Below are 66,790 nucleotides of genomic sequence, written 5' to 3'. Positions count from 1 at the left end.
CAGTGTTCACTGCTTGCGAATGACTCGGGCCGCTGCGGTGGCCTCCAGGGGGTAAGGGCAGTAAGCGCATTCCAACCCAGCATCTCCCACACATGTCGCGTGGAGGGAACGGCAGTCTGGCTAATAGCGAAAAGGCATCAGAAAGAAACTATATTGCTGACTTCCGCACACAATAAACTGAATGGCTAAGCGGCGGCGATGTCAACCAGAGTGCTCGGTGGTCAGCAAACAACGCCTGCCGCTCTCGGCCTTGCCTAATTAAAGCTGGCAAGGAAGAACCGAGATAAGTTGTCCAGATGGGATGCAAGAAAGTGGAACAAATAGAATTAGTATCGCAAGGCTCCGATCATTCCAGATTAGTTGGCCGCACCTGGCTTGGGTAGCAAATAATCAAGTTGAATGCGGTAGGGTTTCAGTGTGAACAAATATTAGAAAAATTAGTGCCAACACAGAGGAAGCATGTGCCTCTGCAGTGTTTAAATATAGGTCTCACAATAAACGCAATAGCAGCGCCCATAGTGACACGGCTATTATTTAGGTAATCAAGTTGCTTGTCTGTGTACAGCGCGAGGTGTCGGAACGCCTGAACTGACACCTGTGGAACACCTATCGCAGCAGAACGCGAACTAGAACGCAGAGATCTTTCATTGCATGTATATATGGTTTGTTAGAAGAGCATTTTTACATACATACCTTCCCTGAAGTCCTTTTGTGTACTGCAGCTGGAATCCAGAACTCTGGGGGATGAAAGACTATGGACTTATTGCTCGTGGCAAGGGCTTCATGTGCGGCATCGGAAAAGACGGAAGTTTTCCCATTCTATAGCGCAAATTTTCTGAAGGTAAACAATAAAGACAATATTGCCGAAGATTCCTCGTCTTTTTTACAGCGCAAGCTTTCCATAGGAATCTAGATAATCAACTTCGCCTGGATGCGTTCAATCAACATAAATCGGAGCGCGTCTTGCATCGCAAACAAAGCGATAAAGCGGCTTGACTGCAGCATTGGAGAATGAACAAACAAACACTGCAAATATTCGCGACATTACTCCTTTCTGAAAAAAATCATCGGCCCGATGCATTAAAACAAACAAGCCGACTAGCAACAAATAAACCGGATCGTGCGATAATAAACACAGAGTGTGGAAACACAGCGCCCTTTAGCACGCATAATATGGCTTTAAACGTACAACATGGACAACTTCTGGTCGTAAGTGGTGTCGCTAGGATGCAGTCATTCCGTCAGGGATGACATCATAATCTAGTTCACCTAGCCGATGAAGAATCTTGTACGGGCCGAAATAGCAGAGCAAGAGCTTCTCACTGAATCCACGGCGGCGAATGAGCATCCAAACCCAGACTTGGTCGCCTGGCTTGTATTCCGCATTGCGTCTTCGTAGCTTGTAGCACCTGGCGTCGGTCTGCTGCTAGTCTTTGATCCGTAATCGGGCATGTCTTCGGGCTTGTTCTGCGCACTGAAGTTAGGCGGCGATGTTGAAATTCTCTTCTTCGGTAACGTTGGCCAGCAGGGCGTCTATCGTGGTCGTGGCCTCCCTGCCATGGTCGAGCCTAAAAGGCGTCATCTGGGTGGTGCACTGCGGTGTTGTAGGCAACGACGACGTAAGACAGGATGGCGTCCCAGGTCTTGTGTCCGGCATCGACATACATGGCGAGCATATCGGCGGTGGTTTTGTTCGGACGCTCGTTTAGTCCGTTGGCCTGCGGATGGCATGCAGTTGTTCTCCGGTGGCTGGTTTGGCTGTAACTCAGGGTGGCTTGCGTTAGTTCTGCGTGAATGCTGTTCCTCTGACCGTGCTGAGAACATCGGGGGTGCCGTGTCGCAGAAGAATGCACTGCATAAAAAATTTGGCGACTTGCGCTGCAGTTCCGATCGGTAGGGCTTTTGCCTCGGCGTAGCCGGTCAGGTAGTCGGTCGCTACGATGATCTACTTATTTCAAGACGATGACTTTGGGAAAATGCCAAGCAAATCAAGGTCGATCTGCTGAAAAGGGCGCCTTGATGGGGGTTAAGTGGGGTTCAGAAAGCCTGCTGGTCGGGTGGGCGGTGTCTTTCGTTTCGTCCCTTACAATCTAGGCAGGTTTTCACATAATGTGCGGCATCGGCAGACAGTCGGGGCCAGTAATACTTGTCTTGAATGCACCGGAGGGTGCGAAAAAACCCGAGAAGTCCGGCTGTCAGCTCGTCGTGTGAAAAATGAAGAACTTCTTCGCGCAGACTTCTAGGCACAACAAGAAGGCAGGCTGTTTTGTTCGCGGCGAAGTTCATCTCCACGAGCACATCATTCTTTACACAGAAGGAAGACAGTCCTCACTTGAATACGCCGAGGGTTGAATAAACCTTGCCTTCCAGGTACTCGATGAGGCGTTTTAGGTCGGGGTCCGAGCGTTGCTGCTGAGCAAAAGAGCTGGGGCGGATGGGTCCCAGGAATACGTCCTCATCGTCGTCCAGCGGCGGTGTATCTACAGGGGCTCGTAAAACGCAATCGGCGTCATAGTGCTTGCGTCCGGATTTGTAAATAACGGTGACGTCAAACTCCTGGAGGCACAGATTCCATTGAGCGAGGCGCTCAGAAGGGTCCTTCAGATTGGCAAGCCAGCACAGCGCATGGTGGTAGCTGACCACGTTGGACGGTCGTCCGTACAAGTAGGGGCGGCATTACGATGTAGCCCAGATAATGGGAAGGCACTCCTTTATATTTGTCGAGGAATTAGCCTCGGCCTTGTAAAAGGAAGGGCTAGCGTATGCGATGATTTATGCAGCCCGTCGTCTTTTTAAAACAGCACGGCGCCGTGGCCCACGCTCCTTGCGTCGGTATGAACTTCAGTATCAGTGTTTTCATCAAAATGCGCGAGGATCGGTGGAACTGAAAACGACGCTGAAGTTCTTAGAAGGCTTCTGCTTGCGGCACTTTTTTTTTTATTCGAGAAGTGTGCCATGAGGCACTTCCCATTTTAAAGGCACGTCTGCCTTCGTCATTTGGGTCAGGGGCTCGGCGATGCGCGAAAAGTTTTCCAATAATTTTCGGTAATTTTCGCGCAGTCGGAGGAATCTGCGCACTGCTTTCTTATTGGTCGGCGGTGGAAAATGTGCCATAGCAGCTGTTTTCTGCGGGTCTGGGCGTACTCTATCGTTGCTAAAGATGTGGCCTAGAAACAGCAGCTCTTCATATGCAAAGTGGCACTTATCTGCTTTCAAGATTTGGCCAGACGACTTGAAGGCGTGTAGTACTGTTCGAAGTCTTTTGAGGTGATCTTCAAAGTTCGAGTCGACAATAACGACGTCATCTAAAAATGCAAGACAAATTTCCCACTTCAGGCCTGCCAGCACTGTAGCCATTACTCACTGAAACGTCGCTGGTGTGGAACAGAAAGCAAATGGCATCACCTCGAACTCGAAGAGCCCATCCGGAGTGAAGAATGCGGTCTTCTCGCGATCTCTTTCATCGACCTCAATTTGCCGGTAGCCGCGCTTGAGGTCCATCGATGAGAAATACTCTGCGTTGCAGAGGTGGTCCAGTGTGTCATGGATGCGGGAGGGCGGGGGGGGGGCGGGTTGATGCCCTTTGTTATGTTGCTGAAGCGGTGGTAATCAACGCAGAATCGAAGTGCGCTGTCTTTCTTTCTCACTAGAACAACCGGTGCCGCCCATGGGCTGTTTGAAGGCGGGATGACGTCGTCGCGAAGAATTTCTTCCGCTTGGTCCCGGATGGCTTGTCGTTCTCTCGCGGCGACACACGGTAGGGGCTTTGACGGAGCAGTCGGGCGTGCTGGCCGGTTATAATGCGATGCTTGGCATTTGACGTTTGTCGAACCTTCTGCAATGACAAAAAACACTCGCTGTAGCTTGGAAGCAGATTGCGCATCTGGTCTTGTCTTTTGCGCGGCACGGCTGTGTTGATGTCGAAAGAGGGCGAGTTCTCCTCGTCAGGCGAATCTTCTGGGGATGGTATGGAGAGGGCGAAGGAATCTCGTACGTCGGATATTTCGCCGAAGAAAGCAATCGGCGTTCCTCTGTTAGTGTCCCGGTATTCTTCGCTAAAGTTCGTCATCAGTACTTCGGCCTGGCTATTGCGGAGATGCGCGATGCCTCTTGCGATGCTGATTCCTCGGTCTAGCAGCAACTGCATGTTCCCGTCGATGATTGCTTCAGCGTTAATTGCTTTCGTTGCGCCTACGGTCACGATAGCGCTTGAACGGGGTGGGACGCTGAATTCTTCTTCTAGGACACTAAGGCAATGTGATTTTTCAGAGTTGTCACCGAAGAGTTGGCCTCGTCCATCAAAAGCGTGATCAGCTTGGATCGCAGGTTAATGATCGCCTGATGCTCATTAAGGAATTCCATGCCCAAGATCACTTCGCGGGAACATTGCCGTAGCACAACGATGGTCTCAGGATAGGTGTGTCCTTTGACATTCACTCGTGCTGTGGATCGTCCTGATGGAGTAATGAGGTAGCCTCCTGAGGTGCGAATTTGTGGGTCGTTCCAAGCGGTCGTGACTTTCCTCAGTTCCGCAGCAATTGTTCCGTTCATCGCCCAGTAATCGGCTCCTGTGTCGACTAGAACTGTAACTTTCCGGCCATCGATAACTACTTCTCAGCCGGACGTCCAGGCTCTTACGTTTCGAGTCGTCCTGGGCGTGGTGTCGTGGCATCGTCCGGTATGGGAATCGTGGGTAGAACACATAGCCGGCAGACGTTATGTCAAACAGTGAATAGCTACGCAGATTAAATGAAAGAAAATTATGAGGTCACAGAATGACAAAGACAGGAAAGGCACGGAAGAACACAAAAATTTGAATTGTTCTTGATGTTAAAGAGAGGGAGGGAGAGAAACAACTTTATTTAGTCGCCTGCAAAACGACACCATGATTAAATGGCGCAGCGACGCGGGCCCTGACGTCGTCTCAGCGGGTGGTCTCTACTCAATTCCAGCGCGTGTTACTCCCGCGGTCGGTCACCCTGAGGGGCAACGTTCCGTCGATTTCGCTCGGCCTTTGTCTTTCAAGAGTCGCCGAGACCTGCTGGACGGCCCAGGTTTAGATTTCTTGGTCATAGCATAGCGCCGCAGCCGCGAGTCTTGGCGGAATCGTGGTACTTGTCGAAGCTTCGTCGGGGAACTTGGTGCAATCCCACGAGATGGGCGGCAGAGTGGCTCTTTTCGCTGGCACACGTGGCACACATCACTCATATATACTTTCAGGTGCATATGTTTCATTAACACTGGGGTGGGTAAGGAACCAGTTTGGGACTGTCTGAGCAGCACCGCCTCCTCTCGGCTCAGCCCCGGGTGCGAGGGTGGGAAGTCCTTCGAGCCAGGCGGTGAAACTGTGCTAGTTCGTTGAACTTCGTCATGCGGTCCTTGGCACTACATCACGTTAATGTTAGAGAAAACACTCAAACAACCACTTGCTCCAGGAGATTACCAACAATATTCAGTTCCTAGCCTTAGCGTATCGCGGACGTCTGGCTTTACACCGCATTCGAACTCCTCCTTGGCGACATATGTAAATGGGCCTTCCTTACACCACGAAAACGGCTTTGCACCACGAAAATAAAACTTATTTGCACCACGGAAACGAGGTAGCTCTAACGGTGTTTTTGTTAGTGCTGAGTGATCCAGTGAGCCTGTAGCAATACCTGTATGTCATGCCGACGTCACGCGTTTATGTCAAACGAGTAAACGAGTTGCTAACGTGTCCATTAAAAGCACTGGCGGGCGCTGAACAAACCAAATTATGGCGACATGGCGTAGTATTGACAGAGTGGCTCCGATAGCTTTGTGGTTTGTTAGGGTTTAACGTCCCAAAGCGACTCATGCTATGAGAGACGCCGTAGTGAAGCGCTCAAAAGACGGACTCAAAAGAGACCTGTCGAAATTATACGAAGGGCAGAATTAGCAAACCTGCTCTTAAGGTGCTCAGAGAGTGCAACCTCTCAGAGAGCATAACAGTCCAACATAATTTAATCTGGATACCTGCGCACGAGGGCATAAGGGGCAATGAGGCGGCGGATGGTCTAGCTCGAGCTTTTTGCTTCCGAGTCGGACAGCAGCAGGAGAGCCGTGGTCTGAGCGCCATGACCCTCGGGGACAGCTATTCAGAACTACTCCAACATCACAGAGGGGTGAGATATAAATATCCACCCCCGCATAAAGCACTAGCAAAGGAGGAGGCAACAGATTGGCGTAGATTACAAACAGGTTCCTTCCCCAACCTCTTTATATACAACAAGATGTTCCCAACGCAATATAGGGGCACATGCCCGTGGTGCGGGGCCACACCCACACTATTTCACATAACATGGGAATGCGAACGAAACAACGCATTCCGAGAACACAAACCCCCGAGTGCGGAGCACTGGGAGAGCCGGCTCGTCAGCTGCGAGCTCGCCGTCCAAAAGAGGACGGTAGAGCACGCAAGGGATGCAGCCAAACTCAGTGGAGCCCTGGACTGAGGGACCACCCTTTGCTGAAGAAGCCTTCCCTGCAGCGCAGCGTAAGGACAGCGACACGCGAAGCAAGCAAGAAAACTTCTGATCGCCTAAATACTTATGATTCAATAAAAGTTTTCCTATCCTATCCTAGACTACCTGGGGTTCTTTACTGTGCACTAACATCGCGCAGTACACATGCCTCTAAAATATATCTTTGATCTAAATTCGATCGCCACGTCGTCTTTTGTGTCAGCAGCCGAGCGCCATAACCGCTGAGGGACCGCGGTGGTGGCAAGGATAGGGAGTGGTGTAAGGTATCGTATATAGAAAAGGCCACTGCTCGCCGACACTGTCAAGCAGCACAAGTAGTGAGCGGTTAGTCCAGAGGGCTGAGGATTTGCAGGCCATAGTACCGCATGTTCAGATCGCGATGTGCACAGTACCACAGGTGTCAGGAGAAAACAAACAGGTCGATAGAGTCGATATAATATTTAATCGGGAGATAACGAAGGAAACCAACGGCTTGGCGTTTAACTACATGACTGCCTGACTCTATTTGGAACGTTAATCCCCAGATGTTGTAGAAGTAAACGGCTAAGTACGAGGAGCAGGCGTTGGAAGAAATTTTCAGTGCGATGGCATTCATATTAGCGAAATGGTACAAGCCGAGATCGGCTGGCAACAGCGGTGCTCTGGAGTTATTTCGTTATAGGGTCCCACAAAATTCCGTACACAGGAGTAGATGAGAGCAAAGAGAAAATGCAAAAAATCACTCGAGAGAAACTTAATGTCGGTACAAAGGTCAAGAAGAAAAATACAGTGTGTCTGGTATCAACCGGCTCAGGCTGGCTTTCACCCTTACTTGGACACGTAGGACGGGTTCGCCCAGCTTTCAAGCATAGTGCTAATAAGAGAAAGATCTCACAGAATCCGCGCGCTTCTAGCTATGGGCGTTTACAAAGCCTGTGAAGACGCAGTTTCTCTGCGATCCTGGCCATTCTACACTGACTTCATATTCCAGCCTGAGTATCGAACTTTGAGAGGTAGTTCTTGTATGATCATTCCATCGCAATACGCACAGGTAAAGAACGTGTTTGCCACTCTGCCGTAAATTCGGCTGTGCGTGAAGAACCCGTGCTGGGGCCCATTTTTGTTCAACATGGCACTTCTTCCTTTAGCGTCGGAACTTGCTACACTTTAAAGTATGTTTTAGTTGATGTACGCGAATGAATAAACGGTCTACTCAGTTCACAGGAACTTTAGCCCCCAAGAAGTAAGCCATCAGAACGCTTTGTGCAAAACCCTTCAGTGGTGCAGAAAGATTGGCCCGGAGCCGTCGGTTTAATAGACAAACTTGACAAGACAGACTCCGTTTACTAACACGTATACAGCTGTCTATCAACGCCATACTCCTTTCTCCAGCTTCATCGATGTGGGTGCAAGATGCCGAAATAGCCAGCTCCGGATTTCCAGCACTGTCGGTTCAATCTCCGCGACTTAATGCCTCTAAAAGACTGCAGTCATTTCTCCATATTGCTTCCCTGTCCCATTAAAGTCCCTCCTCCTCCTCTCCGTACTGCCCCAACAACAGGTGGTGTATGCTCTAATAGGGCACGAACATTAGCGCGCTGTGTTTTGCAGTTTCAGCAAGCCGAACGCAACTGCCTTACCCAAGGAGATTGAGACCGCTTGAAAACAGTCACGATATAAGTAATGCAGGCTATCACTGGTCTTTCTCGTTTTATCCCTATTCACTTGCTGTAAGCGGAAGCTCTGCTGAAAACTATCGATGAGTTTGAAGAGCAGCATCGTGGCAAGCCGTTGTAATTTCAATCAACTTCTGCACCGTCGGTCCTGTAAAATTACTTGGCTAGATTTATCATCTTTTTAATATACCATTTCCTGAACTCTATCCATGGCAGCGTCCTCAGGTCACTGACAACCAACCTCTTAGTGTGTGTAACGTTCGCCATTCAGAACAGAAGGAGAACCCCTTCTCCCAGCACAAGCCATAGGCGCAGATTGAGATGACTTGGACGCGAGCAAGAAAAACCAGATTTTGCACACCTGTCTTAATTCTACAACGCTGCCTGATGTATGCCAGACATGTTTCTATATAACAGAGGCGCGGCTCCTCTCTGTGAGAGCAGAATTCGTTGCCTTTCGCGACGTTTTCACTACTTTCAAATACGCCTCTGGATTGCACCACCTACCCGGCTCCTCATATATACAGATTCCAAGAGAGTAGTTCAGGCCCTAGCGCGTGTAGCCAGCGCCCTTGACATAGTGGGCGATGCGTGCCACACTGCGCAATCATATCCATGCCCGGTCAGAGTTGTGCGGCCTCTCAGCACTACGCCCGATCTAACAGAACCTGACAGTGCGCTCATTCACTGCAGGTTACATACTCTTTTCTTACACAGAAGCTGTCGCAGGAGACGCCGTACTGCCTGAGTATGGTTTTTTTCTGCGCTCCACGAATGCTATATTTCCACCTCATCGATCCAAATTTCTCGGTGGTTTAACTCTACGTGAGGATGTGGCGTTGTGTTGAAACTGGATGAGTGCAGCTCAGACGGCTGCGGACAGGACCTTTTGGAATAGGGAGACTCTTCCCACATGCCCCTTCATCGCCGCTCCAGCTACCAAGCCGACGGTAGGTCATTTCCTGCTAATTTGCAGCGGATATCGCATGATACGTAAACTGCACATCGCCGCATAGGGCTACCACCCTTTCCAACCACCGCATGCAAAAAACGGGAAGCATCGGCCCAAATACCGAGCCCTGTGGTCATTTATAGCCGACACAGGTCTGCTTATCTATACGTAACCATCATATGCCGAAGGGCAAAATTGCTGGAACTAAAACACACACACACACACACACACACACACACACACACACACACACACACACACACACACACACACACACACACACACACACACACACACACACACACACACACACACACACACACACACACACACACACACACACACACACACACACACACGCTCACACACACACACACACACGCACGCGCGCACACACACACACACACACAAACACACACACACACACACACGCTCACACACACACACACACACACACACACGCACGCGCGCACACACAACCACACACACACACACACACACACACACACACACACACACACACACACACACACACACACACACACACACACACACACACACACACACACACACACACACACACACACACACACACACACACACACACACACACACACACACACACACACACACACACACACACACACACACACACACACACACACACACACACACACACACACACACACACAGAGAGAGAGATTGTGAACAAATGGATGCGCCATAGCTGTGCTAAGCCTGGTTTGGAATAGTCATAATTATACTGTGATCTCTAGATACCTGAAATCTGTCTCCCCCACAGGACTTATACCTTATTTTTTCTTCGTTTATCTGTTCTTTCTAATTAAACATTTTGCTTCCTTTCTACTTTCTCGCATGTATATACACCTAACCCTCGACTTGATGTTTTGTATTTTCCTTCTTGACCTTTGTACCGACATTAAGTTTCTCTCGAGTGATTTTTTGTATTTTTTCTTTGCTCTCATCTACTCCTGTGTACGGAATTTTGTGGGACCCTATAAAGAAATAACTCCAGAGCACCGCTGTTGCCAGCCGATCTCGGCTTGTACCATTTCGCTAATATCAATGCCATCGCACTGAAAATTTCTTCCAACGCCTGCTCCTCGCACTTCGCCGTTTACTTCTACAACATCTGGGGATTAACGTTCCAAATAGAGTCAGGTAGTCATGTAGTTTAACGCCCAGCCGTTGGTTTCCTTCGTTATCTCCCGATTAAATATTATATCGACTCTATCGACCTGTTTGGTTTCTCCTGACACCTGTGGTACTGTGCACATCGCGATCTGAACATGCGGTACTATGGCCTGCAAATCCTCAGCCCTCTGGACTAACCGCTCACTACTTGTACTGCTTGACAGTGTCGGCGAGCAGTGGCCTTTTCTATATACGATACCTTACACCACTCCCTATCCTTGCCACCGCCGCGGTCCCTCAGCGGTTATGGCGCTCGGCTGCTGACACAAAAGACGACTTGGCGACCGAATTTAGATCAAAGATATATTTTAGAGGCATGTGTACTGCGCGATGTTAGTGCACAGTAAAGAACCCCAGGTAGTCTAGGATAGGATAGGAAAACTTTTATTGAATCATAAGTATTTAGGCGATCAGAAGTTTTCTTGCTTGCTTCGCGTGTCGCTGTCCTCACGCTGCGCTGCAGGGAAGGCTTCTTCAGCAAAGGGTGGTCCCTCAGTCCAGGGCTCCACTGAGTTTGGCTGCATCCCTTGCGTGCTCTACCGTCCTCTTTTGGACGGCGAGCTCGCAGCTGGCGAGCCGGCTCTCCCAGTGCTCTGCACTCGGGGGTTTGTGTTCTCGGAATGCGTTGTTTCGTTCGCATTCCCATGTTATGTGAAATAGTGTGGGTGTGGCCCCGAACCACCGGCATGTGCCCCTATATTGCGTTGGGAACATCTTGTTGTATATAAAGAGGTTGGGGAAGGAACCTGTTTGTATTCTACGCCAATCTGTTGCCTCCTCCTTTGTTAGTGCTTTATGCGGGGGTGGATATTTATATCTCACCCCTCTGTGATGTTGGAGTAGTTCTGAATAGCTGTCCCCGAGGATCATGGCGCTCAGACCACGGCTCTCCTGCTGCTGTCCGACTCGGAAGCAAAAAGCTCGAGCTAGACCATCCGCCGCCTCATTGCCCCTTATGCCCTCGTGCGCAGGTATCCAGATTAAATTATGTTGGACTGTTATGCTCTCTGAGAGGTTGCACTCTCTGAGCACCTTAAGAGCAGCTTTGCTAATTCTGCCCTTCGTATAATTTCGACAGGTCTCTTTTGAGTCCGTCTTTTGAGCGCTTCACTACGGCGTCCCTCATAGCATGAGTCGCTTTGGGACCTTAAACACTAACAAACCACAAAGCTATCGGAGCCGCTCTGTCAATACTACGCCATGTCGCCATAATTTGGTTTGTTCAGCGCCCGCCAGTGCTTTTAATGGACACGTTAGCAACTCGTTTACTCGTTTGACATAAACGCATGACGTCGGCATGACATACAGGTATTGCTACAGGCTCACTGGATCATTCAGCACTAACAAAAACACCGTTAGAGCTACCTCGTTTCCGTGGTGCAAATAAGTTTTTATTTTCGTGGTGCAAAGCCGTTTTCGTAGTGTAAGGAAGGCCCATTTACATAGGTCGCCAAGGAGGAGTTCGAATGCGGTATAAAGCCAGACGTCCGCGATACGCTAAGGCTAGGAACTGTATATTGTTGGTAATCTCCTGGAGCAAGTGGTTTTTTGAGTGTTTTCTTTAACATTAACGTGGTGTAGTGCCAAGGACCGCATGACGAAGTTTAACGAACTTGCACAGTTTCACCGCCTGGCTCGAAGGACTTCCCACCCTCGCACCCGGGGCTGAGCCGAGAGGAGGCGGTGCTGCTCAGACAGTCCCAAGCTGGTTCCTTACCCACCCCAGTGTTAATGAAACATATGTACCTGAAAGTATATATGAGTGATGTGTGCCACGTGTGCCAGCGAAAAGAGCCACTCTGACGCCCATCTCGTGGGATTGCACCAAGTTCCCCGACGAAGCTTCGACAAGTACCACGATTCCGCCAAGACTCGCGGCTGCGGCGCTATGCTATGACCAAGAAATCCAAACCTGGGCCGTCCAGCAGGTCTCGGCGACTCTTGAAAGACAAAGGCCGAGCGAAATCGACGGAACGTTGCCCCTCAGGGCGACCGACCGCGGGAGTAACACGCGCTGGAATTGAGTAGAGACCACCCGCTGAGACGACGTCAGGGCCCGCGTCGCTGCGCCATTTAATCATGGTGTCGTTTAGCAGGCGACTAAATAAAGTTGTTTCTCTCCCTCCCTCTCTCTAACATCAAGAACAATTCAAATTTTTGTGTTCTTCCGTGCCTTTCCTTTCTTTGTCATTCTGTGACCTCATAATTTTCTTTCATTTAATCTGCGTAGCTATTCACTGTTTGACATAATGTCTGCCGGCTATGTGTTCTACCCACGATTCCCATACCGGACGATGCCACGACACCACGCCCAGGACGACTCGAAACGTAAGAGCCTGGACGTCCGGCTGAGAAGTAGTTATCGATGGCCGGAAAGTTACAGTTCTAGTCGACACAGGAGCCGATTACTGGGCGATGAACGGAACAATTGCTGCGGAACTGAGGAAAGTCACGACCGCTTGGAACGACCCACAAATTCGCACCTCAGGAGGCTACCTCATTACTCCATCAGGACGATCCACAGCACGAGTGAATGTCAAAGGACACACCTATCCTGAGACCATCGTTGTGCTACGGCAATGTTCCCGCGAAGTGATCTTGGGCATGGAATTCCTTAATGAGCATCAGGCGATCATTACCCTCCGATCCAAGCTGATCACGCTTTTGATGGACGAGGCCAACTCTTCGGTGACAACTCTGAAAAATCACATTGCCTTAGTGTCCTAGAAGAAGAATTCAGCGTCCCACCCCGTTCAAGCGCTATCGTGACCATAGGCGCAACGAAAGCAATTAACGCTGAAGCAATCATCGACGGGAACATGCAGTTGCTGCTAGACCGAGGAATCAGCATCGCAAGAGGCATCGCGCATCTCCGCAATAGCGAGGCCGAAGTACTGATGACGAACTTTAGCGAAGAATACCGGGACACTAACAGAGGAACGCCGATTGCTTTCTTCGGCGAAATATCCGACGTACGAGATTCCTTCGCCCTCTCCGTACCATCCCCAGAAGATTCGCCTGACGAGGAGAACTCGCCCTCTGTCGACATCAACACAGCCGTGCCGCGCAAAAGACAAGACCAGATGCGCAATCTGCTTCCAAGCTACAGCGAGTGTTTTTTGTCATTGCAGAAGGTTCGACAAACGTCAAATGCCAAGCATCGCATTATAACCGGCCAGCACGCCCGTCTGCTCCGTCAAAGCCCCTACCGTCTGTCGCCGCGAGAGAACGACAAGCCATCCGGGACCAAGCGGAAGAAATTCTTCGCGACGACGTCATCCCGCCTTCAAACAGCCCATGGGCGGCACCGGTTGTTCTAGTGAGAAAGAAAGACAGCGCACTTCGATTCTGCGTTGATTACCACCGCTTCAGCAACATAACAAAGGGCATCAACCTGCCCCCTCCCCCCCGCCCTCCCGCATCCATGACACACTGGACCACCTCTGCAACGCAGAGTATTTCTCATCGATGGACCTCAAGCGCGGCTACCGGCAAATTGAGGTCGATGAAAGAGATCGCGAGAAGACCGCATTCTTCACTCCGGATGGGCTCTTCGAGTTCGAGGTGATGCCCTTTGCTTTCTGTTCCACACCAGCGACGTTTCAGTGAGTAATGGCTACAGTGCTGGCAGGCCTGAAGTGGGAAATTTGTCTGGCATTTTTAGATGACGTCGTTATTGTCGACTCGAACTTTGAAGATCACCTCAAAAGACTTCGAACAGTACTAGACGCCTTCAAGTCGTCTGGCCAAATCTTGAAAGCAGATAAGTGCCACTTTGCCTATGAAGAGCTGCTGTTTCTAGGCCACATCTTTAGCAACGATAGAGTACGCCCAGACCCGCAGAAAACAGCTGCTATGGCACATTTTCCACCGCCGACCAATAAGAAAGCAGTGCGCAGATTCCTCCGACTGCGCGAATATTACCGAAAATTTGTGGAAAACTTTTCGCGCATCGCCGAGCCCCTGACCCAAATGACGAAGGCAGACGTGCCTTTAAAATGGGAAGTGCCTCATGGCACACTTCTCGAATAAAAAAAAAAAGTGCCGCAAGCAGAAGCCTTCTAAGAACTTCAGCGTCGTTTTCAGTTCCACCGATCCTCGCGCATTTTGATGAAAACACTGATACTGAAGTTCATACCGACGCAAGGAGCGTGGGCCACGGCGCCGTGCTGTTTTAAAAAGACGACGGGCTGCATAAATCATCGCATACGCTAGCCGTTCCTTTTACAAGGCCGAGGCTAATTCCTCGACAAATATAAAGGAGTGCCTTCCCATTATCTGGGCTACATCGTAATGCCGCCCCTACTTGTACGGACGACCGTCCAACGTGGTCAGCTACCACCATGCGCTGTGCTGGCTTGCCAATCTGAAGGACCCTTCTGAGCGCCTCGCTCAATGGAATCTGTGCCTCCAGGAGTTTGACGTCACCGTTATTTACAAATCCGGACGCAAGCACTATGACGCCGATTGCGTTTTACGAGCCCCTGTAGATACACCGCCGCTGGACGACGATGAGGACGTCTTCCTGGGACCCATCCGCCCCAGCTCTTTTGCTCAGCAGCAACGCTCGGACCCCGACCTAAAACGCCTCATCGAGTACCTGGAAGGCAAGGTTTATTCAACCCTCGGCGTATTCAAGTGAGGACTGTCTTCCTTCTGTGTAAAGAATGATGTGCTCGTGGAGATGAACTTCGCCGCGAACAAAACAGCCTGCCCTCTTGTTGTGCCTAGAAGTCTGCGCGAAGAAGTTCTTCATTTTTCACACAACGAGCCGACAGCCGGACTTCTCGGGTTTTTTCGCACCCTCCGGTGCATTCAAGACAAGTATTACTGGTCCCGACTGTCTGCCGATGCCGCACATTATGTGAAAACCTGCCTAGATTGTAAGGGACGAAACGAAAGACACCGCCCACCCGACCAGCAGGCTTTCTGAACCCCACTTAACCCCCATCAAGGCGCCCTTTTCAGCAGATCGACCTTGATTTGCTTGGCATTTTCCCAAAGTCATCGTCTTGAAATAAGTAGATCATCGTAGCGACCGACTACCTGACCGGCTCCGCCGAGGGAAAAGCCCTACCGATAGGAACTGGAGCGCAAGTCGCCAAATTTTTTATGCAGTGCATTCTTCTGCGACACGGCACCCCCGATGTTCTCAGCACGGTCAGAGGAACAGCATTCACGCAGAACTAACGCAAGCCACCCTGAGTTACAGCCAAACCAGCCACCGGAGAACAACTGCATGCCATCCGCAGGCCAACGGACTAAACGAGCGTCCGAACAAAACCACCGCCGATATGCTCGCCATGTATGTCGATGCCGGACACAAGACCTGGGACGCCATCCTGTCTTACGTCGTCTTTGCCTACAACACCGCAGTGCACCACCCAGATGACGCCTTTTAGGCTCGACCATGGCAGGGAGGCCACGACCACGATAGACGCCCTGCTGGCCAACGTTACCGAAGAAGAAAATTTCAACATCGCCGCCTAACTTCAGCGCGCAGAACAAGCCCGAAGACATGCCCGATTACGGATCAAGGACTAGCAGCAGACCGACGCCAGGTGCTACAAGCTACGAAGACGCAATGCGGAATACAAGCCAGGCGACCAAGTCTGGGTTTGGATGCTCATTCGCCGCCGTGGATTCAGTGAGAAGCTCTTGCTCTGCTATTTCGGCCCGTACAAGATTCTTCATCGGCTAGGTGAACTAGATTATGAAGTCATCCCTGACGGAATGACTGCATTCTAGCGACACCACTTACGACCAGAAGTTGTCCATGTTGTACGTTAAAAACCATATTATGCGTGCTAAAGGGCGCTGTGTTTCCACACTCTGTGTTTATTATCGCACGATCCGGTTTATTTGTTGCTAGTCGGCTTGTTTGTTTTAATGCATCGGGCCGATGATTTTTTTCAGAAAGGAGTAATGTCGCGAATATTTGCAGTGTTTGTTTGTTCATTCTCCAATGCTGCAGTCAAGCCGCTTTATCGCTTTGTTTGCGATGCAAGACGCGCTCCGATTTATGTTGATTGAACGCATCCAGGCGAAGTTGATTATCTAGATTCCTATGGAAAGCTTGCGCTGTAAAAAAGACGAGGAATCTTCGGCAATATTGTCTTTATTGTTTACCTTCAGAAAATTTGCGCTATAGAATGGGAAAACTTCCGTCTTTTCCGATGCCGCACATGAAGCCCTTGCCACGAGCAATAAGTCCATAGTCTTTCATCCCCCAGAGTTCTGGATTCCAGCTGCAGTACACAAAAGAACTTCAGGGAAGGTATGTATGTAAAAATGCTCTTCTAACAAACCATATATACATGCAATGAAAGATCTCTGCGTTCTAGTTCGCGTTCTGCTGCGATAGGTGTTCCACAGGTGTCAGTTCAGGCGTTCCGACACCTCGCGCTGTACACAGACAAGCAACTTGATTACCTAAATAATAGCCGTGTCACTATGGGCGCTGCTAATGCGTTTATTGTGAGACCTATAATTAAACACTGCAGAGGCACATGCTTCCTCTGTGTTGGCACTAATTTTTCTAATATTTGTTCACACTGAAACCCTACCGCATTCAACTTGATTATTTGCTACCCAAGCCAGGTGCGGCCAACTAATCTGGAATGATCGGAGCCTTGCGATACTAATTCTATTTGTTCCACTTTCTTGCATCCCATCTGGACAACTTATCTCGGTTCTTCCTTGCCAGCTTTAATTAGGCAAGGCCGAGAGCGGCAGGCGTTGTTTGCTGACCACCGAGCACTCTGGTTGACATCGCCGCCGCTTAGCCATTCAGTTTATTGTGTGCGGAAGTCAGCAATATAGTTTCTTTCTGATGCCTTTTCGCTATTAGCCAGACTGCCGTTCCCTCCACGCGACATGTGTGGGAGATGCTGGGTTGGAATGCCCTTACTGCCCTTACCCCCTGGAGGCCACCGCAGCGGCCCGAGTCATTCGCAAGCAGTGAACACTGGGAGAACCACCAAAGTCACCCCGGTTGCAGACAACCTGCGAAGCAGCCGCCGTCTGCAAGCGCTCCAACCTGAATACGCACTTCTACCGCACCTCATAAACGCGGAAGGAAGGCTCGACATTGACGATGGCCCCGTCAGCTCCGATTACCCTGCAGCATCACCGAACGTCGGCCGTATTTATAGCAAAGCTGGTCAACGATGCCAATGGATTGGTTGGAACAGAATGGCGAAAAGTAGATTTCAGCTGTATTGTGTTACGAAGCTTTACAGCATTTTCTTTGCACTTTGTGGGGCTGTTAGAACGTGGTAAGGGAACTACGAAATTTCTCTGACAGGTTGGCACAGATCTGAAAATGAGTTCATAATGATTTCTTGAAGTCTTGTGGTCAATGAAAGAGTTCAGCTATAGCTGATGCTCAGATTCCGCGCCCAAGCGAGCATTTGATAGCGTAGGGCCGCCCAAAGACTTAACAGGAATGATGGAACGCACGGACTGGACTGCCGTCAGCGCCCCGAAGCGATAATCATTGATGCGAGATAATACTCTCGATATGTTTACCGAGGCGGACGATTGCTGATGCGCATCTCGCTTTGGCTGAAATTTGTGATTCCTGCGATAATAAAGCAACAAAGAGCGTTACCGGGGCCGTGGAGCCCCCGTCGGCGAGCAAAAAGGAAAGAAACACTCCCGTGACGAGCGCACTGTCCACGCGGCAATCAGGCACAAGCGAAAACGCAGTCAAAGCTGGCTGCGCACCAGCTATCGGAAGCCACCGTAAACTTGCTGAATCCACACCACACGTTCCGTCATTCGTGTTAAGTCTGAGGGCTGCAGTACAGTCAGCGTCGCCGTTGTTAGAGCACTCGAGCACTGTGAATTGCGCTTTAAAAACTCAAATTAAAAAACTGCCAATCACCTGCTGGTGAAGTTCTTGCACCCACATTGCTTACAGTTCTATATGGCTGAATGTCCGCGCAAGCGACGAGGTGTTAATTTTTATGCAAGTAGGCGACCTCTAAAGACGGGTGATGCAGATTTCGCGTCGAAAAAATGACGTGTCCTTCCGTCTTGGAGGTTTAGAAATGACAGAAAAAGTTAACCTTTTGTTGCGAGATGTCAAAAAAAAAACTGTTTCCCGAAATCGAGCACGATCCTCCAAAGATCCCCCATGCAGCAATTGTAACCTGGCGGAAATTATTGTCTGAGAAGAGCAACGGCATCTGCAGCAGATACCAGCCCAACTTTACGTCACTAAATTCACGGATGCTGTTCTTGAGGAACTGCAGAATTCTTTGAACTTTCTGTCCCAGAACGGCTTTTACCCAAGAACCCATGACTACAGCCACCCAGCAGCCGTGCTATGCTTCGCCACTTCCCAAAAAGCAAAGCTCTCTTATGGAGGACCCCGAGCAGCACCACCCATTCGGCTTTTATTACGATAAAGACGGCTACATCCTTCACCGCTGCCAGTAAAGGCGAAAGTAATTGCGTGGCTTCTCCTTTGGCACTCTGCGACCCCGTCCAGGCCAGCGGCCAGAGAATATCGACAACTACCTACGTGGTGTATGTTCCGGGCCGCCTGATCCTCTCGTAATCTTCGTAAGCCGCGTGTTTTGCGTCGCTACGCAGTGGCTACGCCGACGCGGAGCCAGGAAGGTCGCTGAGCACACGCACTATAGTAGGCAAGAAACTATAGTAGGCAACCTTAGGAGATGAGGTTGCACATTAGCGAAAACTGCAAAATTCTCCACCGACCGCGCTGCATTAAGGCGACGCACAGGCTACGCCCAAGCCACATACAAATACAACCTAAACCGCGACGCGACCGGACTTCATTAATGGGACCGCCACGCGAAATCACAGTGGCCTACCCCAGCCACAATCACAGCCCGCGAAGAAGCTGAGACGTAACTCGAAGCCCAACTTGCAATCCGAGGAGAAAAGTCCCACACTATGAAGTGACTGTCGATGGCCAGACGGTAACTGCATTGTTCTTTGTTATCAGTAGACTGTCTTCAGCTCAGCTCAAAATTGTGACGACCACAGGGAACACCATAAATCCGCGCCGATGGCTCACCCTGTTTCACCGCCAGGAGAATGCGATTGACGGGCAGCGGACATTCCTTCCCTGCAGCTTTCATAGCCCTTTAGGTCTTTTCCCGAGACGTGTAATCTATGTCTACCCCATTTTATACGGCGGAAGCCCTATTGTTTATAAAAAAACACCGGTGCATGCTGCCGCCTTGAGCGTGCGTGAAAAAGTGAGCGTTCTACCTCGGACAAGCTTCGGTTTCCCGGTGGGTGGCAAAATTACCAAGATCATCAAGGCTATTCTTGAAGTAAACACGCAGTTCTTCTTAGACCGAGGACTCGCTATCGCTCGAGGCATCACCTGTTTTTGAAATGGACGAGCTGAGACATTAGTGAAAACTTCAGTGAAGAATACGGCCATCTCCAGAATGGCTAGACGATTTCCTTTTTACACTAACTATCTGATGATCTAGACGCCTTAACTTCTCCGACCGATTCATTAATAAATCGATTTACCAAGGGAACTCGCCCACCTTTGACATCAACCCAGCACGACCCCGCAAATGACAAGAGCAAATTCGCACATATTCGAGCAGATTGAGTGTTACAGCAATGTATTTCGAAGTGGTTTAAGGTCTTCCAAACGCCTATTGTCAAACGTGGCAAACGTGGCAGTGTAACCGACAAACATAGCCGACCTGTCCAACATAACTCTCTACCGTGTGCCATCCGGCAGCAAGTGAAAGAAATGCTTCACGACAAAATCATGCTGCCTTCTAAGCGGCCAAGGGCGGCACGAGTTCTTGTGAAGAGGAAGGCGGTTCGGTTTTGCGATACGACGCACTGGACCAGCTCGGCAACACCAAGTACTTGTTTGCGATGCACCTCAAGACCGGTTACTGGTAAACTGAAGTCGATGAAAGTAATCGAAAGAACGTCGCCATCAATACGCCGGATGAACTCTTCGAGTTTAGGGTGATGCCATTTGGACTCTGTTCGGGACAACTGTGTTCCACCCATTACTGGATGGAGTAGGAGTAAGACTGAAGTGGCAGAATGGTCTAGTACACCTAGAGGATGTCGTAGCCATTGCTACGAACTTTGATGATCTCGTAAAAGGGCTGGCTGAAATCAAGTCTTCCTGGTTAACCCTGAGAGAAGATTCCTCCCACTTCGCCTATGAATAGACGCTTTTCTAGGGCACATCTTAAGCAAAGATAAAGTATCTCCAAACCCACAGTTAACAGAGCCTAGCGCTGTTTCCACGCGGGTTCACAACAAAGCTGCTCGAAGATTATTCGGAATTCATGCAGGTGATCGACCATTTGTCAAGACCTCCTCGCGCATCACGTAATCCCCTTACTCGACTGACAAATGCAGACCTCGGCATTAAGTGGAAAGCTCTGGAACCGGTGGCCATGAAGGAAATTCAGCGACGTTTGAAGTCGCCTCCGGTCCTCACGCAGTTTGGTGAAAACACCGAAAGAGAAATTCATACCGAAGCAAGCAGCGTTCCTAGACGGCTAAAAGAACTTATTCATGAACCGACACGGCTTCCTAACAGTATAATGAACACTGCAGTTGCTATATCAAATTCGCTTATTGCAATTTGTCCTTCTATACTTTAGTTCTTTGTATATATCTGCTACTACTTCTGGCCCTTGATATTATGCCTCTTTTGTATCCATGAAATATTTCGGCAATCTTCTGTAGCTAAACATTTGAGCCCTGTAGTGCTTTTACATTTATGAAACTTTGCAAACATTGCCTGACAAAAAAAATATTTTTATGGCTACATTCCTTGCCCATGGAGATTGCATAGGGTTGTTTCCTGTATTTTATAAGAAAGTATTAATACGGCACCTCACATTTCTGCGCGCAATTGGCAATTATTCTCGAAATTTCTGCCTTTGCAGCTAAAATCACGCAGTGACGTAATCAGTATTTTGGACTGATGATAGTGAAGTGCGCCAGATTACCGCATGTTATTTCGATTGGATTGTGACTGCTGCTTTGGCAACATGAGCAAAGATCGCAGTATTTGTCTTTTAAGTGAAGACTGAATGTATAAACATGACTTCGGTTCGCATATGGTTCCTCTTTCGGGGAATGCATGCAAGGATAATCATTCCAAAATATAAAAGGAGCATAATACATCACGAAATAACATGTATCTGTTGCGGTTGGAAAACCAAAAAACTGGAACCGTTCTGGCTTACTTTGAAGAAGTTGATTTGTGAATATCGATAACTCCTTTCCCCCTTTTAACTATACTCTGAAGAGAGATGCTTTAATTAATAATTTAGTAGGAATGTAACTTTAATAGCCATTTTGCTAAAAGAAACATCACAGGAATACAATATTCATACTTGACCTGTTTTTGATTATCCAGTATTTTTTTCCGTCCTGAACGCCGTATCCCACAAGAAGAACGGCATGTGTAAGCTCCTTTGGGCAACGCGGACTGTCGATGATGCCTGCATGGGAATGCAATGATAACAGCAAATATCTCTGCAGCAAACAAGCACGCCCTTAACTTTCCAACCAACATCTCATGGTGAAGAAAATAATCTCAAGAGAGCATCTCTGACTTTCAGGTCTTCCCAGATATTTAAACCTGCGGTAAACATTTCCGCACGTCTTTCTGCTTAACTCCATTAAGCAACCTATTCATGAACAAAATTAAACTGATAAGGAAGGCAAAATCAGCAACAATATTTAATAGCAGGGTAGATATTTACACGATATATCTGTTCTAATTCTGACCCATTCCTTCCTACGCATTTTTTTCCACTACGAAATTACCACCAAGGAAAAGAACAACAGTAAGAAGTACGGGAAAGGACCCACTATTTTTCCGAAACAAACCTTTATTGTTAGAACACAGGCATATAAAAAAGCAAACCCGAGAAACCATCACGAATGCATTTCAGCCTGCCCCATTTCCCTCGTTATTTGTCGTGAATGATTACGTTAACCACGCTCTGCAACCAAAAGGGTTTCATTTCGAGTACCTCTCAACCACATGTCTTGAAGAACCTGAATGTCAGCCACTTCAATCTAGCGATGTACGCAAGAGAGTTTATGCACACCAGACAGCCACAATGCAGACATGGCCTGGTTCTCTGCGATAGCACAAAGGACACGCGAATATGCTGCAGTTAACTGAGAAAACACGGAGCAATTGGATACGCACAGCGCGATCGAAGCATGTTGGAGAATCTCCGGTGAGGCCTTCGTCCGTATCACAAATATACTGAATAACTAAAACGACCTCTATGGGCAATACGTTGCCCCGCGCTTCGCTGTAGATTTAGTGAAAGCTGTCTCTTTAAGAGCGATTGTCTTGGTTAGCTTTTGTTCCTGCTTTGTCATTGATTATTTAATATCTGCATACTCGGTGCCTATCTTGTCTGTATTGCGCTGTCTATTAAGAGCGTTAGCTGTTACTCATCACGTTTCGAGATTTCGTGGGTTCTGATACCACCTTTGATCACAGCGCCCTCTATCGGAGCAACTACTCGTCACGTTTCGGGATTTCGTGAGGTCTCCTACCACCCTGAGATAGATCAAAGCGCCATCTGTGGCTGCAACTAGAAAACAGCGCATCTTGCATTAAGACTTGTAGCGCCATCTAACCAGTATTGTAGAAACAACCACCTGCCGCGTTCCAAAGATGACGACTTTGTCTAATATGATGGATAGAGGTGGGACTATGTCAGTATGACGTCAGGGGACGAAACGGTGGCATAGTTTCGGTTTTCTCGAATGCCAGGTGGAGGCCATTCAAATTGGTTGTGCCCTCTATTCTCTTCCCCCCCCCCCCCTTCACCAAAAAGCATCCTAAAGTCGGCAGGAAAACTACCGTTACGGGACCGCTATGCATTTATACGTTCCTTAAGCTATATTTTACCGCGAATATTTGCAGTGTTTGTTCGTTCTTCAAATCTGCCGCCACACCACTTTACCGCTTTGTTTGCAAAGCAAGACGCGACTAGATTTATCTCGATTGATCGCAGACAGGCAGAGCTGATTCTACGTTGTTCCGGAATGTTATATTAACTGTGCACTCGTTATCTAGAAAGTTCGCTATCAGCTTTAAATTGAGCACGGCCGACAGAGGCGGGCATTCTGGTTTGGTTTGGTTTATGGGGGTTTAACGTCCCAAAGCGACTCAGGCTATGAGAGACGCCGTAGTGAAGGGCTCCGGAAATTTCGACCACCTGGGGTTCTTTAACGTGCACTGACATCGCACAGTACACGGGCCTCGATAATTTCGCCTCCATCGAAATTCGACCGCCGCGGCCGCGATCGAACCCGCGTCTTTCGGGCCGGCAGCCGAGCGCCGTAACAACTCGGCCACCGCGGCGGCTCTGAGAGGCGGGCATTCTGTTCGACGACCGCCGAGTACGCTTGTCGCTTCGCCACCGCCGAGTAATTTAGTTCATTGTGGGCGCAAGTCAGCCCAATCAAGTTTCCTTTTAAAAGACGTTTTGTTCGTTTTCATCTATCCTTCGACTGCCGTCACCACTACGTGACATCTGGTGGTGGTGCGGGAAGCCTTCCATGTTCCGGAAGCCCCCTTCATGTCGTGACGCCAGCCCTCAGCGCTTCGCACCTGAGGGCAAGCCACCAGCTCAGCGAATCAGCCGAAGTCTTCAAGGGGGGGGGGGGGGGGAGCCAGAGTTCGGTACCTGCCGGACCGCACCAGACCGCGAAAATACGTTGCTACGAGCACCACAACCTCGCAGCTGCGGGTGCCGCTAACTTTCAATGGATGCCTAGGCAAAGACCCCGAAGAATGGTTGGACCAATTTGAGCGCGTGACGTTATTCAACAAGTGGGATGATGCGGCAAAAATTAGACTCGTATTTTTCTCATTGGATGGCTCCGCACGCACGTGGTACGAAAACCACGAGTCGTCCCCTACGACATGGGATCTATTCAAGAGAGAACTATTCAATGTATTCACCAGTGTCGTGAGGAAAGAGCCGTACGACTCCTCCAATACAGGATCCAGCTTCCGAATGAGCCCGTCCGTGGTTACGTCGAGGAGATGACGCGCCTATTTCGCCGCGCCGACCCCGAGATGACCGACGAAAGGAAAGTTCAGTTTGGAATTCGCGGTGTAAAATAACTCTTTGACAGCCTCGTCCGCTAGCCGCCAAAAACAGACGAGGAAGTCATGCAAGAAGCCTGCAAGATTGAGAAGACTCCCGACGCCCGAGCTCTGCAGTACAATCGCCCGTCCTCTGCCTGTACAAACTGTTCGGACACAACGGCCACCACCAGCGACAGCTTGCGGGAAGTTGTCCGCGAAATCGTCCGAGAGGAGCAACGCCCATTACTGCCATCCTCCCCACAGCCACAAGCAGCGACTCTGGCGGATGTGGTGGGGAATAAGTGAGACAGGCCACTTGGCAGCCCGACGGCAACAGAACCCCAGGCCATGTCCTACGCCGCTGCAGTAAGGACTCCTCTGCCCGAACGGCAGCCCCTGCATCCTGTCCGATATGAACAACTTGTTCCCGAACGCCACCTCTCTGCCCCCGCCCGCCCAGCCTACGATCGACTCTCAAGGCCCAGGAAATGCGACCCCTGGAGGACTTCCGACCACCGGCCATTATGCTTCCATTGCGGTGAGGCCGGCCATATTCTTCGTCACTGCCCATACCAACGTAGCAGTCTTCGTGGATTTGCTGTTAACGCCCCACGACCACGCTTCGGACAACGTCCGCAGGAAATCGACGAGTACCTGCGTCCAGAGGAGTACACGCCGAACCGCTTTTCGCGCTCTCCATCGCCGTCAACCTCGCGCTTTGCGTCGCCACTCCGCAGCTACGCAGCCGCGGTACGACGAAGGTCTCCCAGCCCCCGTAGGGGAAACTAAAGGCAGCAACCTCTGCAGGTGAGGTTGCTCACGAGCGAAACGCCGAAGATCCTCCACCGATCACGCCCCATGAAGACGCTGCACCCGCGACGCCGCATGAAGAACCTATTCTCGCTGAACCGACGCCGTACAAAATGACAACCCCGGCCACGACGCAAACTGCCTTCAAAACGACGGCGCCACCGAGAAAAGCTTCGACCACACGCCCCACCCACGACTCACATACGCGACAAAGCCGTCCATGGGCGGCACCGCTTGTTCTAGTGAGAAAGACGGCGCACTTCGATTCTGCGTTGATTACCGCCGCTTGAACAACATAACAAAGAAGGACGTCTACCCCCTCCCCCGCATCGACGACACACTGGACCGCCTCTGCAACGCCAAATATTTCTCATCGATGGACCTCAAGAGCGGGTACTGGCAAATTGAGGTCGACGAAAGGGATCGCGAGAAGACAGCATTCATCACTCCGTGTGGGCTGTTTTAGTTCAAGGTGATGCCATTTGCTCTCTGTCCCACATCAGCGACGTTTCAGTGAGTAATGGCTACAGTGCTGGCAGGCATGAAGTGGCGAATTTGTCTGGTATATTTAGATGACGTCGTTATCGTCGACACGAACTATGAAGAGCACCTCATAAGATTTCGAACAATACTACACGACTTCAAGTCGTCTGGCCTAATCTTGAAAGCAGGGAAGTGCCTCTTTGCCTATGAAGAGCTGCTGTTTCTAGGCCACATCGTTAGCAAGGATGGAATACCCCCTCACCCGGAGATAACAGCTGCTATTTAACAGTTTCCACCGCCGGACGATTAGAACGCAGTGCGCAGATTTCTCGGACTGTGCGCATATTACCGACCATTTGTGAAAAACTTTTCGCGCATCGCCGAGCCCCTAACCCAACTGACGAAAGCAGACGTGCCGTTTAAATGGGGAGCGCCGCAAGAAGAAGCCTTCAAGGAACTTCAGCGTGGTTTACAGTCCTCACCGATCATCGCGCATTTTGATAAAACGCCGGTACTGAAGTTCATACCGACGCAATCAGCGTGGGCCTAGGCGCCGTCCTTGTTCAAATAAGCGACGGGCTGGAGAAAGTCATCGCATACCCCAGCCGTTCTCTTTCCGAGGCCGAGGCTAACTATTCGACAACTGAGAAGGAGTGCAGTCGAGGGTGTGACGGCATACCGTCTGGACAAGAATCATGGTGATGCAGATTGCTGGTCACTGGCCAAAGTCGAAAGATGAAAAGACGTTTTGGGAACACGACGGCTCCCTTGCTCACTATCTTAAATGCAGCGAGGCTGCCGGAGATGCTTACAAAACGACGAATTCCGGTGATGGCCTGTTGTCCAAACTGATAGCGCAAAGTGATGTAGTCGAGGGATTGACGGGCATACCGTCTGGTCAGGAATCATGGTGATGCCGATTGCTCGTCACTGGCCAAAGTCAAAAGATGAAAAGATGTTTCGGGAGCACTACGGCTCCCTTGTTCACTATCGTGAACAGAAGGAGTGTCTTGCACAGAAGGAGTGCTTTGCATCATCTCGTCTACGTCAAAATCGCGCCCCTACCGTACGGACGACAGTTCAAAGTTGTCAGCGATCACCACGCGCTGTGCTGGGTTGCCAATTTGAAGGACCCCTCTGGCCGACTCGCTCGATGGTGTATGCGTCTCCAGGAGTTTGACGTCACCGTCATTTACAAGTGCCGACGCAAGCACTATGACGCCGATTGCCTCTCACGAGCCCCTGTAGATACCCCGCCGCCGGACGACGATGAGGACGTCTTCCTGGGACCCATCAGCTCCAGCTCTTTTGCTCAGCAGCAACGCTCGGACCCCGGCCTAAAACGCCTCATCGTGTACCTGGAAGGCAAGGTTTCTTCACCCCCCGCTTCATTCAGTCGAGGACTGTCTTCCTTCTGTGTGCAGAATGAGGTCCTTGTGAAGAAGAACTTTGCAGCCAGAAAAACAGCCTACCTCCTTGTTGTACCTGCTTGTCTCCGCGAAGAAGTTCTACACACTTCACACAACGAGCCGACAGCTGGACATTTCGGATTTACTCGCACCCTCCGCCGCATTCAAGACAAGTATTACTAGCCCCGACTCTCTGCCGATGTCGCACATTATGCGAAAACCTGCCGAGATTGTCAGCGACGAAACACCCCCCGCCCCCCTACCCGACCAGCAGGACTTCTGAACCCGACTGAGCCCCCGTCAAGACGTTTTCAGCAGATCGCATCGACTTGCTTGGCCCTTTTACAACGTCAACGTCTGGGAATAAGCGGATCATCATAGCGACCGACTACCTGACCCGCTACGCCGAGGCGAAAGCCCTACTGAACGGTACAGCAGGAGAAGTCGCAAAATTTTTCGTGGAGTGCATTCTTTTTCGACACGGTGCCCCCGATGTGCTCATAACAAACAGAGGAACAGCATTCCCGGCGGAACTAATGCAATCCGTCCTGCGTTACAGCCAAAGCAGCCACCGGAGCACAACTGCATACCATCCGCTGACCAACGGACTTACCGAGCGCCTGAACAAAACCATCGCCGATATGTTCGCCATGAATGTCGATGCCGAACACAAGACCTGGGATGTCATCCTGCCTTGCGTTGTCTTCACCTACAACACAGCAGTGCAGGAGACCACCCAGATGGCGCCTTTTAGGCTCGTCCATGGCAGGGAGGCCACGACCACGCTAGGCGCCATGCTGCCCAGCTTTACAGAAGAAGAGAACGTAGACTTTGCCTCCTACCTTCAACGCGCAGAAAACGCTAGAAGGCTTGCCCGATTACGGATCATAGATCAGCAGCGGTCCGACGCCAGACGCTACAACCTACGAAGACGCAATGCGGAATACAAGCCTGGAGATCAAGTCTGGGTTTGGACGCCCATTCGCCGCAGTGGATTGAGTGAAAAGTTTTTGCGCCGCGATTTCGGCACGTAAAAGGTTCTTCGTCGGCTAAGTGAACTGGATTATGAAGTCATCCCTGGCATAATGACTGCATCCCAGCAACGCCGCGTACGACCAGAAGTTGTCCATATAGTCCGTAAGAAGCCGTATTATGCGCGCTAAAGGACGCTGCATTTCCATAATCTATTTTGGCAAGATCCGTTTTATTTCTTACTAGTCCCATTATTTGTTTTAATGCATCGGGTCCATGCTTCTTTAAGAGGGGAGTAATTCCTCGAAAATTTGCACTGTTTGTTTCTTCTTCAAATCTGCCGCCACACCGCTGTATCGGCTTGTTTGCAACGAAAGACGCGACTAGGTTTATCTCGATTAATTGCAGCCAGGCAGAGCGGATTCTACGTTGTTCCGGAATGTTCCAGAAACCTTGCACGCTTTATCGCGACAGTTCGCTATCAGCATTAAATTGAGCACGGCCGACAGCGTCGGTCATTCGGTTCACTGCCGCGGATTGGTTCAGTCCATTGTGGGTGGTCAGCCCAATAAACAGTTTTCTTTATGAAGACCTTCCGTCAGTTTCTATCGCTCCTTCGACTGCCGTCTGTGTCTGTCTGTTGTTGCCAGGAAGAAAGAAAATGAAAGTGCACAGGCCTGCCCACTGGCTCAAGCCGAGCCACAATTGCTACTACGTGCAGATAGTAGGAGAGTTCAAAGATGGGATAGAAAGACCGGATAGTAAAGACGCGCGGTATAAAGACGAAGGCTGATCCCAGATCTCCGCTACCATCCCCGCTACGTGACAATTTACTTCGACAACAACGCGTACCCATCCTGGGACAGTTGTATACCGAATTTCGTAGACAAATAAAACACTATGGGTTGTGGACTAGAAATAAAACTATAAATAAATAATAGGTAAACATTATATACATGCAATAACTAATTGAAGCGTTAGCATTTCGCACCGCAAGCCGAATTCTAAGACAACATTGACCTCTCAAACGAAGCAAATTCCGTTTTAGACGTATGTTGAGGGGGTGCAACTCGACAATGTGGAGGCGTGCATCGTAATTTCTCTGATAGATGGCGCTAGACAGCGATCGTTAATCTAGCTGGCGTGCGTGCACGCGTAGTCGAGTATGTTCGCAATCCACACTGTTTCAAAGGGTACTACATTCCGTTTCTCGAGACGAGCGGCGCGTTCTTAATCGCTTTCTTCATCTAGTAAACCCAACAGCTAACGCTCGTTACTTCAACGTCTTCCAGACGGTGGTGGTTTTTTTTTTATTTACTCGCTGGCTATCCAGGGTCTCGCTATGAACGAAGCAAGTCAGCCGGAGGCGACGTCCTCGAGAGTAAGCACTGGCAGACCTCGGGCCAAGTCTGTCATGCGGTCGACATTGCCAACCGTGCGAAGGATTTAGCAATCGACTGGGAGCGTAAACGTGCTAAACCGGCAACCGAAACCGCTGAAGAGAGGGAGCTTCGCCTGGCGGGTCGCTAACCACCGATATACCGAGGCTTGACCAGGTGACGCTAAAGCTTCAGCTTCCAAGCCGGGCTTAGCTCAGCTATGGCGCAGCCATTTGTTCACAATCTCTCTGTGTGTGTGTGTGTGTGTGTGTGTGTGTGTGTGTGTGTGTGTGTGTGTGTGTGTGTGTGTGTGTGTGTGTGTGTGTGTGTGTGTGTGTGTGTGTGTGTGTGTGTGTGTGTGTGTGTGTGTGTGTGTGTGTGTGTGTGTGTGTGTGTGTGTGTGTGTGCGTGCGTGCGTGTGTGCGTGCGTGTGCGTGCGCGCGCGTGAGTGCGTGTGTGCGTGTGAGTGTGTGCGTGTGTGTGTGCGTGTGTGCGTGTGTGCGTGTGCGCGCGTGTGCGTGTGTGCGTGTGCGCGTGCGCGTGTGCGCGTGTGCGTGTGCGTGTGTGCGTGTGCGTGTGTGCGTGTGCGTGTGCGTGTGCACGCACAGTGTGCACGCGTGTGTGTGTGTGTGTGTGTGTGTGTGTGTGTGTGTGTGTGTGTGTGTGTGTGTGTGTGTGTGTGTGTGTGTGTGTGTGTGTGTGTGTTTCACGTAACTTGAACTTAAAAAGAAGTGGTTCACCTTAGCTGGGTGAGTGCAAATACATTTTGTTTCGCGTCGTGTGGAGCTCCTCAGACGATTTTTAATTCCGCTTATTCAGTTAACTGACTAGGATAAATTATGCAAAATTTTTAATATTCTCTTTAGGGTGACCTGCGTTTGTTTAAGTTGTAGATAGGGTTAAAGCAAGGCAATTCATTTTTTTGTACGAACGTATCTGCTACGCCTTTTTTTTTTCTAGCATTTAAATGAAACCTCCGAAATATGAGAAAAACTACTTGATTGAGCTCATTCGCTCCCGTATTGTAGCGGTGTCAAGCGCGTTCTGAGTGAATGATTTTTGCGCGCTCACCACCTCGAAATGAGCGGCTGGCGCCTCTGTCAGCATCGTTTTGAAAGCCCGTCAGCACATTCTTTCTGAACATGGAAAGCGGGTGGTGTGAAGTTACGAAACTAAAAAGTTTATATTTGACCAGCGTTGGAAACCTGTGGTATCGCAAACCACTGACAGCCAATTGCGATGGGGCTGTTATTATCACATCGTGAGGACACAACGAAAGCAGGAAGGGAAATCAGTGCAGTCGCGCATTTCAAGCTAGGCTCCTTGTTTTATTATTTTAACATTTTGCAGCCCGTCGAACCGAGTCGTGACCGCTCGTTTGGGCACCTTAAGCAAGTACGTTTCGTGCCTTTAAATTAGGGTTCGGAGCTCGGGAATATGGTAACGCATTAACACAGTCCCGTGGGTCCTTTTTCATAATTCGCGAGCAAACAAAATGTCCAAGGCCTCAATTCTGTCCTGACAACCTGATCGAAATTTTTCAGATGGTTTTCTGTTCTGGCGCTCGTCGATACCGGGGTTTCAGTTCCTGCCTTGAACGCAACCTTTTGCAGCGTCTTGCAAAAAGTGACAACCGCAGTGTCAGTATCCCTGCAGCGCATGGCAAGTGCGCTGCCTATTGCGCTGATAGCGACGTGCACGTCCCGAGTTGTTATTCAGGCCGTCCTGTACGCCTTTGAATTCGTCATGTTGCCAACCTGCTCCCATGGCATCGTCCTGGGTTGTGATTATCTGTCCCGCCATAACGCATTCATCGGTTGTGCTCGTGCTGAAGTGGAGTTCATTGCGCTCGGTGAATTTTTATCGGCCGCTGTCCCTTCTGCTGCTGCTGCTGCTGCTCCCAAAGCCGTCATTACCGACGACACTGACCAGTCTGCGTGTTCTGCTGTACTGAGGCTCATAACACATGATTTTGTTCGCGACAACAGCGTGCTTTTTACACTACCGAACACACATTCGCCTATAACACCGCCTTGCAGGAAATAGGCGTTTCAAGCAGCTTCACCTTTTATACAGACGTGGAGTCCGGAGAACGTCTAATGCCATGCTCCCGAACCCAAATGATAACCACCTCGCCCCAGACACCCAAAATGTCGTTCAATGTGATAAAAAAGGCTACCAGCTGGCCCACGTGCACATCGGAAAACTGCAGAGACCGGATGCGAGCCGTCAAAACCATCTCCATCGAGCGATTGACTACGAACCCTGTGGCCAAATCTAGGTGTGGACTCTTGTCCGTCGCCTACGCTTGTGAGAGAGACAACTCTGGCGCTAAGAGAGTAATTACAAATTGCCATCCACCCAAGCGCAGCCATACGGCTACAAAGGAAAGCTATACAGCTCTCTCAGAAACTTCGTAGTTAAAGAAAAATTCTTCCTAGTCCGGGGTTTGAGCCCGGGACCACCGCTTCCCCGAAGCAGTCGCTCTACCACCTGAGCTAACCGCGACGGCAAGCTTATGGCAGGTGGAGAGCAAATTTATCACTAACTTGAAGTGGAAACAGTGTTGGTTTAATGTTTAGGAGAATCCCCCAAGGTGGAGTAGGCCACCCCACCGCAGCGGTGGCCTCGTGGTTTGAGCATCCGCCTCGCATGCGGGAGGTGCGGGGTTCGATCCTCAGTGTTGCCGGGTACCCACCAGTGATACAAAGGGCACAAGTTTTCCCCTGCCTGATGCTCGGCTTCTTTAGGGTGAAATGCTTGCAAATTGAGTCTTTGACCCCACTTTGTGAAAGGAAAAACTACATTGTGCAATGGCGCTCTTTGGCCAAAGCTACCGTGGCGCCATAAAAGGTGGTCTTCATCATGAGGTAATTACTTATATTACCATAAAAATTATCTTGACGGTGTGCACCTGCCCGAAGGCATATTCTATCTAGAAAAACAACCTTGACATCGTGCTGTCTATAGTTTTTTCAAATATCCTGAAACTCGAACTTTGAACGCCCTGCATATGCGGAAATTGCAATTATTGACTGCACACTCAAAGATGCTTTGAAGCCCTTCTGGACTTCTGGCGCTTCGGTAGATGGCTTACGCGGTACGAAAGGGTCCTGCGATGGCAGGTGCTGCCACCGGTGAAGCTTTTGTTAACCAGGTTGCTCTTCCTGAGGAACCTCTCGCGGCCAATCGGTACATTAACTGCCATCTTCAACAGTGCTCTCATTTGGGCATAGCCGGGTGGCCAGGTCCTGAAGACGCTGTAAGGTCGCGTCAACTGATGGTCCACCTCATCTGTGAATTTTTTTTCTCATAACAGCGACACCGATGCTCACAACACCGTTTCTTTTTTTAGAACGGGAGCCTTAATGCTGTCATCACAAAGTCGAAGGTATTTGAACGAGAACTGCGTTGGAACAAGTTCTATTTCGGTAAGTGCAATCTTGTTCGAAGTTCTAGATATGCAGATGTTTTTTATAAGCAAAGTAAAGACAAAACTACCAGCTGCACGCTCGAATCCCCAGCCATGGCTCTCAACGCAAGCGTTATGGCCGACTGAAGTGCTGAAGCCAAGCGCATAGCTGAGCTCTCAGTCCCACCGTCGAGTGTCGTTAAACGCAATTATAAGATCTCTCGCTGCAAAAAAAAAAAAATCGCGTATGCGGGAATAAAATCCTAGAATAACCACGTTGGCTGCTTTAGCACGTACCTTGTTTGTAAAACATGAAATCAACACTCTCTGCATTAATGCCGACAGCTATTGGCCCCACATTTGCCACAGCAACCTCAAGGTCCTCTTCCGTTGGTTTGACACGATAGTAGTCTTTCATTGTGGCACCAATGTTTTCCTTCTTGAACCTGCATGTTCCATTCTGCATGGAAGTGGGAAGAAAACAAGGACGAGATCAGTTCTTTCTTTTTTGGTTCTCATTTCAGTGCATCAATGAAAGACAAGTGCATGAAAATATCTTACAGCCACCGCTTGGAAGAGTAATTTTTTTTTCAATAATATTGGTACGTCTACTTTATGCTGCCTAACTGGCAGTGTTTTGCAGACAGTGGCTACGCGTGAATTTTTTGGCATCTGCCTGTGTGCCTGTCTTCATTGACACCTCGATTTCAGATACTCAGCATCTCGCAATCGTATGTTTGCCATATACCCACAAAAACTGCGCCAACATTTGGCGTAATAAATGGCAAGTGAATTTCTTTTTCCAATACTGAAGATAGAAATAACACACAAAAAAAAATGATTATTCAGATGTTTTTGGAAACAGGTCTTGAATGGTATTACGTTCGGCCATCAACGCACACACCAAAATTTGGGTGCCACTGCATCTCGTACTATGGCACCACAGACCACGAGGGTCTGCATATCAGATAGTAGCTACTTGCAGCTGTAGAATGGTTATAATAGTGTTTTTAAAAAACAAGAATTCAGCTTCTTACCCCCCCCCACCCCACTAGTATTCAGCTTATGCGCACCTTCGTGGTTACATTATTCTGAGCACGCTAATGACATTTTGTTGCATTTTGACACACTGAAGATTTTAACTGCCAAAGGTTATTTCCTTACAGATAATTCAAAAGGTATGTTTCAAAGTGTGTAACGAATGGTGCACAAACATATACACGTTGTCTGCCTTGATGCTGAGCATTCTTCTATGTGCTTCGAGCATGAAAACCACACACACATTTGATTATTTCAAAATCAAGCCCTTCACTAACAGCACAGGAAAAAGAAGTGCATCTTCGTACAGGTCGAAGCGTTCATGCAATGTCAATGTAGGAAATGAAGCTGCCCTTTCTCTCAAATTTTGGCAAAACTTAGCAGACATCATTAGGCTCTAGTTATATCTGCCTCAGCTTCATAGCCGCTGTATGTCACTCGGCAAATACTGAAAGTAAAGGCCCGACGACCCCGCAAGACTGCGCAAACGAGTAGGGTTAGGCAGGTGGGAATGCAAAATTCTAAAGCCTTCCGAGACATAAGCTCCACATCTGAAATTTCTAAGTTCTGGTTAAGCAATTACAAATTTTCAACTAGCCTTGTGTCCCGGTGTGTGAGAAAATGTGTTCTCAGCATTTTTTTCTTTTTGCTAAATTATTTTTTCATAACTAGCCATATCCCAAAGAGGGTACCTGAAAACATTGCAGGATCGTACCCGAGGGTCTACTATCGCAACAGATTTTTAACAAGACTGGCGGAGTGATGTTACACAGGCTTACGCTTTTACATATATTTATGATAGGGAGGCGTTGGCTTCTTCAATAATTAAAGCAAATTGCAGTTCAGTGCGCCGAACGGTGGTTTTATTTACAAGTTAAGCTAAAAACAGGCAGGTTAATATACAGAACAGCGAGCTAAAGCATATGTTTCAGGAATATAAGGGGAGAAAAAAAAGTGGGTTCGCTGAACAGAAAAATTTTGAAAGAATGAAGACGTTTAACAGGACGCCACAAAACAGCATGCGGAGCTGCGTTTGCCTAAATAGTCTGATAGTAAGTGAAATATATTTCAAAATAAAGTTTCATCCCAGCGTTATTCCATTTTTACACCTAGGAAAAAGTTAGGGTAAAGTAAGGTAGAGGAGTTAACAATCTTGCTTGAGGGAATCCACGAACCAAGTGGTTAGTTTAACCAATTATTGCAACTTTATTATACCAGCGATGTACAATAACCTTGGCGAATAAATTAGGCCCTGGGATTCAGAAGTACAATGTGGAAATCACCTAGGATGCTGTCCACTTCTCTGACGAAAGCAAATATATGGTGGACGCTTAGCGCCAATGTTTATAAATAGAAACCAACTTTGAAAAATAGATTGGGAAGAGCTGTAAAGTACAAATATTAGGCGGAATGTATCAACTTAAGGAAGTATAAATCATACCGATTAAGAGCACTCTGAAAAATTGAGGTTGCCTACAGCTTTCAGAGTGATCTATGTGTGGGCACAGCTATTATGTACGCAATAAGGTAAAAGCAAGGCAATATCATTAAGAAAAAAGAGTGGATAAAATGTGGGACAAGGAATTCTAGACAGATTGTTCAAAGCCAGAACGATGACGGCACTGATGGCTGGAGCAGTTGGGGGAGATCCTCCCGCGAACGAAAGATGTGAAGGTCTAGACGAAAACCAGCTGGGAGAGATAACGAAAATGTAGATCTCCTAAAGAACTGTAAAAAATTTTATGCTAGAAACACATGCGATGCTGTATGAACAATACATCAGTATACCGAGCGTACTAAGAGTTTATAGGAGCACTTTTGTCATATAAAAAAATTGGAATTTGAATCTTAGTGATTTCAGAGCTTCCGCATTGATGAGCTTGGGGTCAGTGTCTTAGGGCTTACGTATTGAAATTATTCCTTCACAGAACTAGAGCAGCCTTGGACATCATTATGCCATTGTACCAGGGGGCTTTGGGAAATTCTGTACTTGAGAATAAACCTCACGCATGCTAATAATCACTGAATATATAATTTCGTATCAATTCTTATCCTATGTTAGTTTTCACTCAAACACTAAAGCATTCGTCATGCAGCCATAATAACCATCACACCATGGGGCAGCCGACAATATCACTTAGTGCAGCCATATGCACGCAAGGCTTTTTAATGGTTGGTTGTTCGTTCTTTAAAGCTGCTGGTACGTCGCTTTATGGCTTTGTTTGTGATGAAGACACGACCAGATTAATCTCGATTGCACCGAAAGGAAGCCGAATCTGGATAGTTCCAGGCTGTTGCGGTTAGTTTGCACGCCTTGTCTTAAATGTTTGTTGTCAGCTTTAAATTTTTTGACGACCGAACAAATGTTTGTTGCTATGCCCCCACCGAGTCATTATATTTTTTGCAAGCTTGAGTCAGCCCAAATAAAGAGTTTCGTTTGAACGCCTTTTCGATGTCTTCCAGCTCTCTGGACTTCCGTCAGAACTACGTGAAAATATTTGAAGCGTTCATGAAGATATACAAGAGGAGTTCCTAGCAACTACTTCATTATACAAGGAAACTGATGACAACTCAACTGTCAAGCGTGCCAGGCAAATACGCACGTTCACTGCCCCACTGCCAACATTTTGTTTATAGGAGGTATGCGAACAATTTGATTGTGAATGTTAGTACAAAAGGTCATGTAAAAAAGTGCGTTGTATTCTCATGTGGACCATATTTCATTTCGCTAACTGAGGTCAAGAAGTGCGTTTGAAGATTAAGGACTGCCGGTGACTCCCGTCTACATTCCCCAACGCCACCGCCGGGAGGAGGCTGAAGCTGCGCTGCCCTTAGGAAATTAGCGCAAGAACGAAAATGTGAGCATGTATATCGAGGACATAACTCGTATTTTCAAGTGCACCGACCTCAACATAACGGAGGAGAAGCTGCGCCATCTCATTCGCGGGGTTAAGCAGGAGCCCACCTCGCACTGTAGCAAAAATTCTCACTGAGGCGTCCACCATGTAAACGACGCTCCAACAACGGGCCCGCAAATACAATCTGGCCGACAACAGCATGGTGCCCGAAACCTTCTCGTCTTGCCTCGGCAACAGTGCAGACACCTTGTGAGACTGATTCGGCCAGTTGTTCGAGAGGAAATCCAACGGATCCGTCTGCCCCAGGTTCCGCCTGCAGCGCTGGCAGCGCTGTCAGAAGTTGTCAGGTAGGAAGTGCCACAGGTTGCGCAGGCTACTCCTGTCCCCTTAGCCCCGCTCCGGTTCGATAACAAACCCACGTGCGCATCCGCTGTACGTCGCACGGATGGTTACGGTTCCAGTACCACGACGTCTGCCGTAAGCAACATCGGCACATGTCATGCAACTGCACCTGGCTACGGTAGCACCCCGACATCTCCCATCAGTAACCATCGCCCATAATATGCACCTGCACCTGCTACAGCTGGACGACATCCTCGAAAGCCAGATTTTTGGCATACTCCGGACCGTAGGCCTCTCTGCTACCACTGTGGGGAGCCCGGTCATCTCTACCGAGCCTGTACGTTCCGCCAAGTGGGTCTTCGCGGTTTCCGTCCCAACCCGCCTTGTCCTGAGAACGGTGAACGACCGCAAGAGATTGTGGAGCACCTCTGGGCGTGCCAGCACCATGTCTCCTCTGGAAGGGGTGAGTCCCGTTCCCCTTCGCTTCTCATCTATCGTACTTCCAGCCCCGGCCACCAGAGTAGCTCTGCTGACCGTCGCTCGCCGAGTTCGCGTCGAGAAAACTCACAGCAGCGACCGCGCTGACGTAGAGACGTGTCAAGATCCTGGATCGCGAAACCCTCGAGCCGACAATACCTGGACAGCGAGAGGCAGCGACAGTATCCAATACGCTGCATCCGATTTGAGTGTGACAACTGATGCACTGAGATTACCGCGGTGATTGATATCAGTGCTGATTACTTTTTTTTATGAGTCGTGCCTTTGTTGGAGAACTTAAGAAGGTTCTGACACCGTAGACGGGGATCCACGTCCGCACCACTGATGGCCACCTAATTTCCTCCGTGGACAAGTGCACGGCTAGAGCTGGAATTCGTGGGTTCATGTATATTCGTCAATTTGTACTCCCCGAGTGTTCCAGGGACTTGATTCTGGGTACCGACTTCCTGCAGGCGAACGGCGGTGCGATTGACTTTCAGGACGCACATGCGACGTTCTCGACCAAACAGGCCGTAGTACGCTTTGCCTGCCGAGATCCCGGCAGCAACGCTCTGCGCATTGTCGAGAATGACGTCACGGTGCCGCCGTGGTGCAGTGTCCTGGTGCTCGTGCGGAATGATCAATGTCAAGACTACGAGAGCCTGGCGGGCGGCAATACTCCACTGTTGCTTGAGCGGGGACTTACCTTTGCAAGAGGTCTCGTCCAACTAAGTGATGGCCATACCCACGTCCTCCTGGCCAACTTTGCCAACGAATATCAGCACCTCGAGAAGGGCACGGCTATTGCCTTCCTCCTCGACGATGCTGAGGTCCCAGGTTTGTGCACCATGGGAGGAATCACTCCAGACAATGCTGGCCCACACCGCGTTCTTCAGATACTAGTCAAAATAAATCCGGCCCTGTCATAGCTTCAGAAGGATTTTCACTCGGACCACTTGGCAGACTTTTCTGACTGTTTCACTGCGTGCTCGAAGGTAGGCTAACATTCTCGCCAAGAACCACATCATCACTGATTAGACTACGTAACCCGTCTGCAGCGCCAATACCGTGTTTCACCATTGAAGCGAGAAGCTATCTAGAATCAGGCTGCCGAAATGTTTGCTGATGATGTCATTCAGCCGTCCACTAATCTATGGTCATCGCCTGTGGTTCGTGTCAAGAAAAGAGGACAATACTCTACGTATTTCCGTGTTGACTACAGGAAACTTAATACAGTGACCAATAAAGACGATTACCCGCTTCCCACGATAGATGACGTGCTCGAGCGATTACGGGATGCCCGATACTTCTCGTCATTATAGCTTAAATTTGGGTACAGGCAAATCGAAGTGGACGAGAGAAACCAGGAAACGACGGCTTTTTCTGACGCTCGACGGCCTCTATGAGTTTAAGGTGCTCGCATTTCGTCTGTGTCCAGCGCTGGCTACGTTGCAACGCCTGATGGACGCCGTTCTCTACGGCTTCAAGTGGTAGTCCTGCCTGGTGTACCTGGACGATGCTGTTATTTTCGCTCGCCATTGAGCAACACTTGGAGCGGGTTCGCATTGTGCTAAAGGCGCAAAAAATCCGCGCAACTCACCGTCAAAGCCGAAAAATGGAATTTTGGCTTTGAGGAGCTTCGCATTCTTGGTCACGTTGTTAGCGCACAGGGTGTTCGCCCGGACCCTGCCAAGACCGCTGCCGTCTCAGCTTTCCACACCCAACTGACAACAAGGCCGTTCGCCGGTTTTTGGGCCTGCGCTCCATTGCTCCTTTTATAGGCGCTATGTTCAAGATTTCTCGAGAATCGCTCAATACTTCAACTAACTGACTCGCGAAGATAGGCCCTTCCTGTGGGGAAGCGACCAAGAGGCTGCATTTGTCGAGCTTAGTAGCCGTCTACAAAGTAGTTCGATACTCGGCCATTTTGATGAACACGCTGCCACGAACGTCCACACTGATGCCAGCAATGTTGTCCTAGGTGGGGTACTGATCCAGTGACAATACGGTGCAGAGCGAGTCATTAGTTATGCTAGTCCAACATGTACGCGCTCCGAGACCAATTCTTCTACGAAGGAAAAAGTATGTGCGGCTGTGATATGGGCCACCGGCAGGTTCCGACCGTACCTCTACCGGCGATCATTCCATGTGGTAAGCGACCAGCACTCCTTATGCTGGCTGGCGAGCCTGAAAGGCCCCCAAGGACGATTGGCTAGATGGAGCTTACGCTTCCAAGAATACGACTTAATAGCCGTCTACGCGTCGGGCCGTACGCATCAGGATACTGACTTTTTGTCACGCGCCCCTATTACAATAGGTACCGAAGAAACCGACCATGATTTTCCTTTTCTGGGCGCTGTTAGTACCACCCAAATGGAGCACCTTCCGCGGGCGGACTCAGAGTTCGCGCCGCTCATTAATTACCTCGAAGGCATCGACGCTGGCATTCGGTATGTTTTTCGTTCTGGGCTCCATACAATCACTTTATGGTCTGGTATTCTCTACAAGCGCAACTTTGCCAACAACAAAGAAGCATTCCTACTTCTCGTGCCATCACAGTTGCGCCCAATATTTTTAATGCCTGTCATGATGCACCAACCACCGGCCATCTTGGAGAGAGCCGTACACTCGCGCCGGTTAAACTAAAATATTATTGATCCAGGTTACTCCCATTGGTCCGGGCTTACGTAAAAACATGCCGTGACTGCGAACTTTGGAAGTCTCCTCTGTTGAAACCAGCCAGATTTCTTCACCCAGTGAATCCACCTAGGACCTCTTTTCATCAAGTGGGCATGTGCCTCCTTAGTTCTTTTCCAATTTTCCAAAATCACCGTCTGGAAAGCGTTGGATCATCGTTGCGACCGACTACCTAGAACGGTACGCTGAGACCACGTCTCTTGTGAATGGCACTGCTGCTGAAGTGGCACAGTTCTTCTCACAACATTGTCTTGCGTCATGGAGCCCCCGCCTTTGTTGTTACTGACCGGGGGACTGCTTTCACAGCCCGCTTATACCAGTCCGTGATGGCTCTGACGCCCACCATCGATCGGCGTGCTGCGGCCTATTACCCGCAGACAAACTGGTTGGTAGAGCGACTCAACCGCACAGTAGCCGACATGCTTTGTATGTATGTTGACGTCGAGCATAAAACTAGGGACACCATTCTGCCGTAGGTAACGTTTGCATACAAGACCAACCTGCAGGAGACAATCCGACTGACCCCATTTCAGCTTGTTTTCGGTCCGAAGGTGACCAATTCGTTGGATGCTTGTTGCCCGTTGACTCCTACTGCGACTCTGACGCTGATCTCGATGTAGACAGGTGCGTGCAGCGTGCTGAGGAAGCACGGCAACTGGCGCGCCTGTGAATTAACCGTCAGCAGGAGACTGACGCCGCTAGGTACAACCTCGGACGGCACTTCATCAGTTACGCGCCCGGCGACCTTGTGTGGGTTTGGATGCCTGTTCGTCGCCACGCACTTTCTGAAAAGTTCCTGCGCAGATACTTCGGCCCTTGCGAAGTAGTGCACCGCATCGATGATGTTACGTATGCAGTTGCTCTCACCCCTGCGGCTTCCTCAACGCTCCGGTCACGCCGTACTGAAGTCGTGCACATTGTTCTCATGAAGCCTTACCACGATAGGTTACCTGACTGAACGGCGGTTCCCTGCAACTGTGTCCTACCCTTTCGCTGACTATTCCCTCCTAGCCGCATCGAGTCGATGCGGCAGAAGAGGTGGACAGTGATACGTGCCATTGTAGTAGAAGCAGAAGTAGCGCCGGCATCCATAGAGGAAGAAGTTGGTTCTTTCGCTCGAGCACTCGGACCACTTATGGACAGCCGCAAATTTTCCTCTCTTCTCCCGTCGTTCTTCGCGTTGCACGTTACATGATAAAGGGGTGCTAGTTTTACAAAACTGATTACAACAATCACTTCAATAATAATTGCACTTGACAAAGTTTCACAAAGGTTGCGAAGTAGGTTCATGGGCTCTGGCCTGAAGTAGGTTCATGGGCTCTGGACTGCAGGCTACTTCGTAGCCTGCAGTCTTATTGCAGCGGAACGTCAGGCCTAGCCGCGAGCTGCGATGGTAGCCATCAGGCGGAGTTCCGACATTTCTATTGAAGGTTGGAGTCCAGCTTTATATAAGTTGTCTACTATGCGGCCTATGGCTCACTAGAGACCTGTTTATAGCTCCATATTACATGGTGTTTCGCAGCATTGGTTAATGCCGTTGCATAGACCATAAGCTTCTCCCGTAACGCTGCCATAAGAAGAATAAAGAGGGTGGGTTGATGTATCCTATCCGCATATAATATTCCTCTTCCACTAAACATGTGTATTTTTATGTTTAATGTATTTACCATGGACCATGTGATGATGGCTGGAGATTTTAACAGCTGCTGCACAATGCTACAATACGCAGATTAAAGAATGTGGGCTGGTTTGCACTCTAAGCATATACGGTCCGCCATCTTCCATACCTCTGGATTTTTCCACAACCTCCCGCACATCACCTCTTGATATTACTCCTGTTGCGCACGCAGCACATTAAAACATCTGCACACAAACAACTGCACCATCTGCACACACGCTAAGGCAGGCATCCATTCCATGCAAAAACTGTGCCATTAAGCTCGATCTCAGAGAAAATCTCTAAAATCCTCTATTTTCACTACGGCGATTGGCGGTCAGTTTCAGACATACTTCTTATCCCGTGTGAGCAATGCGAGCCAGCTTCAACGGACCGAGCCAACATCATACGACACGCGCAAAAAACGCTCGTGCCGCAACTGTCACTGATGATCGACTCCGGGCGCAATATTGTTTCTTCGACTGATCATTATTCAGGTCATCTATACAATTTGCTCGTAAACGAGTTTGCCTATCGAGTTAGTTAAAGACTACCACGTCAAACCTGAGTTAAGGACGAGACAGAATTTCTTGTTTCTATAAGTAACTATTCTTCATCATGCACAGTGCAGAAAACTTCGCATTAAAACAACAATGAATACAGGGGCTGACCTATCGACCCATCCTTTGTGCGTGCTGATCATTTTTATGCGCTACAGGTCAAGCTGAGCGTCAATGATGGCCTTTTCTCAGAAGTATGGAAGCCGCCAATACCAAAGCGGGGAAAACGTTCATTTGAATTGTTACACGTGCCGAACAGTCCTCTTGACGACGTGAAGTATTATCAGGAGTAATCGTTGGCTGTGCACGACAAGATCGGGCAGCGGTGAAAAATGTCATGGTGCACAGGAGGGATCGGCATATGTATGGCACGAAAATCATCGCGCTATCCCGAAATATATATCAAGCGGTTTGGACATCTCTGAACTTTGAAACAGTTACAAAGAGCGCGGGAAATTTTTTTTTAAATTCCCGGTGCTGGTCAGTGGATATTATTAGTGAATATTTTAGCGCTTAAATATATTTGATTACAAAGCAGAAGGAACAACCTACCACATTATGCCTTTGTGAACCAAACTTAAGACTTCGATTACGCATCCGGTGCTCCACCAACTGAGTTGGCGCCATTACTGTCAAACCTGCTTTACTGTCAAACCAAACTGGCAAAATCCAAGTTCGACAACTTTGTGTTTCACATAAGCGAAGACCTCGACTGCGACTCAAGCAATGTGATTTACAAACTTCATTGTGAGGTGTGTGGACAAAAGTATATTGGTCAGACCAAGACATCATTTCGCTTCCGCTTTAATAACCACAAAGCTCACGTGTCATCATTACCCAGCTTACCCCTTTCCAAGCACCTGCGTTTGCCACTCCACAATTTCGAAAACATCCGCGTCATCCTTCTCCAGTCCGGGTTCCCTAGCGCCTATTACAGGGAACAAAGGGAGTCATACCTCATTCACAAGTTTCGCACGTTCTCCCATGGCATGAACGCTACTCCTGGGAGGCTCTCCTGCTTGAGGGAGGCAACGTAGAAAATTTCACCCGTCATAGGATTTGGACAACATTATAAATCAAAATACGCCGGATGTTGTTCTTGACAACTTCAACCACGCTGTAAATGGCTGGGAATGTAGCTGTTTATTTTATTTTATATTGTTTATTTGTTTATTTTGTCAGTAATCTCCTTTGTTCAACTTACAGCCAGCTTCCATGTTCTATCTGGAATAAACACCTATATTCTAACTCTATCACCTAGCCCACTGGGACCACGCGGCAGCCCCGCGGGCCGCAAACCTTTCACGGTTTCCGCACACATGTATTATTATTATTTTCTTCTTTTTTTTTAACTTCCGTGCGATACATTTCTTGGATTCGGTGCTATGTCTTCCGCGCCTTATTCATTCTCATTAACCATTTGGTATTTGTTTGGCGCCCCATTCTATTCATATATATATATATATATATATATATATATATATATATATATATATATATATATATATATATATATATATATATATATATATATATATATATATATATTTTATTTCTTGTGTGTTATAATTTTCTTCTTTCAAAGTTCTCTTGTGCTACTAATTTTTCTGCTCTTTTCCCTTTTCGTTTTCTCTCCCAAACTCCTCTCTGCCTTCTCATTACGCACTCGGGCTTCGCTCAATATTTGTTGTCTTTTTCCCCCACGGCTGCCACTTTTTCACGGGAAGCGCACTGCCGGACATGGGTTGAAACGGCCTAGTTTATTAATGGGAAGAAGGGCGCCAGGATGTCTGGTAGAAAAAGCCCGATGGAAGGGCCTACCGAAGAAAAGAAGCAAAGATACGCATACGACACCACTGCAGGTTGCCGCTGCGGCGCGCAATAAGTGTCTCTCGTGCGCGTCCCCAGCAAGCGTCTCAGGATACCTGATACGGGGCGGCGGCGCGGACTCGGCGGCGTCTTGCGGGAGTGTCGTAGAGAAGGGGGAAGGGGGGGGGGGGGGGGAGTGCGGCCTGCCGGTGCGCCGAGAGCCGTGTTTAACGCTCCTTTCCCCTTTTCTATCGCTGTTCAAATTCGTTGTCTTTTCTACTCTTTTACTATTTCCACCTCCCCGTTTTGCTCTGCGTTTTTTCTGTGTTTAATTTAGCCACTGCCCCTGTGAGAGCTGCTGCGCGGTTCATTATACGGCCCCTTGCCCTCAGTCTCAAGTTTGCTTTGAGGGCGGAGTTTATACATCCTCGCCCGCTTTGTGTCTTTATATTGACAAGACTGTTTCATTGTAAGCCTGCCCTGACGAAGGGAATACCATTCCCGAAACAGTTGGCACAATAAACCTTTAAAACTAACAGTCGCGTTTGTCGTAATACTGTACTTACACTTGTAAACTGGCGCATTGGAACCCCTACAGAATATATATATATATATATATATATATATATATATATATATATATATATATATATATATATATATATATATATATATATATATATATATATCTTGTAGTATAAGACGTCAACTGGCCTTCAACCAAGAGGTCCTTCAGAAACCAGGAACCCAGTACGGCACGACACAGGAGCGTTTTTAGCGTTTCAACAACACCCACAATGTGCCGTTGTCTTCTTTTGTCACCGGCCGCTGGCACTTCCCTAGCCTCAGTTCTCTCCAACAACAACCCCCCCCCCCCCCCCCACCCCGGGCGAAAAGGCGCCTTCCTGGTGACTGGGAGGATACGGACGCACGACTTATGAAGAGGCGAGGATGAGGGGATCGTAATACAATTTAATGCGACCGACGTGGACAATTTTGCGGCCACGGTCACGGAGATCCGGGGACGGTTGGAGGGGCTCGATGAGGTAATTTACACGAGGGGTTTTCTGGATGATGCGATAAGGCCCTTGATATTGGCTTAGGAGCTTCGAGGAGAGGCCGGGACTGGAAGGCGCGACTCACAGCAAGACCAAGGAGTCCGTAGGGTAAGGCGGAAAAAGAGCAGATGGGTCACGGATGCTTTTCTGGTGCTGCTGGGCTTCAGACGTGAAGGAACGGGCAAGTTGACGACATTCTTCGGCGTATTTGGGTGCTTGAGAAAGGATTGTAAACTCAGAAGGATCAGGACGGTATGGGATAATGGTGTCCAGTGTGCAAGAAGGCTGTAAATAAGAAAGTAGGGAGAAAATCCGGTGGTCGATTGCGTAGCGGTGTTTTAAGCAAAAGTCACGAAGGGTAAAATGCGGTCCCAGTTGCCGTGGTCCGAAGCAACATACATGGCCAGCATGTCGCTCAAGGTGCGGTTAAAGCGTTCAACCATACCGTTCGTTTGTGAATGGTACGCGGAGGTGGTGCGGTGAACGAAGTTGCTTTCCTGAAGAAGAGCACGCACAACTTCAGAGAGGAAGACATGGCCTCGCACCCTGGCGGAGAATGATATGACGAAGGGTAAAGGAGGCAACGTCTGAGGCTGTAGCGGAAGGTAAGGGTGATGTTTCGTCGTAGCGGGTAAGGTGATCAACGGCAACAATGATCCAGCGATTGCTGGTTGATGTGGTGGGAAGAGTACCGTACAGATTGATACCAACACGCTCGAATGGTCGGACAAGACAAGGCAGCGGCTGCAAAGGAGCTGCGGGGCGGCGAGGTGGTTCTTTTCGGCGCTGACACTCGCGGCATGACTGAACGTATCGGCGAACGCAACGATATATCCCGCGCCAGTACTACCGACTGCGAAGGCGGGTGAACGTCTTCAACACTCCGGCGTGGGCGCACTGGGGGTCATCGTGGAAGTGGGAGCAAATGGCGGAACGCATATGGGTCGGGATGACGAGCAGCCATTTGCGTCCATCCGGCGGGCAACTGCGGCGGTAAAGAAGGTGATCTCTGATGGCAAAATAGTGCGGTTGACGGCGGAGGGCGCGAGCAGCACAAGTGCGTGACGATGTGTTCGAAAATCGATCTAAAATTGCAGCGATGCATGAGTCCCGACGCTGTTCAGCAGCCATATCGGTGATCTCGATCGACGAAGGTTCCAGGGTGGAGACAGTAGAAGGGGCATCCGGCGGCAAAGAGTAGCAGGAGAGAGCATCAGCGTCGGCATGTTTACGTCCGGATCAGTAGACAACGCGAATGTCGTACTCTTGGAGACGCAAAGCCAAATGCGCCAGCCAGCCAGAGGGAGCTTTCAAAGACGACAGCCAGCGGAGTGCGTGGTGATCGGTGACAACGTCGAAAGGACGCCCGTACAAGTTAGGGCGAAATTTTGCAACTGCCCAAAGGATCGCTAAGCGCTCCTTCTCTGTGACGGAATAATTCGCTTCAGCTTTTGTGAGTGTCCGGCTGGCGTAAGCGACGACGTATTCGGTAAAGCCAGGCCTGCGCTGAGCGAGAACGGCTCAGAGGCCGACTCCGCGAGCATCGGTGTGGATTTCGGTTGGCCACTCAGGGTCTATGTGACGCAGGATGGGCGGAGAGGTCAGAAGGCGGCGTAGCGTGGTAAAGGCATCATCGCAGGCTTGCGACGAGGCCGACAGGTCGTAGTGGGAAAGAAGCTTGGTGAGTGGGGCGATGACAGTTGCGAAATTGCGCACGAAGCGGCGGAAGTAGGAGCAATGGCCGATGAAACTGCGAAGTTCTTTCATTGAAGTTGGTGTCGGAAATTCCGCGACAGCGCGGAGTTTCTCCGGGTCCGGGAGAACGCCATCCTTTCTGACGACGTGTCCAAGGATGGTTTGCTGTCGAGCTCCGAAGCGGCACGTCTTCAGGTTGAGTTGGAGACCAGTGTCGGCCAGGCAGCGGAGGACAGTCTCCAGGCGTTGAAGATGGGATTGAAAATCTGAAGAAAAGAAGACAATGTCGTCCAGATAACAAAGGCAGGTGTGCCACTTGAGCCCACGAGGGAGGTTGTCCATAATACGCTCGAAAGTGGCAGGAGAGTTGCAGAGGCCAAATGGCATGACGTTAAATTCATAGAGCCCATCGGGTGTAACGAAGGCGGTTTTCGGGCGATCGGCCTCCGCTATCGGCACCTGCCAGTAACCAGAGCGCAGGTCCAATGAAGAAAACTCAGCTCCGTGCAGACAGTCGAGAGCGTCGTCGATACGTGGGAGAGGGTAAACGTCCTTCCGAGTTATCTTGTTCAGTCTGCGGTAGCCTACGCAAAAGCGAATTGAACCATCTTTTTTCTTCACCAGCACAACTGGGGATGCCCATGGGCTGTTGGACGGCTGGATCACCTGGCGTCGGAGCATATCGCTGACCTGTTCATCTATGATGAGGCGTTCAGCGGCTGAGACGCGGTAGGGACGCTGCCGCAAAGGGGTATGTGCTGCGGCGTCAATAGAGTTGGAAACGGATGTCGTGCGGCCCAAGGAAGGTTGCTTGTAATCAAATGAAGCGGTAAAGCGCTGAATACTGGCGGCAAGTTGAGCGCGTTGCGTAGGGGACAAATCAGCGTCGATGGAGCGTTCGAAAACATCAAGAGATAACGGGTCGACGACGTAAGGAGTAGGTGTAATGGCGCTGATTGGAAGAGCAGCATAGGTATCAGTATCGTCGAGGGGGTAGGCATCGGTGGGATCGAGCAACCGAAACCTGCCAAGCGACTGTCCAAGGAGTAAAGTTGTAGGGCAGGAAAACGGTTTGCGAACGTAAATAGCGCTTGAACCATCACAAATCGTGAGCAAGGCGTGCGGCAGTAAAACGGACTTTATGGTGGCACTGTGTGACAAGGGAGCGTAAACAACGGTTGCGTCGAAGAGGGCGGCACAACAAAGCAGCACAAGGGCGGAGGAGAAAGGCGAACCGTCGGTTTCTTCGGCTACAATCACTGTAGCGCCAGTGGGAGGCGGTACGGCAAAGGGAGCGTCAGTGACTGGCGATTACTCAAGTTCGGCACGAGCGCAATCGATGACAGCTTGATGGGTAGATAGGAAGTCCCAACCAAGTATAACGTCGTGCAAAGCGCGGGCGAGGACAATGAATTCGATGATAAACGAAACGTCGTTGATAAGGAGACGGGCGGTGCAAGCTGGTATGGGCCGGATATCTTGATCGCAGGCGGTGCGTAGGGAAATGGAAGGAAACGTTGTCGTCATTTTTTTCAGCCTACGGAAAAGATCGTAACTAATGACAGAAATTGCGGCACCAGTGTCAATAAGCGCGTTGACGGCTATGCCCTCCACGGACACCGCAATGACATTGGCAGGTACAGAAAATGGGCTTTGACGATTCGCTGGTGTCGTAGTTCTTGCCTCCGGAACTGCGGCCTTCGGTTTTCCGGTTGGACGGCCGGTGGGTGGCGGGTCTTCGGCGATCGGGAACGATGGCGAGGAGATGGCGAGCGGCTGCAACGGATGTCATAGCGGGAAGAGTCGCGAGGAGGCTCGTCATGGAACGCAGGCAGTGGAGATGTCGCAATCTCGTAGGCTGGCTCACGACGATAGGCGTAGGGATGGGGACCGCCACTGCGGCGCAATCGGGCCACGTGACCAGCCACGCCACAGGTGTAGCATATGGGCCGATTGTCTGCCGTGCGCCACGGGTTTGCAGGCATGGGCTGGCGCCGTGAAACAGGCTGAGGAGCTGGAGGGGAAGGCGGCTGCTGAGCGTAGAGATTGTGGGGCGGTCTGTAGGCAGGGGCAACAGGCAACAGCGTATGTGAGTGGCGTCGCGACGAGAGGTTGCTGATGTTGAGCGGGCAGCACTTCAGCGACCTGCTCCTGGATGACGCGTTGAAGGCAGGGCGCCAGGAGGAGGCGGGCACGTGGAGACCGATAGCTGGCGTGCGACTCCCTCACGAACAAAGTTTTGGATGTGTTGAAGTAGGGACTGGTAGTCCATGGCATCATTCCCGGTTAATGCCAAGCTTAAGAGAGTGGCATCCTGCAGGCCTGAACGCCGTGTGGAAAGGCGCGGTTTGCGCAGCTCATCAAAGCTTTGCCAGAAGCTGACGACGTCGGAGACATGCTGGGGATCCTTGGCGACGAAGATTTTAAAGGCATCGTAGTCAATTCCTTTCATAATGTGCCTGATCTTGTCAGCCTCGCTCATGGAGGAATTGACACGTTTTCACAGGTCCACGACGTCTTCTATGTAACTGGCGAAGTTTTCATCAGTGAGTTGGACCCGATTTCGTAAGCATTGCTCTGCGCGGAGCTTACGGACAGCGGGACACCCAAAGACTTCGGTTTGGCTGGATTTGAGAGCCGACCAGGTGGAGATGTCGGCCTCGTGGTTACGAAACCACAGATTTACCACGTCTATCAAGTAGAAAATGACGTTAGTAAGCTTAACAGTATCGTCCCAACGGTTGTAAGCGCTTACGCGTTCGTAGGACGCCAACCAGTCTTCTACGTCGATGTCATCCGTGCCACTGGAAATGGCGGGATCTCGCTGCCGCGCGGCGCCGGAACTGGTGACGGCGGGTTACGGGGGCGCAGCTTGGGGCGTGGTCTCGGTCATGATGGAAGTGGGAGGCAAGAAACGGCTGCGGAGCTCCTGGGTGAAGAGATCGTCGCACCTCCACCAATTGTAGTATAAGATGTCAAGTGGCCTTCAACCAAGAGGTCCTTCAGAAACCAGGAACCCGGTACGGCACAACACAGGAGCGTTTTTAGCGTTCGGCATGTCGTCGGCTTCTTCTTCAACAACACCCACACTTTGTTTTCGTGTTCTTTTGTCACCGCCCGCTGGCGCTTCCCAAGCCTCAGTTCTGTCCAACAATATATGTATATTGTTTTAGCTTATAAAAATTTTAGCTTATAAAACGTTTGTTAGGCCTGTACTAGAATATGCTAACACTGTTTGGTTTCCTCAGTCTGTAACCAATATTTCGCGACTTGAAAGAATTCAACGTAAAGCAGTGGGGTTTATTCACAACAAATACAAAAAAAACGACTCACCAACACAACTAGCTGAAATCTCCAGGCTTGAAACGCTGTCAACAAGGGCAAAGCGCGCGCGACTAAAATTTCTTTATCAGCTCCTCAATAACACTTTTAATATCGATTCATCAAATTACATTTCACTGTCACTAAAACGTGCATTAAGAAACCAGCAGGCGTATACGCTAACCGAATATCCTTATTACAGTGACACTTTCAAAAATTCTTCCTTCCCGATAGTAACAAGAGAATGGAACCGTCTAGACGAATCCATAACTAACGCCCATTCATTTTCAAATTTTTGTACCGAGCTAGAAGCCGTGTTTTAAAACTAGAGGAGTGGTTAGAATGATTTTTCTGCATTTTTGTCTATTTTAAGGAGTACACGACGTGTTTTGCTCATGTTAATGTTCATGTTTTCGAACGAGCATGTTTTTTTCTTCAGTTACTTGAGCAAATCTGTCAACTTCTTTTGAGTTTTTTTTCTGGGTTATGAACTGTCTAATCCTCTGCTGTGATACGTGTTATGCCCACCTGCTAACGTCTAAACTAGAGAGTGGCAGTATTTCAAATAAATCAATATATATATATATATATATATATATATATATATATATATTGTAGTGTGGTAATCTTCATCGATATAACCACTGACATGCGTCGCGTGCTGCCGCTCTCAAGGACGAAGAAGTTGTTCGCTGCCTTGCTCTTTCGCCACGCCTGACGCTTCGCTGCGAGTCTCCCCTGAGCGGCTGGAATCATCTGGGTTCACCGAATAAACACACCCCTACAATTGGTGCAGGTGCTGCTGGGTACGTTCCCGTCCACCCTGGAACTAAGAAGCCGCACGTTACCCTCTGCTTCCAGCATGCCGGATGACACTGCCACGACATCGTCGCCCCTCCCAACCACCGTGCTGTGTTCTGGAGCTCTACGGCAGCGTGATCCGTGCTTCTTCAGTGGCACAGCCGACCAGGACGTCGACGATTGGTTGGCGGCATATGAGCGCGTCAGTAGCTACAACAGATGGGACGACGCTATCAAGCTAAGCAATGTAATCTTTTATCTGACTGACGTGGCGAACCTCTGGTTTCGCAACCATGAGGCAGACCTGCCATCTTGGTCTGCATTTAAAAAGAATTTTGCAGAAGTGTTCGGCCGCCCTGCAGTTCGCAAGCTCCGGGCAGAACAACGCTTGCGTGAGCGCACTCAGCAAGTCGATGAGTCGTTCACTAGTTATATAGAGGACATCGTGGACCTATGCAAGCGTGTCGATCCGCTAATGACTGAAGCGGATAAGATCGAGAACATCATGAAAGGCATCTCTGACGACGCGTGCCAAATGCTCTGGGTAAAAAATCCTGCCACGGTGAGTGACGTGATCAAGCTTTGCCAGAGCTACGACGTGCTTCGTAAGAAGCGCGCTTCTACCCGGCGGTCCGGTGTTAGAGACGACGCCATCTCTACACTTGCGCTGGGCGGTTCTACCCCATCAGAGGACAGCCCTTTACTTCAGCAAATCAAAGCCTTCGTTCGAGAAGAGGTCGCCCGCCAGCTATCGCTGGTCCCTCAGTTACAGGATAGTGGCCGCCTTGTTCCTGACATGGCTCCGTCTTTGGCCCCTACCATACGGCGTGCCGTTCAAGATCACATCGCTGACGTTCTTCCTCCCAGCTCCATGCTCCCGCCCAGCCCTGTGCTGCCGCCCAGCCCCGTGCCAGCGCAAGTAACGGCACCACTGACTTACGCCCAAGTTGCGGCCAGGCCGCTCATGCCATCAGCATCTCTTTCCTACCAGGCCGCTCCTTCCAACCTTCCTTCGCCTTTGCCTGGGTCTGCATTCCATGTCCCTATTCCAAGGGTACGCCAACGCCCTACGAACCCTTGGCGTACCGCGGACAACCGACCAATCTGCTACTCTTGCGGGCTGCCGGGCCATGTCGCACGCCTTTGCCGCCAACGCCTTCCACCTTCTCGACCTGAACTATGGAACTACTCCTACAATACAGACCAGCCCTCGCCGAGAAATCCGCCCAGTTCCGAATTTGTATCTCGTGACAATCAAACGTACACAGCTCGCCGATCACCTTCCCCTCGTCGCCGTTCCCCGTCCCCACTCCGACGTTCTACCGGCACCGTTGAGGGAAACTAACAGTCGCAGTTCCCGGGGCAAGAACTGCGCTTGGTTCGAACTCTTCAAGTCCTCGGTGTTCTCCCACTAACGTAATTCAAGTGTTTGTCGACGGCGTCGCAGTACTCGCTCTAGTCGACACGGGCGCTGCCGTATCAGTCATCAGTGAAGCTCTTTGCCGTCGTCTTCGTAAGGTGACCACCGCACTTTCCGACTTTTCGCTTCGCACCGCCTCATCACAGCGCATTCATCCCTCAGCGGCGTGCACGGCCCGTGTTCTCATCGAAGACGTCTTATACACCATCGAGTTTATTGTACTGTCTCGCTGCTCACACGACATCATCCTGGGCTACGATTTCCTTTCCACTCATCATGCCGTTATTGACTGCGCCCGCGCGGAAGTTTCCTTTTTACCTCTTTGTGATACCGTCTTGTGTGACGTCCCTACCCGGCCTGCAAAACTCCTCGTCGCCAGTGACACAGACATTCCTCCATTTTCTGCTGCCCTCGTTCCACTCTCCTGTGAAAGCGTTATTAGTTCGACTGTCTTCTTCACACCTTCCGACGCCGCTTCACGCCATCCCTGCCTCCTGCTTCCATTTGCGGTCCTCAAGATCGAAGATGGCCTTAGTGCAATGTACGTCTCAAATCCATTTTCGTGCCCGTCCGTCCTGCTACGCGGCGAGTGTCTCGGACGTATTGAAGAACTTGATCCCGCGCTTGTAAATACTCTTCCTGCAACGCCTACTTCATTAGACGTTAATGTGCTCAGCTCTTGCGATACAGCGACCGCTTCGACACCACCCGATGTTCTTCAACAAGCTATTGACGCAGATCTCCCACCCGCACAACGCGATCAACTCGCTGCTCTTCTACAGAACTTCACTTCTGCCTTCGACCTTCCTCACACTGCTCTGGGTCGCACGTCTGTCGTTACGCACGCAATCGACACTGGTACAAACGCACCTTTACGACAGCGTCCTTATCGCGTGTCGGCCTCTGAGCGCCAAGTCATTGCTGACAACGTGGACGACATGCTTCGCCGGGGCGTCATACAGCCATCTAACAGTCCATGGGCTTCTCCGGTTGTTTTGGTCACCAAGAAAGATGGTTCCATCCGGTTTTGCGTCGATTACCGTAGGCTTAACAAAATCACGCGCAAAGATGTCTATCCTTTGCCGCGAATCGACGACGCCTTGGACTGTTTACAGGGAGCCGAGTATTTCTCCTCTTTGGATTTGCGCTCCGGCTACTGGCAGGTACCGATGGCTGATAATGACCGCTCGAAAACTGCCTTTATAACACCGGATGGATTATACGAGTTCAACGTTATGCCCTTTGGCCTCTGCAATGCCCCGGCTACTTTCGAGCGCCTGATGGACACTGTTCTTCGTGGACTCAAGTGGCAGACCTGTCTTTGTTATCTGGACGACATCGTAGTTTTTTCTGCCGACTTTTCTTCTCACCTTCTCCGCCTAAAGGATGTCCTCACGTGTCTCGCCGGCGCTGGGCTTCAGTTGAATTTGAAGAAGTGCCACTTTGCCGCTCGAAAACTCACAATTTTAGGCCACGTAGTTTCTAAGGACGGCATTCTTCCCGACCCCACCAAACTTCGCGCAGTTGCAGAGTTCCCGAAGCCAACCTCCCTGAAGCAGCTTCGGAGCTTTATCGGCCTCTGCTCCTACTTTCGACGTTTCATCTTGAACTTCGCCTCTATCATCGCTCCTCTGACCCAGCTCCTTGCCGGCAGCTCCGACCTTTCCGCCTGGACTCCAGCCTGCGATAAAGCCTTTGACACTTTACGCCGCCTTTTGGTTTCGCCGCCCATTCTACGCCACTTTGATCCGGCTGCGCCTACGGAGATCCACACTGATGCCAGCGGTATTGGGCTTGGTGCCGTCCTTACCCAACGTAAGCCTGGTTACAGCGAGTATGTTGTGGCATACGCCAGCCGAACATTGACAAAGGCAGAATCTAATTATTCAGTCACAGAAAGGGAATGTTTGGCCATTATTTGGGCTATCGGAAAATTTCGTCCTTATGTGTATGGTCGACCGTTTTACGTTGTGACCGATCACCACGCTTTGTGCTGGCTTGCCTCTCTGAAAGACCCATCCGGTCGCCTTGCTCGCTGGGCTCTTCGTCTCCAGGAGTTTGACATTCATGTCATTTATCGATCAGGGCTGAAGCATACGGACGCGGATGCTCTTTCCCGCTCGCCATTGCCTAGAGATAATTCGTCTGACCACGTCTGTGCCTACGATATGTCGACTCTTACAACTATCGACATGGCTACCGAGCAGCGGAATGACCCCTGGATCAATGCACTTTTGAATTTTCTCTCAAGTCCTACTCCCGGTCATTCCTCCAAAGCGCTCGTCCGCCAAGCACACCACTTCTCCATTCGTGACGGTCTTCTCTATCGCCGCAATTATTTGCTTGATGGACGGAAGTGGCTTCTAGTCATCCCGCGTCATCTCCGCGCCGACATTTGTGCTGCGTACCATGGTGACCCACAATGTGCTCACGGTGGCGTATTGAAAACCTACACACGCCTACGTCTGCGATTTTACTGGCGTGGAATGTACCGCTTCGTAAGACATTTCGTGCGCGCTTGCGAATCTTGTCAACGCCGAAAAACTCCTCAGAAGTCCTCTGTTTCGTTGCAGCCGTTACCCTGCCCTGCTCGTCCGTTTGACCGCGTTGGCATAGATCTCTATGGCCCTCTTCCGACTACTCCTGCTGGAAACCGGTGGATTATTGTGGCAGTAGACCATCTGACTCGCTACACTGAAACATCACCGTTACCCTCTGCCTCTGCAAGAGACGTTGCTTTGTTCATTCTCAACAACTTGATTCTTCGCCACGGGACTCCGAAGGAACTGCTCAGTGACCGCGGACGCGTTTTCTTGTGCGACGCTCTCGAGGCCCTACTGAAAGAATGTCGCATCATTCACCGCACCGCTACTTCTTACCACCCTCAGACGAATGGCCTGACAGAACGCTTCAACCGTACTCTGAGTGACATGCTGGCCATGTACGTCAACGACGCTCATTCCAACTGGGACCACGTTCTTCCCTTCGTAACCTACGCGTACAACACTGCGATACAGACCACCACTGGATTCTCTCCTTTTTTTCTTCTTTACGGGCGCGAGCCAACCTGCACAATGGACGCGCTTTTTCCCTACCGCCCTGATGTTTCTGAATCGACGCCACTCTCGGACGCCGCCCAGTATGCAGAAGAATGCCGTCAGCTCGCTCGTTCGCTCACAAAGGAAAATCAATGGCAACAAAAACACCATCGTGACACTGGTGAGGCGCCTTCATATGCGCCCAACTCCCTGGTGTGGCTCTGGGTTCCTGCCACAACCGCCGGCCTGTCAAAGAAGCTTCTTGCTCGGTATCACGGTCCATACCGAGTGCTTCAACAAACATCTCCTGTGAACTACGTAGTTGAGCCCGTTACGCCATCTGCGGACTTGCGTCGCCGTGGACGCGAAATAGTACATGTGGACCGAATCAAGCCCTACTACGATCCGTCTGTCCTTTCGGCACCATGAGTCGCCAGGATGGCTCCTTCTCTGCCCGGGGGGGAAACTGTAGTGTGGTAATCTTCATCGATATAACCACTGACATGCGTCGCGTGCTGCCGCTCTCAAGGACGAAGAAGTTGTTCGCTGCCTTGCTCTTTCGCCACGCCTGACGCTTCGCTGCGAGTCTCCCCTGAGCGGCTGGAATCATCTGGGTTCACCGAATAAACACACCCCTACAATATATATATATATATATATATATATATAATGGCACAAGGCAAACAAGTAACATGTCTACTCTTTTGGCCAACGTCATAAACTCATGTACATCCAGAATATGAAGGGAGAGATTTTAGGCATATAAATACAATGCCGATACTCCGGTGATGGCCCTTATGCTGCTAGTGCGGCGAAATCCGCGCTGAAGTCATAAATGTTAACAAGAATCTGAATATTGAAACGTGCGAACTTACTGCGGCTTCGTAAGGGTAACTGTCCTCTGTGTCAATTCCTCCGTTAGCAATAATGTACCGGAAAGCTTTTGCGGGATGGCCACCTTTGCAACCTTGGTTGTTGAATTTACCGGAGCAGTCTATGAGGTTTTGCTCACTGAGAGAAACCAGCTTGCCAGTATTTTTAGCGTGCTGTCCTTCCAGTGCTCCAGTCTAGAGAAGGGAAAGAAATAGAGCTTGTCATTTCATATCTCGAAACGTGAAGAAATTAAGCCCTCTTCCTCTGTCGACATTGAGGGCAAGAGTATGGTGTACCTAGACACTCAATTGAAGCAAGTTAATAAACAGAAGAGCGGCCCGGAGAATATCAGGCATTAGATCTCATTACATCTTTCATCTTCCTTTTTAATGGTTTGTGGGGATACGCGACTCTGTTGGAGCGCACAGGTTGGTAGCTAAACCGCACCCCTAAACTGTTTTTTTTTTAAACTACCACTTGTCCTTACGGCACCTCAACAGAAGGTCGAGCTGCCAAAAAATGTGAACAGATTCTATGTCTTCTCCTTCATCACGACAAAATAAAAAGATGGCGTGATGTCGGATAATTTTCTCTATCCTTACGTAAACGATTTCAGCTTACGTCTTCCGGCATGTGGTTGCAGTAAGTCTTTGGTTCCTGGCCAGTTATCGACAAACATATTTTGACAATCCCTTTGGGGCAGGATCACGGTGTTTATGTTCGAAGATAACTAAAATTGTGAGATAAAATGCTCCACAAATTGTTTTTGGACCTATGATGGAAATTCTAGTTACGTGTGCTTTCATTATGAAATTTTTCGCGGAAATCTATGCTATGAATTGACCTTGAATTTGTGTTCACATAAAAACAGTAAGCAAATTTATGATTTTTTTTTCCTGCATTCTTGCGCCTACACGTTTCCAGTAACCGCAAGGCAGTAGCCCAGCTTTCTTGGACATATCTTTCGATTGTGAAGCATATAGTGGTGTATATTAATGTATTGATATTATCATTTTGATGGAAATAGTCTAATATTGTGTTGCGTAGCAAAAACGATTATTTTTACGGCTGTCCTTGAGCTCCTACCTGGTTAATTTTGAGATAGAGAACCATTCGGGTGCGTTTATGACAGGGTATTTTATTCGTTGATATTTATTCTTGTAGTGCAGGCTTAATATATGCGAAAAATTGCGTTCGTAGGTAACATGGTTTTGCAATGGGCGCATGTGCAAACTTTTTTCGGCATCCTAGCATTCAACACATTTTCTACAGAAGTGGCGCCGAAACTAAGCCTTTTTTAAGATAAGCCAAGCTGCTCCAAAAGTTTTGAATATGTTTTTGATCACCATCTGAATACTGTCTCTGTCTGCCGTAGGCAACCTTTTTCTCCACAGGTCTATGCTTCCCTCAATTATATTACGTTCGTGGTTACTTTTACTTGATTTGTGTTTGTTATGTCTTTGCGCATTTTTCAAAATTTGTGCTTCCTTTATGTCAGCTAATTAATTTCTGAAAATTGTTTTCTTTATAAGGCCCTTTGTGCTCAATTAAACAGTCTTTATAGCTCTTGTGGCTCCTGCTAACTGGTAGAGATGCTGAAGCCTGCCACGCAATGTATAATTATAAATATAGTTTGCTTTCGAAGAGAACCCAATTTAACTTCATTTTTCAGCTAGAACATTCTTATTAAAATTGTTTTGGAACACGATTTCTCCCGGCAAATCAGCTTGCAGGCGGTGTTGATTTGCCACTTCACAAGGCTTGTGAGGCACCTTAAACACTCGCTTTTCGAGGCGGATGAACTTGAAGATACGTTGGAAAAGAATGCTGTAGGAGTAACAGCAAAAAACATAGTTACCGACAGGGCATATTATCCTAGTCGCTGTGTGAAGCGCTGCACACGCTAGGACTGCTAAGAAAGCTCCTCGCTGACTGCATAGAGCTTAAGTTCAGTAAGTATGAGGTCTTGGAGGCGATTGAAAAGCGTAATGGCCGTAATATTTTACTAAATAGGACTAGTGCGTTGTTCAGTTTATGCGTGAATACCGGGTTACTGTTGGGGGCCCTGTAGCAGATGCCGAGCAGAATCGTAATCGGTGTAGTGCTGCATTTAAACCACAATATCGTTATATCTGAACTGATATTAACAAGGGATCATGATATTTGATCGTTAATGGCTATAGGAACACCTCCGCATATATAGTGGCTATCATCAATGTGAACATTAGTCTCTAAGAATTTTATCTGTGACGTCGCTTGTTAGCCCTGTTAAATAAGTGAAATTATGTTGCTGCCAGAAGATAAGAGGAACTTACACAGAGCTTCGTGCTTTGGAAAGAAACTCCGCATATTGATGTAGAATACAGAAGAGGAAATAATGACTGGGCGGGTAGTCCGTGGTTGATTTCGCGCTTTCTGACTGCGAAATGATTACTATCCGATATTTTTTTACTGTGCTGGTCTAATGTATATCGTTTAATTGCGATGTGCAACAATTTGTATCGAAGTGAAAAGTGTACAGCCTTGGTCATGGCCCAGCGGCAAACCAAGAGTTCGCAAACACGTTTGAACATGTGGTACTAGGCATGTTTCCGAGCACAAAACGCATACACCCGTTACTCGAGTTAGCTCCAAGGTGTTATTAAAGTCGTCTTCCTGAAGAAAGTCATGTTCTCAGTTTTTGTTCGCGTGTTGGCAGATGTGAGACACGCCGACGCGCTGTTTCGCCCAGTGAGGAGTCGAAGCTGCCATTAGGTTGCGACGTAGGTCCTTTAAAAAAATAGTGACCGTGTAGTGACTCCAAGTCATGGTACCGGGGGCTGGTACTGGGGAGCCCTTGATGGTGAGACCAAGGTTCGTTGGCAGTGATTTTCAAAGGCGGCGTCCCGCCCGCACTGATTCGGGGCTCTCGACCAGTTACAGCAGGGGGGGGGGGGGGGGGGGAACTACGAAGCTTACGCTTTCCATCAATGATCTCTGGATAGTAGGGTCTCATTGCCATGTCAGCTATACAAACTTGTATTACCTTCCTCCAGTTGCACCTTCTGTTAGATTTTTCTCTTTCGGCTTCGCATAGCTCTTTCAGTTTGTCCTGCATTTTTTTAGTTCCACGTGATTTTGCTTCGTTTTTTGCTAATAAACTACAGTTAATTGTTTGGTCCCTGTGTTCTAGGGGACTATTGGATCTTGCTGGCTGGCGAGCCCTTTCGGTCACGTCCTGCTGAACTTTCAGGCACCAGGTCGACAGGACTTCCTTCCACTGATCAAAGGGCGGTTGCTTTGTCCTCTCTACGTTCCTCGATTTATAAACGTGGCGACTTCGCCTTCCTTCTTCGTTGCTTTTGCACTCCTACGCTTGCACTCGTTACCGTCGCCGATGTAAATTATGAGGAAATAGTTAGAATGTAAACTATTGGAACCAGTTAGCAATGAAAGGCCTCGAAATAAAATGACCAATTTTTAATTATTTGCAAGGTCACTACAGCTAGGAAGGAGTGAAAGCAAGCTCAATTGGCAAAGCCGCAGTCAGATGAAGAATAGTCCAGCAATCTTGCCTGCTATAACTACCCTGAATGAACTCGGCAACCTATATTCTGCCGAGCTTAAGCCTGGTAATTACTATTAAAGCTGCAGTTTATCACGAAATGTCCACGGATCAAGGCGTCCTGCCAACACATTGCCGAGTTTTCTATTCATTGGTCTTGCTTTTCCCACGCATGGTACAGGAATATTTTGTGCAGTATGCTGTAGCAGACGTCAAATCAATAGCATGTATTATACATAAATTGGTTGTTTCATTAGAACTCGTTTCAAATTACAAATATATTGATGGCGCATTCATTAAGAAGAAAAAACTCGTACTCGTACGTTTATGCTTGTCAGGACGAGTTGATGGAGCGCAAGACCGCATTCGAGAGATAAGGGAAAGTATTTTCAGAGCAAACGTGCAGAAACCTCTCCTCACGCACTAATTAAGGCATTGCAACATCTATCTAAGAAAAAATTAAATTTTGATAGAAAGTGGAAAAGTAAACGCTTGCCCTTTCGACTGTCATTTTTCAACATCTATTACGCCGCTATTGGGGTACAACAAAGCAATGCTGTCGAATAGAATTTCCTGGTGGGTCTTTTGCGAAATGTGAAGCATATTCACTGCCGCCGTCCGGCGTTTCTTGAATTTGTGTTAGATTGTACACTTATAGGCGCTAAATAGCTGTAGCGTCGGTACTATTAGAATGTGCGCTGAATAATTCCGATACGATATTCTCTTCAAAGGATGGTTTGTTACACGGTAGGCACAGAGGCACTAGGCCTGGTTCCGGCTGAGATGGCAGCAGGAATTCTACTGCAGCGAAACATATCGCCAGACTGGCAGGGTCCGCGACGTACTTACCACCGTGGTTTTAATAACCGAAGATATTCAATAACTAATGGACTTGAAGGCGTTATTCTATTACTGTTACACATACCATTGCCGACAAACATTTCACGCATATGCACAGGGTCATAAAAAAGCTGATAAATACACCTGCAAGCTAGTTTGGTTTTTTTTTTAGCTTTATATGCCGAGATTCACAGGTACGCGCAAGACAATGTTATTTTCCTTCAAAAAAGATATATCTCACCGTTCCGAATGCCCAGCAGGACCCACACTCTTTTTGGTCCTTGGGGCCAGTCACTATATTGTGCTTGCGCCAGTCTACTTCCTTTGGTAAACTCTTTTTGTCGAAGTCCTTCGGAGGCTCATACATCTTCGCATTGTCTTCCTTAATGTCATCATAAATACAGCTGTGACGAGACGCCCACTCTTCGTCTGACTGCGAATAAACAAGCAGACCATACTTTAAATTTTATATTCTGTTCACCGTGCCAAGGCTTGCAAGCAAAAACTATAAATAACTTGTTGACCATCTGTAATCTAATTTCGATGACTGCAATGCTTCCTAACCCAATCTTCCTTTTGAAACGCATATGAGAACTGAAAAGTGCCAAATATGAAGCAAATTTTGTCAGTCTCATGGACCCAATTATTTTGAAAAACTATAAAATAAAACATTTTTGGACCTAAAGGATACCTAAATGACACAATCGTAGCGCCAAGAAAAGCGGATTAAAGTAAGTGTGATGAGTGACTTCTTGACTCTCGCTTGCGTGACTAGGAGTGACGTAATTAATGCCAAGGGCGCAGAGAGCCGACGTCACTAATTTTGAATGGGCTTCTGGCGCGGCCTTTGAGGTTTTCAATAATGCGTGCAGTGGACGAATTTTGAAGTGCCTAGAAAAGAAAGGCGAATTAAATTGCATGAACTATAAAGGAAGACTTCACTAACGTTCTTGAAGTGTATAAAGTTTTAAAGTTGTCTTCGAGATGAAATTGTTTATGTGACAGAATGTGCCCAAAGGAGACCTCAGCAATGATGGGTTGCTCTTTTATGTCCAGCAGCGACGTACCGCGGTTCTCTTGCTTATTTTGTAGCTATTACGTTCTATATTTAATGAATTTCAAAATTTGGCGGAAAAAGTTGTCATTTTTAGACAAACCATATTTATTAAAATTTGCAGAAGCTTGCAGACATTCTTATACAAATATTAAAAATCGTGTTCTAAGCTTGTAACTGAATTAGCACAGCATAACACAGCCCAGAACTAACACTTTAAAGCCAATATTCTTTCCTAATTACAGCCTAACCGTTTTTCTGTGTATGAACACGTTAATGAACGACTTGATGAACATTATATTGTATTCTCACCATGTCTCCAAATCCGTTCATAACTAGTTCGTAGGAGGCTTCACCGTTTGTAAACTTTTTATTGTGCTCTGTAATATACTTGTTATTTTTGGCGAATATCATCTTTTTCTCTTCTTCTTCAGCAGCAGATTTGTACTGGCGTCCTGGAGAGATTGAGGTTCAAGATATTTTTTGTTGACATCCATGACACGAAGGCTTTTTTAACAATAAATATTAGAGGTAGTGACAAACTCAAATGTATTATATGCCTATCGAAAACTAGGCTCATCTGCCCTGATATCTTCTCAGCTTCGCACTTAAGCTGGCGAAACAACTTTTCACAAATCCTTCGTCAGATGTGTTCGCAAAGCTCTTGAAGAGATAACATTCTTCGCATGCTGCGAGTTTGACACTAGTAGAGCCTAATAACTCACTGCACACTCGAAGATATAATTTCACTTCTTCTTTCCAATGTCAAGCAGTTTCTACTGAGACGGAACATCTGCAAAATTTTTTTTCGTTCAGACCTTCAAAAATATTAGCACTATGGCCGCAGTAAATTTTACAAACTGCACTAAATGTTCGCGAGAATGACATGGTCATAGCGTGCCAAATGAAAAAAAAAATCATCTACCTAGCTCGAAGTGGATTACTGACCGTATTTTGTTTTGAAGGCGTTCCATGCATCTTTCAGAGCTTCGTCTTCTGCAGAATTTGAGACGGCCACAGCGGCCGATAAAAAAAGGAAGAGCTTAATCATGGTGTAGATGATGGACTGCAGTTCTCAGCCTGAAGGCCGTGTATATAAAGGTTCAAACCCCTCACCCCTCCGACCCGGGTTGGGGTGTATGACTTGTGAACTTACAAAGAACAGGAAGAGGAACGTTGTTATTTTAGCGCAATTCTATCTCGCACTTTTGTTGCTCGAAAAGCTATTCAGTTCTAAGAAAAAGTGCGCATCTCTAAAGCTACGCCCGTTTTTTTATTATGAAATAATATATGCCTTTGTATTACTTAGCAGCCCGACTGCTAGAAAAAAGCACAAAAGCAAGCTTTTGCTTGTGCTGCCTGCAATTCATGACGCCGCGTTTTCATTTAGGCAGATTCAAAATTTTCGCTCAAATGGGTATTCTTAATGCGGCTAGGCTGAATGCTAAAGCATACGATTAAAACCTGCGCCCATAAAGTCTTTTAGCCATTGCAATCAATAACGGTTCCTCTTTTACATCTACCTCTATATCTGTCTGCCCTTGCTAAAGGCGTTGTACACGTAGCGCAAGACGAAAATCTAACACCGTCATCGGATAGAAATGCATTTGGGCATGTTCTTGTAACCTCCAAGGCTGAACTTGGTTAAAAACTTTTATGCAGTCTGCCAGAGAAACGTTTGAGGTTTTGTTAGGATGCTTTTTGTTATTGGCTTTCCTCTACCCAAGTCCTGCAGAAAATGTAAAACTTAACAAAAGCGGTGTAGTTTAGACGACATTACACTGAAGGTGTGAAAGCAGCAAGGATATCCATACTGCGTATTACTGCTCCCTACCAAGTGCAGGAGTTAATTACGCTACCTGAAAACACAAGAACCTACAGTTTTTCTCGACTGTGCTTGTGTATCAGGAGTAAGCTTCAAAAAATGTCCGTTAGCTGCGTTACGTCATGCGTGTCCTCAATTACATTTTCACAAATGTATTTGTGCTTAAGAGTTAGCTTACGGGGGTATTTCACATCATAATTCCAGTGATTTCCCGCTCTTCACGCCTGCAGTGTAAAGCAAGAAAATATAAAAGAATTAAACAAACAATTTCTCGCCAGTCAGGGGAAAATTCCCATTCTAAATATTTCTTTCTTTTAATCTTTCTTTCTCTCTTTCTATTTCTCTCTTTTCTGATTGTTTTCTTTCTTTGCTATTTCGTAATTTATAGCAGTTGGTGTAAAGTTGTTCAGATGCTCACCATTCTGAGAATCCTAGCCATTCGTTCGGCCACAGATATGCTGAAAAACTATTACACAACTTTCCTCTCTGAATGTGTGACTGTAAGCTTCAATCAAATGTGTTCTCTTCCGAACCTCTTATATTGCTATATTTATGCATCTAAATGTAGAACTTTCTCCGCCCTAACTTCGTTATTGCAACCATGGCCGCCAGATGATGTCGTAACCAAGACTTACGTCATCGAATGCTACTAAAGTACTCATTGATATCCGCACCATCAGAAACAAAGTGTCTAGAAGTTATGTGTACTTGAGAGGCTGCCACACGTTTCCGTAAGAACCAACCACGTTGAGATAGAAGCCTCTGTATTGTGTGATTATTGTTTATTATATGGCTGACGGTGCGTAGTTCACCGATGCACACTACCTCACCTAAAGGAGGAAGCATGTAATTTTTTTCGCGCTAAAAAAGCCTCGTGCAAGGCAGTGCAATGTACCGGAAAACCTCTCACTCCGCCGACTTTTAACCACTTGCATTCTCTGACATATACCCAGTGTCAGCACACTCCTGGGTTTGCATCGCGACTATATCGATGCGCAACCGCTGATTCTGTTTAGTACCGGTAAACTGTCAGATTTAAGCGGTGTCAGAACTTGTCAGTGTAAAATGTTTTCGCCAACAAACTAAGAGGCCTACTTTTACAAATCACTGACTTGCGCCCATTTACGAGTAGTAATCTTTTCCTGTTCACTTCTGACGCAACTTGCAGTCTCGGGGTTAGGCAGAGCTTGTCCTATTTCTCATTAGTGCGCTTCAATTTGTTTAGTGCACCCCGTTCAGCTGGATTCATAACATGTTCTGTCACAAGGCACGTACTCTCCCAATGAAGAGAGTGGCATTGAGAATAACAGAGGAGGTTTCTTTGGTCATTGATAAGTGTTCATTTTATTTTTCAAGCTTAGCTGCGTTAGTATTACTGAGGTCACAAGTGCACAAGTGGAACATATTCTTATCTGAAGATGAACGTGAGAGCCGTTTTCCTGAAGGAGGTCAAGCCCACAGCATTGTCAAGAGTTATGGTTGCATTCCACGACATAAGGCCAAGGAACGCCTCCCTGGAGATCTTACAGGTTGAATGAGAGAAATGAGATTCATGATGTTCCTAGGAATGTTATTAAAAGGCTATATAACTTCATAGCTATCTGTCTTCGTTTCAAGCAACGTAATGACGCATTAATTCAGCAACTATCAGCGGTAAGCTCATCCCTTGTGTAACGCTATTGCTGATTGTGATGTTTGTGCTGTTTCAAAACAAGAACTTAAACTGACAGCTGTGATGACCCCCATAATGCGCAGGTCCACACGGGACGGAGAGGCAAAGAGACACCGTATGGCTCAGTTTAAACAAACAGATATATTCAATAATTATACATGATTAAGATTCAGAGGCTGGGGCGTCCGAGCTTACGTGCCGACGACTTCATGGTGGCGATGGAGTGGCTCCGGATTTGGGCTCGAGCGGTTGCTGGCAGAAGCTGCACACCGTCGGGCTTCGGCGCTGAAGGCCCTCTTGGCGAGCGATGTCGTCCTGAGCGTTCTGCTTCCGTACTGCTCTTTGTCCTGGCTGGAATTGCTCATGCATAATTCCTAAGGACCGGATTTCTTTCTACGAAGATTCAAAACTTCATCAAAATATCGGTGATCCGTGAAAGTAATATGCAGAACCATAACATTAAAAAAAGATAATCTCCGTGATTCCGGCCAGTCTTCCGCTTCAGCCTCCCAAAACCGCTTGCAGCCTCACCAATGTACATTACTCCTTCAGAATATTATTCTATGAATTCCCTCTGAAGTATTTTCCTCATTTGCAGACTCCTCATCATATACAATCAGAGGCGACCTTGATAAGGGATTGCATTTTTTATACTGTCTGAAACATCCTCATTCATTACTACTGCTCCCTGTAATCATCATCGAGGTTTCCGCTGTTAATCGGCACAGCTCCCTCGAACATCTGGCCTTCGTGCGAGCTGAGCTTCGAAAAAATTTCCACCTTGAGAAAATCAAGGAGACGGCGTTGCGAAGGGCCTAATTAAAGATATACCATGTTTGCAAAACGTGACGTTTATTTTGCCTAAAAAGTTTGATGGACGATTACGGTAATCCCTCATGCACATTTGAGTGCAGTTCTCTTGGTGTCTCAGACTCAGCAGGCTCATTGCTTTGCTTTAAGGAGTCGTCGGCGGATCTGTCGGCGATATTAGTTTTAAAGTTGTATTCGTTTACGAAGGCGACGATGTACAGTACACAGCGCGCGAGAATGTGTATTTGTGTCCGATCGCAGTATGAGAAAAAGAGGACTATGTACAATGCACAGCTCGAAAGTGCATTGCAGTTTAGCACGAGGCGTGATCGGTTGCAACGATGCCTAGTGTTCTCAGACTCAGTAGGCTCAATTTTTTTGCTCGCTTGGTTGTCAGCACGTGTGGTGAAAATATTAGTTCGATGATAGCGCCACGTAGTGGTGACGGCATGCGAAGCAGCGATAAAGACGGATGAAAGGGTCTTCTAAAAGAATACTGTTTATTGG

At 48.6% G+C, this 66,790-nt stretch overlaps 1 protein-coding gene across 1 annotated transcript; it reads right to left on the bottom strand.

The window, feature by feature from the left end:
- Positions 1–21,674: 21,674 nt before the first annotated feature.
- On the bottom strand, positions 21,675–61,289 carry LOC144097786 (cathepsin L-like peptidase). The gene is made up of 4 exons (XM_077630418.1): positions 61,164–61,289; positions 56,541–56,732; positions 33,192–33,354; positions 21,675–21,805 (listed from the first exon to the last, which is right to left on the bottom strand). Exons 1-4 carry the CDS (start codon positions 61,287–61,289, stop codon positions 21,675–21,677), a joined length of 612 nt encoding a protein of 203 aa, XP_077486544.1.
- Positions 61,290–66,790: the final 5,501 nt, after the last annotated feature.

Source organism: Amblyomma americanum, chromosome 7 (assembly GCF_052857255.1).
Source record: "Amblyomma americanum isolate KBUSLIRL-KWMA chromosome 7, ASM5285725v1, whole genome shotgun sequence".
Lineage (NCBI taxonomy): Eukaryota > Metazoa > Arthropoda > Arachnida > Ixodida > Ixodidae > Amblyomma > Amblyomma americanum.
This window is presented reverse-complemented; position numbering and strand designations above follow the sequence as displayed.

Bases quoted from the DNA above. Each gene is read 5' to 3' on its own strand.
- LOC144097786 (XM_077630418.1), bottom strand. From the start codon at position 61,289: ATGTATGAGCCTCCGAAGGACTTCGACAAAAAGAGTTTACCAAAGGAA. The intron at 56,733-61,163 runs GTGAGATATATC...TCCCTTCTCTAG, and splicing joins CCTGCTGGGCATTCGGAACG to ACTGGAGCACTGGAAGGACA. The intron at 33,355-56,540 runs GTAAGTTCGCAC...ACTTCCATGCAG, and splicing joins GTTACCCTTACGAAGCCGCA to AATGGAACATGCAGGTTCAA.